We start from the raw sequence: 72,089 nt of genomic DNA, 5'->3' as shown, positions 1-72,089 counted from the left end.
CTTCCCTACTCCTCAAAGACACTATGCGAAGATGATAATGTCAAAGGAGTATGACACTTAGCACTGCCCATCTCAAAGATGGTGAATTTAGAGAGATGCAAGCACGCTATCGTTCCAAGATGTCCAAAGACGAATATATACTCAAGAGTGCAGAAGTATTGTCAAAGGCCGGTGATATTCCTGGACGTCTGTGAGGCGCAACGCAGGCGTAAAGACAGTCTCATGAACCCAGCGTGGCAACATCTATCAAGTCGAAGGATCAATGGATACTCGTGGGCAGGGGGTTGTCCCCCTCTTCTTCATTCCATGAGGCAACATCAAGAATCCATCGGTTCCATCATTAGCTTCTCCCTCTAATAACGAGACGAGCTCTACCACTATATGAAGACCGCCAAGTTCGCGTCATCTTCCTCCCAGTCTCTTCTGATTGCAGCTGCGGTTGAGAACCGTTGTTCAAGCTTCACCGTAGCAATAACCACTACGGATAGAGGTAATCCGAACTTCTGCATATTTTATTTTCCTACGGAGAAGTAGTAGAGTCACGGAGGAGAGATGGCGATATCTTTATTATGATAAACCCACCGACCATACAAGATAGAACCATGTAAATCACGCTTGGGGACTGAGGCGCCGCATGAAGTTCCTTCATCGTCAGTCAGGGACTTCTTCAACACGGTCAATCAAGAAGCATGTAATTCGCAAGTGTAAATCAAACTGAAGAGGAAGCTGCTTCACCGCTCTTCCACAAGAAGCTTGCTTCAACGCTCTCTCCTGAAGAAGTTGCTTCAACACTCTCTTCAGCAGAAGCCGCTTCAACACTCTCTCCAACAGAAGCCGATTCAACGCTCCCTCCACCAGAAGCTGATTCAATGCTCTCGGCGGGACCCACACCACGTTCGAACATACAAGGTTCACGTTTGGTCTAAGCAAGCATGCCTGGGTATCATGTTCGAGCAAAGGGAAGACCGATGTTGGTTAGCAAGACCGGTGTTAGTCAGCAAGACCGGTGTTGGTCATAGCAGCAAGGCCGATGTTGGTAGAAGTAACAAAGCTGGTATACGGGACAAGTCCGCTGTTCGAACGAAACAAGAACAGCAAGGCCGGTGCCGGTCGAGGCAGAGATGTCCGTCAGCAAGGTTGGGGTTCGTCAAATCAGCAAGGCCGGTGTTCCTCAAGACAAGGCCGGTGTTGGTCAAGGAGCAAGTCTGGTGTTGGGTGAGGCAACATGTTTGGTGTCTGGTCGAAGCAGGCACAGCCGGCCCCAAGCAAAGCAGGCATGCGGCGGGTCCCACATTGATCAAGCACATAAAGCAAGCAGGCTGGTATAAAGTCATAGTAGCCAAGTCAGGGTCACGAGACTGGTATGGGTTCACGTGAAGACAAGACTAGTCAAAGTCAGGTATTGGGCCATGTCAGCAAATGAGTCCGGTATTGATCAAATCACAAGTCCTGGTCAAGTTACAAGTCCGTTATTAATCAAGTCACAAGTCCGGTATTGGTCAAGTTACAAGTCCGGCATTCATCAAGTCACAAGGATGGTATTGGATTCAAACGAGGCTGGTATTAAGCCACGACAACATACAAGACTGGCATTGCTCAAATCACAAGGGCTGGTATTGATCAGGTCACAAGGCTGGTATTGCTCAAATCACAAAGGCTGGTGTTGATCAAGTCAAAAGGAATACCACGTCAGCAAACAAGACCGGCATTGGACGAATCACAAGGATGCTGTTAGTCAGGACATAAGGCCGGTATAATAGGCGTACACAGTGGACCCATGTTTAACCGAAGCAGGCACAACAAGCCAACGTTTGATCAAGCGGGCACATGATGAGTCCCACAGTTGAGCGAAGTGGGGCGGGCCCACATGCCTATCAAACAGGTGCAATAGGGTGAGGCTTGGTAGAAGCATATACATGGTGGGGTCCACATCCGTTCAGGGTTACATGTCCCACCAAGGTCGTCGTCACACCTGTCGTACCCCCACCAACGAAGCAGGCGCAGCAGTCCTTCAAGTAGGCACATCAATCCCACGTTCGATCAAGCATGCGCAGTAGCCCCACGAACGAAGCAGGCGTAGAAAGGTCGATCCGGCAAGACCGACATTCGAACGGAGCAAGCACGGAGCAGTCCCTCGACCGAAGCAGGCATAAGGTCGATCGAAGCAGGCAAGACCGACATCATGCTAGGGGAACGCTCGCCTGGACGCCTCTTGAACGTGGCATGCTCCAAGGACAGGACGACCCGTCTCTCCTGGTAACATCTAACTTTGTCTCATAAGTTTTATCTTTAACTGTCACCATCTCATGCCTACCTCACAATAATGCAACCATTATGCGCTAGGCAGGGGACTTAATGTTGATGGTAGATTTTAGTTTAGGCCTAAAATTGTAAAATCCAAAATTATGCGCTGACATCCAGCAAAGGATAGAGCCACTGATAAGTGATGAATACTTCTTCACTTTACTAATTCATCCAGGTTGGAGCATGTAGCAACAATCCCATATACCAAGTAAATTTATAGCATTCTCAATCAATACACGATTAACCTTGTATTTCCCACTGAACTCTCATTATTGGTGCGGCATGACGACTGAGTGTTGCTCTCAGCAAAGCAACACGAATCTCCAAGCGTTAATAATGAATCGTATACGAAATACCCGTACAGGCTGCCGCTCTCGGTGTGTTATACTATCCCGATTGAGCATACATCTCTCGGTGTGTTATACTAGCCCGATTGAGCATCTGGATTGTCCATATCAGTCTCAGAAACAATCACGACCATCCAACTTCACCAGCATGATTGGATGGCTTAGATCGAATCCATAACCCTCAAGCAGGTATTGGAATGTTCAACACCGGGCCAATGCGGACCCCGCATGGTCGGCCTCCCCAAAAGGGTAGCATGGCTTGCCAATTCGTCCATCCAAAGCAGCGTGGACGAGAAACCCTAAATTAGGGTTTGCATCACATTACATGTGTCGCAAATCAGTCTCAACCATCCATCTTCGCAGGCATAGATGGAGGGTGTAGATGTAGATCAAAGGGCCCATAGCATGTCAACACAATCACCATGGCCCGCCTACATACATGACCAATAGGTAAGGACCAACCATAGTTGGTCGTCCCAATTCGTGCGCCCAAACAAGGCATGACGCACGGCCGGCAAAACCCTAATTAGGGTTTGTATCGATCACAAGCGTCCATTTTCACCTGATCGAATGAAGGGTCTAGGAGTCGATTAAGCTGGTCCAGTAAGTGTCAACACGATCACTGTGGTCCCACCTATATCCACACCCGATCGGACAAGGCATACCATGCCCAGTCGTCTCGATTCGCACGCCCAAACTAGGCGTGGCCACACTTCCCAATCGCAAACTGATCTCGACCACTCAACTTCACCGGACAAATTGAGTGGCTTAGATCACGTTTCTATGGGACAGTAAGGTATAGGCGTGTATACCAGCCCGCCGTCTGCACGCCAGACTAATCGTCCAAGACCGACCAAGCTTGGTCATCATGAAACGCGCGCCCTAAGTAGGCTTGTCACGCGGCCTTTGTGGCACAAAGCTTCTGTCGCAAATCGACCCTAGCCGCTCCTCTTTATCGGATAGATTGAGTGGTCCAGATCACACATTCATGGGGCAGCAAGGTATAGGCGCCTACACCGGCATGCCGTCTACACGCATGCACAATCGGCCCTGCCAAAAAGTGTTCCCAATCTTGGTTTCGACCAAGCTGAAGAGTGATGCTTGCGCACCTCTTCACAAACCCTAATTCCACTAACAGTCGCAGATGAGTGTCTCAGAGATCATCTCGTCCGTTCAACTTCACCTGCTTGGTTATACAACCCTGGTCAGGAGTTAACTGGTCAATGAGGTGTCGTGGTGATTACCATCAGCCACTCTACCACACTATGTGGTCGTCCAAGGGAGGACTTGCTTGCGCAACCTCCAAACCATCACATGAAGTAGGCTGGACATGATGCTTTAAAACGCTCAATAGCGATGCTTCATACATGCTGAATATATTCGATGCAGTACCTGCATAGAATACACACGATATTTCATAAATATTGACTTCCTAAATAACTTAGTTATTTAATCCAGCATCACATGCTACTTTTTGTGGGTCCCACGATCCACACACTCAAGACATCAATCATGTCACAAACTGGGAGATACATACTGGGGTATTGGTCTGGCGGTTTACAGCGTGCAGCGCACAATGCGCCATCACAAGAACGTGTCAGGAAGTCATGGACGGTTAGTGATGATGGGAGAAGTGGGCAAGAATCGTCATGTGACACCAACACACAACTCCACTACTCCATCACTCCACTTTCTCCACTTCCCACGAGATACGAGGGTTAGGCTCAAATACTTGTATAAATAGGTTCTCCTCCCTATTTTCCAAACAAGACAAGACAACAGAAACCAAGTGTTGATACAACCGTATTCAAACACCGGAACTGATAGCTTACATCCTGCAAGCCAGTTCAGCTTTCTGATACAAGTCATACATAGCCAACACCTTCACAATCTCAACACCTTCTTCGCTTCCCTCCCTAAGATCAACCCCATATCCTTCACTTTGTGACCGAGGCAAGTCTGGAACGACTGATGAGTGCCAAATATTGTATATATTTATCCTTTTTTTGTTGGCATTTAACTCATCTTTTGTGCAGTAATTCTACATTTTATCCCATATTCTGTATTTTCATTGTTTTCAAGAATAAATGTTTTTATTAATTAATTTTGCATTTTTAGGTAATAAATAAAGTTCGGATGAGTCGCGGAGCGAAAAGAGCAGAAAAGTAGTGAAAAGCCGGGAGAAATTACGCAAGGAAGCCGCGAAGAATGGTGCGCACAACCTCATTTTCTACACACAAAAACGCCTCCGTTCTCAGCCATCAGATCAGTTCTCAGAAGCATCCGACGGTCGCTCCTTCGTAGAGCATCAAAATCTGAAGTCTCTGCCAAGCACCACAGCGCTGAAATTCCAAGCCTTCAGATTAGATGGTAGTTGCCTTGAAATAACGGAGTTTTAATCGAGCTACCACCGTACAATCGGGTATTCTCTCTCCTTTTACTCTACTCAGCATGTTCCTCTTCATATATTGTTTTATAATTCTTTCCATGTTTTGAAACATTGAGGACAATGTTTAGTTTAGGTTTGGGGGTATAGAGTAGATACCATGATAATATGCTATAATTGAAAAACGAACTCCTTCTTTTTTTTTTTGAAAAAATTGAAAAATTCCAAAAAAAATTAAAAAATTGAAAAAAAAATCATAAAAATGGAGCTCATTTACCTTGAAATGCTGACTCTTGTGCAAATTTGTATTTTTATTAGGAGTCTTAGTCTAGATATTTAGGCACCCTGATTCTAGCACAATTCACATCGTGATAAGAAATTTGCACGCGCACGATCTACCAATACATGTATGGCCTCGATCTTCAAGGTGTTGGATAGGAAGTTACGATTGCCAATCACTTTAGAATACTGAACGAAACTGGACTAGCTTGTTCTTTGGTTGGTTGGGATAGAAGGTGGAGGTTACATTAAGAAAGACAACCATCGAATTTAACTGGGTGCATCAAAAAGGGCTACCTCTTGCAAAGTGTCATGTAATCTTTTGTTTCTTTTTGTTATGTATCAAAAGTGTTTCCTTGTAAAAAAAAAAAAAAAAAAAAATCAGAAAAATACAAAAAAATCAGAAAAATACAAAAAAATCAAGTATTTATCAATTCCATCATCTCTTGTTCCAAAAATAAAAAGAGAATAGTCAATGTAAATAAGAGTCATGTAAATAGTCATCTTTTGTTGTTTCGTTGTAATAAGCAAGGAGGGTGTATGCCATTGATGTACAACGCGAGAAATTGTGAAATACCTCCAACTCATTCACAATTCTCGTAAAGTCCGGACAGCTAGCTAGATTTCGACCTCAGTTCTTAGCCTGAGAAACTATCTCTTGGTGATTAGTAGTCATGACTTCAGATCTTTCTTTACACATGTGTAGATACACTTTACACTCTTATCACATGTCCTTATTTGTTATCAGTGCTAGGATTGTGCCTTCGATAGCTAGATTGACATCTCCATTTTGCTGTGAGCTTAAACTGTTTTGCACATGTCACATTTGATGGAATCTGAGCTCATATTTTGTCCTTAGGTTTTGTAGGCACACCTCTGGTAAACCTTCACGAGACTTCAACTCGTCCACTAGGGACACTTAGTGGTTTAAAAGGCTTAGTGCATACGCTAAATGCATTCGAGAGACCAGCGACAGTGGTATAGTTAGGATTTCCTTAGTTTTGTTTTACTTGAGGACAAGTAAAATTCAGGTTTGGGGGTATTTGATGAGTGCCAAATATTGTATATATTTATCCTTTTTTGTTGGCATTTAACTCATCTTTTGTGCAGTAATTCTACATTTTATCCCATATTCTGTATTTTATTGTTTTCAAGAATAAATGTTTTTATTAATTAATTTTGCATTTTTAGGTAATAAATAAAGTTCGGATGAGTCGCGGAGCGAAAAGAGCAGAAAAGTAGTGAAAAGCCGGGAGAAATTACGCAAGGAAGCCGCGAAGAATGGTGCGCACAACCTCATTTTCTACACACAAAAACGCCTCCGTTCTCAGCCATCAGATCAGTTCTCAGAAGCATCCGACGGTCGCTCCTTCGTAGAGCATCAAAATCTGAAGTCTCTGCCAAGCACCACAGCGCTGAAATTCCAAGCCTTCAGATTAGATGGTAGTTGAATCCAACGGTCGCTCCCTTGCTGTTCATCAACGTTTGATATCTCCGCCTTACACTACAACACCTAACCCCATCTAGAACCGTTAACTTCGTTGTATCAAAAAATCTGACGGTCGCTACCAACCTCATCAGGAGGAACCATCCGATCCACCTACCAGCTTCACATCCCACGGCCCATCTCACGAAACATCATCTCTTGATGGACCCGCCTCACACCCTAGCGACCGAGCACCTACACCCCAAACAAACAGACCCTTCTCCCATTCTATCGAACCCATCTCCTCCACCTTACCCTGCTGCAAAACCACCTCTCCCTGCAACTGTCGCCACCACCTTCTCCCTGCCACAGCCACCCTAGTTCCGCCACCATCATCACCCTATCGCCCAACAACCAAAACCCATCTCCCCCCTAGCCCTCTAGTTCCCTATTTTCTCACTTTTTCACGCTTCTTTGTCTGAAACCCTAGGCGTGAAAAACTGATGAATTAGGTAACCTAGAGTTGCAATTGGCGCATGAGAAGAGGTCAGGGAGCAATTACAAGGCATGGGTCGACGATTTCAAGGATCAATTTCAAAAAAATTAGGTAACCCTAATTCAACTGATTTTTGGGGAAGAACCCTAATTTTGTAGTTTTGGGAATTTGGGTCTGTGGGTATAAATATGTATTGTTGGGTTGTAACTGTGGACATCTCTGGGCTAGCCAGTGAACACATGTTTTAGTTTTCATTTTACTTCATATATCAGTTACATTTTCAGTTCATGTGGAATATTTGTGATGCATAAAAATTGATTGTGAAGTATACTGTTATAATGTGGAGCATGTGTATATGTGTTAATATCATGATTATAACCATGTCCATGTTCTAATTCTTTTGCTAGGGCTTAGAGGAAGCTCTTGATCATATGCTAGGATAGTAAATGTATATGTATTGTCTTGGAATGATTTAACTGCCTTAGGATTAATGAAATGCCACTTGAGTTACTTCACTTGTGATCAGCTGTGCTGTTAGAAGACAGCTGATGCTAGGAGTGCAGCTAGGTCAGTTGTAAGAATTTAATCCATTAGAGAGATTGCCTTAAGCTCAGTTAGCTAGTTGAGCTAAATACTTGTGATCAGTTGTGCTGTTGAAAGACAGCTGATGCTAGGGGTCATTTAGCTAGGTTAGTTACTCTTTTCTTCATTGTAATCTTTCATGAAAGAACATGACATACATTGCATCACAATTTCCTTAGCCTAGGGTCAAGTAGTGGAATCAAAAGCCTTAGTACCCTCCCTTGAACTCAGATAACCTTAGAAACTCCCCAAAGAGAACTTCAGCAAATCCTCCAAGTCCCTGTGGACAAACCCTTTCTTACTCCACCTATCTACAACAACTCTGTATACTTGCAGGCTAGTTTGTAGGTTCTTTTCCCCTTACACCAAGTTTTTGGCGCCGCTGCCGGGGACTCGGTAGCGGTTTGCTTGTTTTCTGTTTGTTTCCTGTTTTCTTTCTTGTTTTTGCTTCACTAAGTGCATTGCCTTGCACTACCTTGCACTGCTGCAAGTGCTGCTGCTGTGCTGCTGCAAGTGCAAGTGCTGCTGCTGTTGGTGTGCAAGTGTTGGTTTCTGCTGCTTGTTCTCTGCTGTTGGTGTGCAAGTGTGCAAGTGTTGGTTTCTGCTGTTGGTGTGCAAGTGTTGCTGCTGTTGCTGTGGTGCTGCTGCTCTGCTGCTGCAAGTGCTGCTGCTGGTGCTGTTGCTGTGCAGCTGCTGCTGTTGCTGCTGCTGCCAAAGCCAAAGCCAAAGCCTGCTTTCTCTGCTGCTGGGCTTGTGCCAACTCTCTGCTGCTGGGCTCTGAACCAACTGAGCTGGGCTTGAACCAACTGAGCTGAGCTTAGTACTTACTGCCCCTGGGCTCTGCTCCACCTTTGCTGCTGGGCTTGAACCAACTGAGCTGCTTAGGACGATCCTAAAGCCCAACTGGGCCTGTGCAACCAAAAAGGGATAAAAAGCCCAAATTTGGGCTCCCTCCAAAAATCAGGTAAGCCTAACCCATGAGCTAACCCAACTGGGCCTCATTAAATTTATCTGGGCTTGTATTTAAGTGTTTATATTTGGGCCTGTAATAATTTTATTTTTCTTTTTCTTTATTTTCTATTTGGGCTTGTAATAATTTTTATTTTTTTTTCTTTTTCTTTTATATGCTTGTAATTATTTGTTTGTTATTTTTCTTTTCTTTTGTGGGCTTGCATTTTATTTTGGACTATAGGTTTATACCCCAATCATTGGGCTCCTAACCTTACAAAAAAAAAAAAAAAAAAACCAAAAGCTTTTTTTTTTAGTTGTTTGGGCTTTTTGTCCCAATTAATCCAAAATTTCTCTAAACCCATTGTGAAACCAAAACCCAACCAAAACCAAATTTTAGGTCGTGTTTTTCATTGACTGTGGGCTGTTAGATGTTAGTTCATCGATCAATGATCTTATTAGGATATGGTTGTGACCTTTAGAGACCAATCAAACCGACTAATTAGAGTCAATCCAATAGACCCAATTGACATACCCACATCCTCTGAGGAAAACACACCGGACCAACCTGAGATAATGGAAGAACCCCGTAGCCTCAAGGATTACATGTACCCCACAAGGACAAGCCAACCCTCGTGCATTGTTTTACCAGAAGCTACTGGTCATTATGAGCTAAAATCGAGCACAATACAAATGCTTCCCGTGTTTAGAGGAATTGAAAATGAAAACCCTTACCATCACGTGAGAGAATTTGAGGAGATTTGTGGAACTATACGTTTCACTCAGATGTCTGACGAAACCCTAAAATTGAGACTATTCCCTTTTTCTTTGAAGGAAAAGGCCAAGTCATGGCTGTATGCCTTACATCCACAGTCAATTAGGACATGGGACAACCTCACGAAAGAGTTTTTCAAAAAGTTCTTCCCTAATCACAAGACTGCGACAATTCGTCAAAATCTGAACAGCTTTGTACAATTAGAAGGTGAAACCTTAGCTAGATATCTTGAGAGATTCAATGAATTGCTTAAGTGTCCCCATCATGGTTTTGAGAAATGGAGACTTGTGCAAATTTTGTATGAAGGTTTAGATGTCTCCACCCGAACAATTGTAGAGTCTATGTGCAATGGACTCTTCACAGATAAAAGTGCTGATGACTCTTGGGCTTTCCTAATTGAAGTTGCTGAAAAAACTCAACAATGGGAGTCCATTCGTGAACCTAGAAAGACTACACCTGTAGATAAGGTCCATAGAATTGAGTCTAAATTTGAGGAAAATGCAAAAATGGCAGCACTAGCAAGAAGAATAGAAGCATTAGAACTTCAGAAAAACGTAAAACCTTCTACCACTGCTTTCTGTGAACATGTCGAAATGGCTATCTGTGATATATGTAACGGTTCTGACCATCAGGTCAGTGATTGTCCGGAAATGCATGCATTCCAAGAATCTAGGCTAGAACAGGCACATGCTATGTTTCAAAAACAAGAGCATAACCCTTATTCTCAGACCTACAACCCAGGATGGAGGAACCACCCCAATTTTTCATGGTCTAAAGGACCCATCCAAGGAGGACCATCTCAACCCACTCAAAGCTATCAAAACAATCAAGGCTATCAATACCCTAAAAATCCTCAACAGCAGTCGTACCCTCAATACACTGCTGACAAGAAATGTCTAGCATTGAAGAGAGTATCAATCAATTGACCCAACATCTGATGAAGAATGAGAAAGCACTGATCAACGAGTCTCCGCTCTAGAACTCCAGATGGGTCAAATTTGCGATGCACTGAATACAAGAGAAAAGGGTAAACTTCCTAGCCAGCCCCAACAAAATCCAAAGAGGATATTTCAAGCAGGAACATCATCTTGCAATGAAACCTCACCCGATCAAGCCCATTCCATCACCACTCTCCGAAGTGGTAAGATTGTTGAGAACAATGTAGGCATACCACAATCAAATGAGTCTGAGCCAAGCATATCATTGCCTACACCACCAAAGAACACCTCCAACTTAGAAAAGGAACCTGAGTACATTAGCAAAGCCGACAATCCCACTGTTGTGAATACCCCTCTAAATCCTAATGTTGATGTTGCTCCATATCCTCAGAGGTTAGTTCGCCAACAGATAAGCACCCACTACAATGAGATGTTAGAACTGTTCAAAAGAGTCAACATCAACATTCCTTTTCTTGAGGCAATTAAGCAAATCCCTGCATATGCCAAATTCCTCAAAGACTTGTGCACTCAAAAGCGCAAGATTAATGTGCACAAACGTGCTTTCTTAGCTGAACAGGTGAGTTCCATCATTCTGAACAAAACTCCACCTAAGTTTAGGGACCCAGGTTGTCCAACAATTTCTTGCACTATAGGAAACCACATGGTCAGTAAAGCTTTATTAGATCTAGGTGCAAGTGTGAACCTCCTGCCATATTCTGTTTATGCGCAGTTAGGTCTTGGAGAATTGAAGCCAACACCCATAACTCTCCAATTGGCGGACCGATCCGTCAAAGTCCCTCGAGGTGTAGTTGAGGATGTCTTAATTAAGGTTGATAAGTTCTACTTTCCTGTAGACTTTATTGTCTTAGACACTCAACCTGTACAAAACCCGGATAGTCACATTCCTGTCATTTTAGGACGTCCTTTCTTGGCGACATCTAATGCGATCATCAATTGTCGTAATGGAGTGTTGAAGCTGTCTTTTGGGAACATGACTGTCGAGCTGAATGTGTTTAATGTTAGTCAACAACATGTGAATCTTGATGATGAGGATGTACATGAGGTCAATATGATTGAGAGTTTGATACAAGATTTATTGACTGGCATTATGTCAAAAGATCCCTGGCAAGCATGTTTGGAAGATGTTAACTTGGAGTTGTATGATGATGAATACATTGGTGAAGTCCAATCTTTGCTCGAATCTGTACCTCAAATGGACATCACTAAATGGCAGACTACAGTGGAACAACTCCCACTTTCTGAGAAGTCTGTTATATCTTCGGATGAGTCTCCTAAGGCTAAACAGGAATTGAAACCATTACCTGATACTTTGAAGTATGCATTTATAGGTCCTTCTGATACTTTACCTGTTATCATTTCTTCACGATTAAACATAGAACAGGAAAACAAGCTTTTAGGAGTACTTGAGGAGCAGAAAGAAGCCTTAGGATGGACCATCTCAGATCTCAAAGGGATAAGCCCCACCATTTGCATGCATCACATTAATCTTGAAGAGAATGCCAAACCATCTAGGGAAATGCAAAGGAGACTTAATCCTAACATGAGAGACGTTGTTAAGAGTGAGATCTTGAAGCTACTTGATGCGGGTATCATATATCCGATTTCAGATAGTAAATGGGTTAGTCCCATTCAAGTTGTGCCTAAGAAGTCAGGCATTACTGTAGTTCGGAACGAAAAGAACGAGTTAGTCCCTTCACGTACAACCACAGGATGGCGAGTATGTATCGACTACAGGAAGTTGAACACAGTAACAAGAAAAGATCACTTCCCCCTTCCCTTCATAGACCAAATGCTAGAACGTGTGTCTGGACACAGTCACTACTGTTTTCTAGATGGATTTTCCGGTTATAACCAAATTCACATTGCACCGGAAGATCAGGAAAAAACTACATTCACGTGTCCATTTGGGACATTTGCTTTTAGACGTATGCCCTTCGGGCTGTGTAATGCACCTGCTACTTTCCAGCGTTGCATGATGAGCATTTTTTCAGACATGATAGATAGTTTTCTCGAGATCTTTATGGATGATTTCTCTGTGTTTGGCTCTTCTTTTGACGAATGTTTGGACCATCTAGTCCTTGTGCTATCAAGATGTAAGCAAAAGAATCTGATTTTAAACTGGGAAAAGTGCCACTTCATGGTGAACTCCGGCATAGTTCTAGGACACATCGTATCGGAAAAAGGAATTGAAGTAGATAAAGCTAAAGTCGACCTCATTCAGCAATTACCTCAACCCCACTCTGTGAAGGGGATTCGATCATTTTTAGGTCACGCTGGGTTCTACCGGCGATTCATCAAAAACTTTTGCCAAATCTCAAGACCTTTGTGTAACCTACTTGCCAAAGATGTTGTCTTTAATTTCGATGCGGCTTGTGTGAAGGCATGGGAAGAACTCAAGACTCTCCTCACCACCGCTCCTATTGTCCAACCACCCGACTGGGAACTACCGTTCGAACTCATGTGTGATGCCTCTGATTACGCCGTTGGCGCTGTTTTAGGACAGCGTGTTGATAGACTACCATATGTGATATACTATGCTAGTAAAACTCTTAATGATGCTCAACTCAACTATTCGACTACCGAGAAGGAGTTACTTGCCGTGGTATTTGCATTAGACAAGTTTAGATCTTACTTGATAGGATCTAAGATCATCATATACACTGACCATGCGGCTTTGAAGTATCTTCTTTCTAAGAAGGATGCTAAGGCTCGCCTTATTCGATGGATACTCTTATTACAGGAATTCGACATCGAAATCCGTGATAAGAAAGGTTGTGAGAATGTGGTTGCTGATCACTTGTCCCGATTAACTAGTGAGTCTATTGATGAATCTGAGCTGATTAGAGAATCATTCCCTGATGAACAACTGATGTCTGTGACAAACCTTCCTTGGTTTGCCGACATTGTTAACTACCTTGCTACAGGTAGAATGCCCTCACATTGGTCGAGACAAGACCGCTCCAAGTTCTTGGCTGAAGTTAAACATTTCCTTTGGGACGACCCATATTTGTTTAAGTACTGCCGAGACCAAATCATTAGGAGATGTGTACCCGACATGGAACAGAAAGATGTGATATCTTTCTGTCATGACCAAGCATGTGGAGGCCATTTCAGTGCCAAGAAAACCGCTGCAAAGATCTTGCAGTGTGGATTCTATTGGCCATCATTGTTCAAGGATTGCCATGATTATTGTGTTGCGTGTGAACGCTGTCAAATGCTAGGAAGCATTTCAAGGAGAAACATGATGCCATTGAACCCCATTTTGATTGTGGAGATTTTTGATGTTTGGGGGATAGACTTCATGGGTCCATTTCCCATGTCTGACAGCAAGTTGTACATCCTAGTCGCAGTTGATTACGTTTCTAAGTGGGTAGAAGCCATAGCAACCAGAACAAATGACCACAAGGTGGTACTTTCATTTCTAAAGGAGAACATATTTTCACGTTTTGGTACCCCTAGAGCTATCATCAGTGACGGCGGTTCACATTTTCGTAACAAGTACTTTGAGTCTTTGGTACGCAAGTATGGCATAACTCACAAGGTTGCTACTCCGTACCACCCTCAGACTAGTGGACAAGTGGAAGTGTCTAATAGGGAAATTAAGCACATTCTGGAGAAGACGGTCAACCCGTCCAGGAAAGATTGGTCATTGAGATTGAATGATGCTTTGTGGGCCTATAGAACAGCTTATAAGACACCAATTGGCATGTCCCCCTATCGTCTAGTGTATGGAAAGCCGTGCCATCTACCTGTGGAATTAGAACATCGTGCCTACTGGGCAATCAAAGAGCTGAACTTCTCTCTGGACGAAGCTGGAATTCAACGGAAACTTCAACTCAACGAGTTGGATGAATTGAGAAATGAGGCTTATGACAGTGCCAAGCTGTACAAGCAAAAGATGAAGATATTTCATGACAAGCGTATTCTACGCAAATCCTTCACTCCTGGTCAGAAAGTCTTGCTGTATGACTCCCGATTACATCTTTTTCCAGGAAAACTGCGTTCCAGATGGAAGGGTCCGTACCTAGTACGCACAGTTTTTCCTCATGGAGCTGTAGAGCTGGAGGATGTCTCCAACAAGAACGTTTTCAAAGTCAACGGGCAGAGATTAAAGCCATTCCTTGAGCCATTTCCACCCGACATTGAAACAACCAACCTGGAGGACCCAGTCTATGTGGACTAAACTGGTCCACTCATTCCCTAAATAACCAAAAAAAAAAAAGTTTTCCAAATCTTTCCCTAAAAACCAAAATTTTTCGTTTTTCCCATCAAAACCAAATATTTCCCAACAAAACCAAAATTTTCCAAAAAGTCCAATCCCATTAAAAACCAAATTTTCTTGTAGATATTGTGTTAGTTAAATTTCCTTTTGTATATATGTTGTGCTCATCCATTGTGACTACTAATATGATGGATTTTTGCCTTGAAATAACGGAGTTTTAATCGAGCTACCACCGTACAATCGGGTATTCTCTCTCCTTTTACTCTACTCAGCATGTTCCTCTTCATATATTGTTTTATAATTCTTTCCATGTTTTGAAACATTGAGGACAATGTTTAGTTTAGGTTTGGGGGTATAGAGTAGATACCATGATAATATGCTATAATTGAAAAACGAACTCCTTCTTTTTTTTTTGAAAAAATTGAAAAATTCCAAAAAAAATTAAAAAATTGAAAAAAAATCATAAAAATGGAGCTCATTTACCTTGAAATGCTGAATCTTGTGCAAATTTGTATTTTTATTAGGAGTCTTAGTCTAGATATTTAGGCACCCTGATTCTAGCACAATTCACATCGTGATAAGAAATTTGCACGCGCACGATCTACCAATACATGTATGGCCTCGATCTTCAAGGTGTTGGATAGGAAGTTACGATTGCCAATCACTTTAGAATACTGAACGAAACTGGACTAGCTTGTTCTTTGGTTGGTTGGGATAGAAGGTGGAGGTTACATTAAGAAAGACAACCATCGAATTTAACTGGGTGCATCAAAAAGGGCTACCTCTTGCAAAGTGTCATGTAATCTTTTGTTTCTTTTTGTTATGTATCAAAAGTGTTTCCTTGTAAAAAAAAAAAAAAAAAAAACGATGTATTTATTCAGAAAAAAAAAAAAATATCAGAAAAATACCAAAAAAAAATAATCAAGTATTTATAAATTCCATCATCTCTTGTTCCAAAAATAAAAAGAGAATAGTCAATGTAAATAGTCATCTGTTGTTGTTTCGTTGTAATAAGCAAGGAGGGTGTATGCCATTGATGTACAACGCGAGAAATTGTGAAATACCTCCAACTCATTCACAATTCTCGTAAAGTCCGGACAGCTAGCTAGATTTCGACCTCAGTTCTTAGCCTGAGAAACTATCTCTTGGTGATTAGTAGTCATAACTTCAGATCTTTCTTTACACATGTGTAGATACACTTTACACTCTTATCACATGTCTTTTTTTGTTATCAGTGCTAGGATTGTGCCTTCGATAGCTAGATTGACATCTCCATTTTGCTGTGAGCTTAAACTGTTTTGCACATGTCACATTTGATGGAATCTGAGCTTATATTTTGACCTAGAACTTTGTAGGTACGTTCTAAGCAAACCTTCACGAGACTTCAACTCGTCCACTAGGGACACTTAGTGGTTTAAAAGGCTTAGTGCATACGCTAAATGCATTCGAGAGACCAGCGACAGTGGTATAGTTAGGATTTCCTTAGTTTTGTTTTACTTGAGGACAAGTAAAATTCAGGTTTGGGGGTATTTGATGAGTGCCAAATATTGTATATATTTATCCTTTTTTTGTTGGCATTTAACTCATCTTTTGTGCAGTAATTCTACATTTTATCCCATATTCTGTATTTTTATTGTTTTCAAGAATAAATGTTTTTATTAATTAATTTTGCATTTTTAGGTAATAAATAAAGTTCGGATGAGTCGCGGAGCGAAAAGAGCAGAAAAGTAGTGAAAAGCCGGGAGAAATTACGCAAGGAAGCCGCGAAGAATGGTGCGCACAACCTCATTTTCTACACACAAAAACGCCTCCGTTCTCAGCCATCAGATCAGTTCTCAGAAGCATCCGACGGTCGCTCCTTCGTAGAGCATCAAAATCTGAAGTCTTTGCCAAGCACCACAGCGCTGAAATTCCAAGCCTTCAGATTAGATGGTAGTTGAATCCAACGGTCGCTCCCTTGCTGTTCATCAACGTTTGATATCTCCGCCTTACACTACAACACCTAACCCCATCTAGAACCGTTAACTTCGTTGTATCAAAAAATCTGACGGTCGCTACCAACCTCATCAGGAGGAACCATCCGATCCACCTACCAGCTTCACATCCCACGGCCCATCTCACGAAACATCATCTCTTGATGGACCCGCCTCACACCCTAGCGACCGAGCACCTACACCCCAAACAAACAGACCCTTCTCCCATTCTATCGAACCCATCTCCTCCACCTTACCCTGCTGCAAAACCACCTCTCCCTGCAACTGTCGCCACCACCTTCTCCCTGCCACAGCCACCCTAGTTCCGCCACCATCATCACCCTATCGCCCAACAACCAAAACCCATCTCCCCCCTAGCCCTCTAGTTCCCTATTTTCTCACTTTTTCACGCTTCTTTGTCTGAAACCCTAGGCGTGAAAAACTGATGAATTAGGTAACCTAGAGTTGCAATTGGCGCATGAGAAGAGGTCAGGGAGCAATTACAAGGCATGGGTCGACGATTTCAAGGATCAATTTCAAAAAAATTAGGTAACCCTAATTCAACTGATTTTTGGGGAAGAACCCTAATTTTGTAGTTTTGGGAATTTGGGTCTGTGGGTATAAATATGTATTGTTGGGTTGTAACTGTGGACATCTCTGGGCTAGCCAGTGAACACATGTTTTAGTTTTCATTTTACTTCATATATCAGTTACATTTTCAGTTCATGTGGAATATTTGTGATGCATAAAAATTGATTGTGAAGTATACTGTTATATGTGGAGCATGTGTATATGTGTTAATATCATGATTATAACCATGTCCATGTTCTAATTCTTTTGCTAGGGCTTAGAGGAATCTCTTGATCATATGCTAGGATAGTAAATGTATATGTATTGTCTTGGAATGATTTAACTGCCTTAGGATTAATGAAATGCCACTTGAGTTACTTCACTTGTGATCAGCTGTGCTGTTAGAAGACAGCTGATGCTAGGAGTGCAGCTAGGTCAGTTGTAAGAATTTAATCCATTAGAGAGATTGCCTTAAGCTCAGTTAGCTAGTTGAGCTAAATACTTGTGATCAGTTGTGCTGTTGAAAGACAGCTGATGCTAGGGGTCATTTAGCTAGGTTAGTTACTCTTTTCTTCATTGTAATCTTTCATGAAAGAACATGACATACATTGCATCACAATTTCCTTAGCCTAGGGTCAAGTAGTAGAATCAAAAGCCTTAGTACCCTCCCTTGAACTCAGATAACCTTAGAAACTCCCCAAAGAGAACTTCAGCAAATCCTCCAAGTCCCTGTGGACAAACCCTTTCTTACTCCACCTATCTACAACAACTCTGTATACTTGCAGGCTAGTTTGTAGGTTCTTTTCCCCTTACACCAACGACCATTTCTTGGTTTAGGCCAGAATTGTACAGATTGATTTCTCGAATCACAAGCACTCCCGTGCAGTGCATTTATTTAGGGTTTAGATTCATTTCTCATTCACACACCCCAAATTACCAAAACCGACAGAAATAGTTTTCACCCATAAACAGACCCATAAATCCCATCTTTAAAATTCTACATCCAATCCCACCATAAAGTTAATCCAGTTCCAACGATACTTATCGGTGTATACATAGTTGCAGCAATGGACATTCTCATACTTAGGTATATTATCTTTCTCTTTTCTTTTTCTTCAGGCTCTCTATCCAAAATTTTCAGTACTTCATCATGCATAGGATCATAATATAGAGTTTGCTTTATGTCGAAATTAGGACTGTTTACATTCATTGTGTTGTTGGTAAATCGAACTATTTTTTTTGTTGTATAAGCACTATTTTGTTCCATTTTTTTAAAAGTAATTTCACATTTCACTTTCCATCTGTGTGATACAATTATATTACAAAATTCTGGCCATTCTATTATGCATTTTCCTTTACTTTTTTTCATGAAACCATTATGACAACAATTACTTCCATCTGTCACATAGTTTACATCAAAGTTTAGGGGCATCCATGCTTGAATTGCAAAATTGCATTTGAGAAAAATAAGATAAGGATTCCTCATCTTTATTATAGAAATTACATTTAGCGTTAATATTAGGAAAATCACAGCCACTCTCATATGTGTTGGTAATATTGACTGAGCTGTTTTCCAGATGAAAAGCTTTATAGATGGTGTTACTTTTAATCTCCATATCCCACACCGATCACTTCTGCTATTGTTACTGTTGTTATTTAAAGAATTGTACAAAGATTTTACTATAATTTTTTTTTTCTTCCAGGTCCCAGTGAGCAATATCTTCTATATTATCTACTGGTATAAAACATGTATTTAGTTTCCGTTCGTTCCATTTTTTGTCAATTATAAATAGATGAAGAACCTTTTTCAAGTTTTCAGTACCCGTAGGTGGTTTTTGAATGGTATTCGGAATCCTTTGGTCATCCTAGATGTCAATTTGATCACTTTCTTTTCGCCGGCACATTTTTTTTGGAAGCATCTGGCACATGGTAATAATATTGTTGACGAGAATATATGCTAGAAGACTTGCCAAGGCCAAACCCAAATGCCACGGCAATGGCTCCGTGCCTCAGTCGTTCACACTCATTTCGCTTGGCTCTGTCAATATAGTTTGACTGCTACAAAATAATTGCGAACAGACTCAATAGAACACAGATTACCTGGTTCCAACAGAAGAAAAAGAAAAATAAAGGAGCCAAAAACGAAGCAATTTTAAATTTAGTAAATGATTAGTTTACCAACCAAATCTCACAATTTCTTTTGATTAATTTAACTAATAATTTTTTAATTAAGAACATTACAACTAATCATAGTTTTCATGAAAGATTGCTTGGATTTTGTCCAAGCAAGCTTTCTGAAAGTAACAAACATAAATAGGAAAATCTAGAAAAGTTTTGGACATATTCCCTTTCAATTATTTTGAAGAGAATCAAAATTTTTGCCTTTATTCTCTGTTTGATGAGCCATTCATGACAATTCAAGAAAAACTTAATCAAAAAGTTTTTATTCACCAATAAACCAACTTTATACCCTTTAAATTCCTTGCACATTTTCATTATTTGCTTCATCAAATTCATTCGTTTTTCATTCTTTGAAAAATAGTTTCTCTTCTTCTTGACAAGAACCGGTTATATCGATTGTAAATAATGAAGAGTAGTCTTTCGGATTGCGTTACCGGAATCCCAATCAATTTTGCTAATGGTGTTCGCGAACACGGTATGTATTTGTATATTACTGTTTATCATGTTTTTCCATGACATATCCATTTTGTTAAATCATTCGTTCATTTTCACCATAACCAAATCCATGTTTGTTATTTTATTTTATTTTTTGCCAATGCTTGCATGTTTCGGTATGGGTTTAAGATTACCCGTGAGGCGCCAATAGGACATTTGGTTAACAAATTATTTCTAGCAAATTTTATGCACAAAAGTGCTGCCTGAAAGTTCTATACACTTAGCCTTGGCCTTGGTGTCATTGTTTTGTTGTTCTTCTGTTTGTTAATTATTCAGTGCCTACTGCATTGTTTGACATGTTACAGTGAGATTGGGTCCAAAAATCTATGAAACAGTGAAAGGAAAGTTGAGTTTAGGAGCAAGAATTGTTCAAAGAGGTGGAGTGAAGAAAATTTTCAAACAACTATTTAGGGTCCGCGAAAGAGAGAAGTTATTGAAAGCTTCTCAATGTCATTTATCAACCACTGCTGGTCCAATTGCTGGATTACTATTCGTATCAACAGAAAAAGTTGCATTTTGCAGTGATAGATCTCTTACATTCTCTTCACCAAATGGGGGATTCATTAGGACACCTTACAAGGTAATTTGCAAATCATCTAATCCTAATGGCTTCATACAGTGCATTGCCATGCTCAGTCGTTAGCGCTGTTATGTGCATTTGTTTATTGGTCCAACATGAGTTATGAAATTTGGTCATGTGATTTGCAGGTGGTGATACCAATAAAGAAGATAAAGAGAGTTGAAGAAAGCGAAAATGTGGATAAACCGAAACAAAAGTATATAGAAATAGTAACAGTTGATCATTTCGATTTCTGGTTTATGGGTTTTGTGAATTATGAGAAAGCTTTCAAGTTTCTTTGACAAGCCATGAACATCTCTAGTCAGTAACAAAGGACCAATATTCTCACTTCATAAGTGATTCATAGTGACCATTTCGAATACCTTGTTGTTGTTTTGTCATCTTTTTATTTGATGTTCTTTCCCGAAGGAAAAGAAAGGTCAAAATGTGTATAATTTTGTAAGAATTAGTGAGAAAACGATTATAATCCTTCAATCTTTTTTTAATCATCCTGTAAATATAACAATATTGTATTTTAATCCATGGCCGTTTAGTCTAATTTTGTATCCCGATTTTTCAGCGTCACTCTGAACTCCAAGACGCAGTTTTTTTCTTCACATTTACCCGATTGTTTAGCGTCTGTTGGAACGAAGAAGAATATTCCATTAGATTTCACTTCCATATATATGGTTGATACTTACGGTAAAAATATATCCTGCATATATTGTCTCTAGTCTTTTTACTATTGATAGATATGCTGTAATCTTTATAAGACCTGTAACCTCCATTGATGCATAATAAGAAAACCTAATCCCTTTCTTCTCCAGTGGACGTAGGCTATTGCCAAACCACGTAAATATTGTGTTGAGTCTTTCTTCTTCTAATCTGCAACACTAGGGCTGCATAGAACCGAGCCGAACCGAGTGAACCGACCCGAACCGAACCTAAACCGAGCCGAACTGAACATCCAACGGTCGGTCACATTTCTTAAAATGAGAACCGTTGATCTCTCGGCCCAGTCTACGATTTGACCACAGAAACCGACCGAACTGAACCGAGTAAACCGATTAACTTAGAGCCGTTGATCTAGATGATAGTTTTAATCTTAGCCCTTCGTATATCCTATATAAACCTAAGTTAACCTAACCCTAGGAAACTAAATCTCTTTTTATTTATGGCTTCCTCCTCTTCACTTCAATGCCTCTCTGCCCTCACTCCCTGTAAATCACTCACAACCACCATCAACTTCAACCTCCTTCATGACATGTATTCTGCATCATATTCTTCTTCACAATTTCATCTCATGATTTTAATTTTGGTGGTTGAAATTTAGTTTTTGTGATTAGTCATAAAAAGGGTTTTGATTTGTTTTTGTAACAGATGTGTGAAGAAATAGATTGGGTTTAGATGAATTTAAGCTATTTTGAAAAGGTTGGAAGCTAATTACATCTAAAAGTGGAAAATGGGGAAAGTGTGATGGAGGAGATGGCGGCGGCAATGGAAGTGCCATCCAAAACCAAGAGAGAAAGGATTGAATTCTGTTTTTAAACTTGATATGATTGATTGCGTCTTTCTTTGGTTAATGCCCTAATCTTCATCATTCTTACTTTCATTCTTTCAGGGTGTTAGTCCTCAAGGGAGTTGGGGGAGTTGGGTGTAGTTGTGTTTTTTCCCGTTAGTCGTGAGGGAGTTCGAGGGAGTCTCTCAAAATCCCCGTTAGTAGTGGGAGAGTTTAGAAGAGTCTCCCAAACTCCCTAAAAAACCCCGTTAGTCGTGGGGGAGTTTGAAAGAAACTCTTAAACTCCCTGTTAGTGGTAAAAATTAGAATGATAGGGAGTTTTTTTTTTTTGGGAGTTCTAGGGAGTTTATAGTGTATTTTTGCCTCACTCCAAATCTCTCAAAAAAGTAGAGATTTTGGGAGAGTCTCTCAAACTCCCTACACTCAACACACCAAACTCTCTCAAACTCCCTATACTCTCTTACACTCCCTCAAAATCCTCAAGATTCAAAATACATTAAACTCCCTCCAACTCACTCGTGGACTAACCCCCTGTTTGTATTTATCTCTTTTGGGGTTTATCATTTTTCGAATTTTTGATTGATAGAATCACAAGTCTTAAGTTGGTAACAGATACGACTGATTTGATATTTAAAGGATAATAAAGGATGAGGACCTGAAGAATCTTGGCATAAGATACTGTAATGTAAACTTTGTATGCAGAACTTGAGATGGATGAATCAAATACAGTTATTTTTTTCGTTTGATTTTTTTTTCCTTTTGTATCGGTGAAAACCGTAGAAACGTAAAAAAAAACCGTGTCAACATAGATCGGTTTTAAACCGAACCGATTGCAACGCAGTTCAGTTACGGTTTTCATACACAGTTCAGTCCACGGTTTTGCCTGATAACCGCAACGACCGAGCGATGTGCACCCCTATGCAGCATGGTATTAGGGGATCTTTAACGATCCTGCCATTATTCTACAGTCAAGTAATAGTCTCTTGATTTATTTTTATGATGGCACAATCTGATAATAATACTAGTTTAAGGTTGACTTCTGTTATCTTGAACGATGTTAATTATGTAAGTCGGTCAAGGGATGCTGCTCTTGCTCTTGGGGGTAAGAGAAAATCTGAATATATTGGTGAGAAAAGTAAGAGAAAATCTGAATATATTGGTGAGAAAAGTGTTTGTCCAGATGCTAAAGATCCAAAATATGATGATTGGATTGCTGATGATCAACTCGTTAGAACATGGCTTCTTCAGTCGATGGAACCACATATTTCAGACATTTTTTCGTTCTCTGAATCAGCGAAAGATTTGTGGACCTCTATTGCTATCCTTTATGGTTTAAAAAATAACGCCGCTCGGGTATTTGAACTGAAACGTGAAATTGTTGAAGCCGAATAAGGTGAGAAAAGCTTTAATGAACATTATGGGTATTTAAAGAAAAAGTGGGATGAACTCGATTCCTATCGTCCTCATACAACTGATGCAAAAACCCTGTTAAAAAGGGTTGAAGAAGATAAAATCTTTGATGTGCTTAGTAGCCTCAAACCAGAATGTGAATTTCTTAGAAGCAATATTCTCATGAGTGCTGAATTACCAAGCTTGTCGAGTGTTTGTGCGACTGTGCAGCACGAAGAAACACGAAAGAAAGTCATGAATTCTATTCATAAAGGCACATCAGATCTAGATGCATCTGAATCTAGTGCCCTTTTAAGCCAGAAAGATGATAAGAGAAGAGCGTTGACAGTGGAGAAAGGAAAAAACTTCTGTGGTGAGGGTAAGCGAGAAGTTTTTCATTGTGATCACTGTAATAAATCTGGCCACAACAAGGACCGATGTTGGGATATTTATCCTTATCTAAAAGCTAATTTCGAAAAGAATAAGATTGCCCGAGCTGCAGTAGCTGATAATACTTCATTCACCATGAACCAATTGAAGGAATTTTTCCAACAGTTGGGTAATAAATCGGATCAAAAGTCCACCCATGCTTCAGGCAACTTGCTTGGTTTTCTCACCTCGACTGTTTCAAAATTTCATACTTGGATTATTGACTCAGGAGCAACAGATCACATGGCTAATGATTCTTCATCGATTCATCATTTTATTCCTAGTTCCCATAAAGATGTTTCTGTTGTAAATGGTACAACTGTTCCTGTGCTAGGAAGTGGGAAAGTTAATTTTTTCCAGATTGTCCACTTTCTGATGCACTTGTTGTTCCATCTTTTCCTACTCAGTTATTATCTGTAGGAAAAATCACAAATTCTCTGAATTGTGATGTTACATTTACCCCTACTTCATTCATCTTTCAGGATCGAAAGACCAAGAAGACGATTGGTAAAGGCATATATTCTCATGGACTCTACCTGTTAAGTTCCAGTGACACGGCGTGTCTTACCGAAAGCTCTAATCAACATTCTATTTTTCATAAACGGCTTGGACATCCTTCCGGTCGTATTTTGTCTAGGATTTTTCCTTCAATTTCTGTCAAGTCTCAAGTTTGTGATGTTTTCCAATTTTCTAAAAAATCTCGCTTATCATTTCCTAATTCTACGTCTCGATATACTATGGCCTTTGAATTAATTCATTCTGACTTATGGGGTCCTGCTCCAATTGATTCGTATGATGGGCATAAATATTTTGTTATATTTATAGATGATTGGTCTCGTACTACATGGATATACTTACTCAAATCTAAAAATGAAGTTTCATCTGTTTTTGAAGAATTTCATCTTATGATAAGTAATCAGTTTGATGCACAAGTCAAAATTTTTGGATCAGATAATGGCACTGAGTTTGTCAAAGGGATTCTACCAGGTTATCTTTGCAGTCATGGCATTATTCATCAAACTAGTTGTGTGGGTACTTCACAGCAAAATGGTGTTGCCGAACGGAAACTACTGCACATTCTGGAAACAACTCATGCTCTTATGATTCAAATGAATGTTCCCAGAAAATATTGGTCACATGGTTCCTTGACAGCCACATATTTAATCAATCGTCTCCCTAGTCGCGTTCTTGATTTTCGGTCTTTATTAGAGGTATTAAAAATCACCAACCTAGTATTTCTCATCTAAGAATATTTGGATGTGTATGCTATGTGCATTTACAGGCAAAAAATCGTGACAAAATCACGGGCTACCAAATTTGTGTTTTTCGGATACTCTTCTACTAAAAAGGGGTATATATGTTATAATCCAGCTACTCGGAAACTTACAATTTCTCGTGATGTTGTGTTCGACGAGACTATGGCTTATTTTCAATGTGAATCTAGAAGTCGGTCCCAGGGGGAGTCTTTGAATGATTTGGCACCACTTCCAATTATTGGCAGTGAGTTACCTACTGCAAATGATACCCAAAGAGACAACAGTGCTGTGCTAGAATTGTTGGCTCCGCATAATGAAGCAGTTCATGATTTAGCTTCAGAAAATGATGTTAGTGATCATAATATGGTTCCACAAAATGTGCCGCAACAACCTTTAGCTCCAGAAAATGATGTTATTGATGATAATATGGTTCCACAAAATGTGCCTCAACAACCTGTGCTACCAATGGACAGAACTTCAAGTCGAGAAAAGAAAGCTCCAGAAAAATATAAAGATTTTTTCACTTATCATTCCGCTGCTTATCCTATGCAGGCACATTTAACCTATGATCATATAGGTTCTTAACATTTTGCATTTCTAAGTGCTATATCCAGTCATCAAGAACCTAAAAATTACAATGAAGCAAAATCTGATCCGAAATGGAAGACACCAATGGATAACGAGTTACATGCTTTAGATGAAAATGATACATATAGTATTATCAAGTTGCCTCCCGAAAAGAAGACTGTTGGATGTCGGTGGGTGTACAAAATTAAATACAAAAGTGACGGAACAGTGGAGCGTTATAAGGCGAGATCAGTGGCTATAGGATTCACTCAAACATATGGGGAATACTACACCGAAACCTTTGCACCGGTCGCAAAGATGAATACTTTCCGTGTTCTTATGTCTCTTGCGGTAAATAAGGATTGGAAGTTATTTCAAATGGATGTGAAGAATGCTTTTTTGCATGGTGATCTTGAAGAAGAGGTATATATGAATATACCACCTGGGCATCCACAAGAAAATGAAATCAATATGGTTTGTAAACTAAAGAAGGCAATATACGGTCTAAAGCAATCATCGCGTGCGTGGTATGCAAAGTTGAGCTAAGTTCTCGTCCAAAATGGGTTTAAAAGAAGTTCTGCCGATCCTTCCTTGTTAATAAAAAAAGGTAATCTTGGTACCACTATTGTTTTAGTGTATGTTGATGACCTTGTGATTACAGGAGATAATCAACAAGAAATCAAAAACCTTAAAGCAATGCTTCATTCTAGATTTGCTATCAAGGATTTAAGGATACTGAAGTGTTTCTTGGGAATAGAAGTTGCTTACTCAAAGAAGGGTATTTTTCTAAATCAAAGAAAATATGTTTTGGACTTGTTGAAGGCAACGGGAAAAATGGGAGTAAAACCTTGCGATACTCCTACTGAAAGTGGTAATAAACTTGATGATGATGGTGATTTGATTAAAGATATTGGGTCATATCAAAGGTTAGTTGGCAAACTAAATTATCTTACCGTTACTCGACCTGACATAGCGTATGCCGTAAGCTTAGTTAGTCGTTATATGCATGCTCCTCGTGTTAAACACATGAATGCAGTGAATAGGATCTTACAATACTTAAAAGGGTTACCAGGCAGGGGAGTTATGATGAGCAAAAATGGAGGTGATTTAGTTTCTAGTTACTGTATAACAGCATACTCGGATGCCGACTATGCAGGATGTCCAGTTGATCGTAAATCAACAACAGGGTATTGCATCTTCTTTGGTGGTAACTTGGTCACATGGAAAAGTAAGAAACAAAGTGTTGTTTCTCGATCTAGCGCCGAAGCAGAATATAGGGCCATGGCTTCAACTACATGTGAGATTGTTTGGCTCCGGGCATTATTGAAAGAATTTGGATTTCTTTCATCTCAGCCAACAAAGATGTTTTGTGATAATCAGGCTGCGATACATATTGCTTCCAATCCCGTCTTTCATGAGCGTACGAAGCACATTGAAGTGGACTGTCACTTTGTTAGAGACAAGATGTTGGACAAAGTAATCTGCACTCCTTTTGTTCGTTATCATCAGCAATTGGAAGATGTTTTCACTAAAGGTTTACCTGCCGCGCAATTCCAAGGGATACTGTCCAAGTTGGGTTCCATTGATATCTTCGCACCAACTTGAGGGGGAGTGTTGGAACGGAGAAGAATATTCGGTTAGATTTCACTTCCATATATATGGTTGATACTTACAGTAAGAATATATCCTGCTTATATTATCTCTAGTCTTCTTACTATTGATAGATATGATGTAATCTTTATAAGACCTGTAACCTCCATTGATGCATAATAAGAAAACCTAATCCCTTTCTTCTCCCGTGGACGTAGGCTATTTGCCGAACCATGTAAATATTGTAAGTATTGTGTTGAGTCTTTCTTCTTCTAATCTGCAACAACGTCCATGCAATTCCACTGCAATGCTCCAATACAGTTGTTATTGGGTTCAGGGTTCAGAAAATCTGACCAGTTAGCTTGCAAGTGAGCGAGGCTTTATCGCATATAAATCAACCTCTTAAGCGTTCATGCATTTCTTAGTTAGCTAAGTTATCAATGTACGAAACTCCTAATTACTAATTTTAATAGGATCTGTGTAAAATAGAAATGGTAATAGCTCATGTTTTTGGTGCCTTGGGCGCTTTATTAGCTAGGCCCCCAACACGCTCGCCTTTCACAACACAGGTTAAAACTTTTGGGGGTCCATATCAACTAAGGTTTGAAAAACACATGTTTTTTCTGAAAAAGACGTTCGTTATAACGGTCACACCCATATACCGTGACCGTGAGGGTCCCCGAACTCGGTGCCTATATAAAGCCGATAAATAGGAAATAACGGTAGTTTTTTAGGACTGTTTTACCGTTTTCACACAAGTTATAACTGTTTTTCTAAAATTGAATTTTCCGTTTTTTGCTTCTAAATAACATTTTAAAACAAGTTTTTTGGACCATTTTTTCCGTTTTCACGTCAGTTATAACCGTTTTTATAGAAAAAAGAATTTAAAAATATCTTTTTACAAATTTTTATTTTTTAAGTTAAAATTAAAAAATTACAATATAATTTTTGAAAATAAAAGAATAAGATAACAATATATAAAAAATGTTGTAACCGCGTTATTAGACCCGTTATAACTGTTTTCACGCACGTTATAACCGTTAGATAGGAATTTCAGATCATAATTTTTTTTTATTTTCTACTCCCTTCGTCCCACATTAGTTGAGCTAATTGGTTTTAGACTTTGTCCCACAAATAGATGAGCTATTTCACTAATTAAGGGGATATTTCTAAAACTACCCTTTTAATTGATTATTGTTTCTTTAAGAAATATGTATAATTTGATAGTCATGTTTATATTCGTTAAGTAGGTGTTTTAAAATTCTTTTCTACGATCTAAAATTTACGAAAAACCGTGGTATAGTTTAAGAGAGAAATCATTTCGAAATTTTACAAGTTATTATGTATAAGGGCATACTTGTAAAAAATACTTAAACATACTCCCCTTCTTTCCTTGCCTTAATAATTGTGCAAACTATAAATGATTCAACTAATGTGGGACGGAGGGAGTATTTAACCGTTATAACGCCCGTTATTTAAAATAACATATAAAAAATGCGTTTTTTTCCTAAATGACATGTTTTTTGCCCGAAACATGTTCACACCCGACAAAACGCGGTATACCAGTCACACTCACACCCAGTCGTTGTGACATGAGATGTGACCTGTTTTTCAAACCTTGATATCAACTAAAAATCAACTATTTGAGTACGAATCAGGTCATACTCCTCTGACACATTAATGTAACACCAAAACTGGATTACACCAATCTTTTACTTCGAAAGGGAAGACTTTGATTTTAAGACTAAAGGTTAGAAGACTCGAACTTGCCAAATTTGAAAGATTCAACTTTTTCAGCGGCCCCTCCAAATTGATTTCCAGTGTTTGCATGTAATGTGGTTGTTTTTCCACCACTTAAGAAATCCATAAGCCCTAATTAATCATCATTGGCCCTGATTTAGCCAAGTTTCAAAAAGTAAATAAATAGTGCATATAGTTTAAATGCACTATGCGCAATCAAATCTCTCATCGGAGTTGTTTGTTATTCTTTTCTTTTCATCTCACCAAATCAAACATTGTTCTTTAACTTGGAATCATTTCATGTTGTATGCTTGCATCCAACTGCACCTCTAATCATTATCTGACCAACCTTCGACAAAAACATTTTGCCTATCTATCATGTCATGTGCGACATCATTTGGATGATTGGTTTTTTTGTGCAATCATAAATAAGTTGTTACATTAAAATTTTAAAAAGAAGAAACAAAAAGATATTGTTTCATGATTAAATGTATGCATGACAGTTCAAAAGCTTCAATTAAACACGTAAACAAAGTCACTTCTGCCCCGGCCGATATAAGCAAATATGCCAAGTTACCAACTGCATGATTGTCCGTCCCCACTAATACCAATTTCAGTTTCAGAAATTAGAATCCAAAACTTTGTATTTTTCTTGGACTCTAAATAAATCCAAGGAAAAGCGCGGCAAAGAGGACACAAAACTAACAACCATTGTTATATAAAATTCCCACCGCATATAAAATTAAAGAATAAAAATCACATAGGAATATAGGATCTTGAATTTTTTTTCCGAGCCGCTAAATTCTCTTTTAGTTTCTTTATTGAAGATCAGATCAGATCATGTCTGCTCCTTTATCACTTGTTTGATGACGACTATGCAATCCCTGCAAAAAAAAAAAAATAAATAAATAAAAAAGAAACAATTAACGATTAACAAAAGAAAATTTTGATCCCGTAAATCCACTCTATGTATTATTCATAACATTCCCCGTGAACTTGGATGGTTAACACGCTAGGTAAATAATCATAATTGAGATGAAAATGAGACCAGACTCCAGATGGCTATTCACCCGCAATCACTGGATACATAATCTTGAATTAACTAGAAATCTATAGATAGAGCGGGAAAACCAATTTAAAAGATAGACCTCTTCTTATTACGTTATTCTCCTCTAAAATATACAAGGGTGTTAATAGGGGTGCCAATTTGTTAGGGGGTGTATCCAACCAAGGCAAATGATTGTTTTGTCTTATATGTAATATGGTACATCCACGAACAATTTGGTACCCTCTATTAGCAATCTTGAAAATATTTGCTTGGAACTCTCTTATTTGAACATCAAAATGTCTTTCCAGATATCTGCTATAATAATCAGAAGAAAAAGTTTTAGTCGCAAATTTAATTTTCCTCAACCTCTCTCTCCTCTCTCACTCCTTCTTCTTCAATAACAACACCATCAAGAACAACCCTTCTCTGCTCAGATCTAGTCCGTTTTGGGCTGGATCTGAGCAGATTTCTTCATTATTTCTTGTTTTCTTGGTTAGTTAGTAGTTATAACTTAATTTTTATTATGTTTTTTTTTTCTTATCTACACCATTATGGAGGTTTTATCTACTCTTTTGAGATTTATCTTCGCTTTAATGGCGGTTCTTGGTTATTGGGTTGGGTTACAAGATCGATAGTGATGCTCTCCAACGGCGAAATCTTCATCTTCATCGGTGATTTCTTTGACGACGGAAGCTCCATCACTAGTTTCGAGAGATTTGAGCAAATCACTCTTATTTTGAAAGTATATCTTTCTAAAGAAGAAAAACAAATTAAATTGTTGTATTCTAATTCCGCAAAAAACCATTCTTCCTCCGATTTAATCGGATCTTATTCATACTTGTATTCGTCTTACTCTGGTAATCCTTCTCTTTCTCTTGTCGGATTTCTCGGTATTGTACTTGTACGGTATGTTCTTGTTACTTTGTATTCTCTTATTTTCGATCTTTAACTCATTGTAACCTTGAATTTCCATTAATGAAAAGGTTCCTTATTTATAAAAAAAAAAAAAAAAAACCTATTCTGTTGAAATCATTTGTTAGACCGTCACTCCATTTAGAATACCGAATGCCAACAAATTACAGGACGCGAAAAATGGAGCAACAGTAAATTGATGAATAACAAATGCCCAACTAAAGCAATTTGTTAGTTGCCCTGTAACCCCTGTTGTGGACGTAGTTGACAGCTTAGGCCAGACGTATCTTTCAGCAAATTCTTGGCCTTCAAATTAAAATTATAAAGCTAACCGGCCACTGAAAATAAAATACTCCATCAAAGAATCAGATGGGGTAATTTATCTAGCTTTTAACCATATCCGACCCTGACCACAAAAAAAAGAAGCAGGTCCACCCACCTCATCGACAAACCACTAGCCAATTGAGAAGGAAGAGGCAGATCTAAATTGCCATATGTCATTTGCATATATGTCAATCCAAGTCAGCCCTTTGATTTTTATTGGCTAATGGGTTCTTGGCCAAGTGGAGAAAACTTTACACTGAGATAAAAAGGAGTCCATGGCCGTTGTATGATGCAACCGGTTAACCTTTTCCTGCACAACTTGATATGTAAAGCAAAAGCTTGCATCATAGACAGATAAGATAAGGAAGATAGATATGTTTGTTTTCCTCTCATATAGCCCACCAATTTGACTACTTCACAGTTCACACTACTTATCATTTTTCCCAAGAAATTTTTAGTGTGTAGAGAGAAACCAATTTAACTTAAGAAAGAAAAAAAGAAAGAAAGGATTTATTTCTGTCCCGGATGCAATTTGCAAAATTTCCTAAAAGTTTATGCATTTATTTGTTTTCCAAATCTTACTCGTATAGGAAGAAATAATGTCGGCCCAAAGCTTTGTGGAAAAATATCACGTACCCGCCACCAAACATTTGCAACCAACTTACCAACATCGATTCTCTTTATTACAGGTCAAATCATGTTTATTTGCTTTCTATTGCCCTACTAATGACTCATGGATGACTCAAAATTACAAATGATGACTCATGAATGACTCTGCAAGACCCGGCATATTCAATTAGAAAATGACTTATGGACCCAACAGTTGAACCTCAAATCTGGCGTTCCCTGTATATAAATAGACCTTACTCACTCTCTTGTTTCATTCACCATTCAAACCCATAATCATATCTCTTCTCAGCATTCTCTAACAATTCAGAGACCTCAGACAGTCAAACTAAAGGCTAGCACACTTCTAAAGCAATATCATGATGAAGAACAGAATTCCAGACAGCGTTCTTGAAATTAAGTTGAGGTTAGGAGGAGGTGGGATGCGGAAAATCTTCAAACAGACGTTTAATGTTGAACAAGGAGAAACATTATTGAAAGGTTCTAGATGTTATTTATCAACCACTGCTGGTCCAATTGCAGGTCTACTATTTGTATCAACCCACAAAATTGCATTTTGCAGTGAAAAGTCTCTCACCATCTCTTCAACAAACGGAGGAATTATCAGAACACCTTACAAGGTAGTGATACCAGTAGAGAAGATAAAGAGAGTAGAAGAAAGTCAGAATGTCAATAAACCAAAGCAAAAGTACATCGAGATAGTTACAATCGATCATTTTGATTTCTGGTTTATGGGTTTCGTCAATTACGAAAAAGCTTTCAAGACTCTTCAAAAATCCACCAACATATCTCAGCAACAATCTCTATGACATATAAAATTCTCCTCTCAACTCTCCAGGGTGTTGTACATTCAGTAGTATGAGTTTAAGTAGAGAAAATTATACATACTAGTTATCAACGAGTACAAATAATCTGTATTGTACTCTCTATATATATCTCTCTGTAGTGAAAAATTCTGTTGTTACGAAGATGATCAAAATTGGAACAATCTTTTGTTAATTCTCGACCTTTAAGCATGTATATATTCTTCTTTATCTTGTGGCATGTCAAAATATTTGTTTTGTTACTAGTAACTTTCATTTGCGTATCTGAACTGAAGTTTTCTTAAAAATTGTTAGAATATATTCCATGACAAAACATACAGGAAACAATGACTTGACCAATGTTTAGGTAATACAATTAAAATTGAAATTTGGCAACTCTGACTAGATTTTTGTACGCAAGGCAAGTCCAGTAAAACTTGTCCAATTTTCGAAATAGAATAAGCTCCAACGACATTTTTGTTTGATTTCAGGAATGGGAGAATAAGTTTCAGTAACCAGCTGATATGCTTAGACCCTTTTGGTAATGGAGGTAAGCTTTTTTTTGACCCAATTGTGACACCCAGAAAAGCAGTGGACAGCATGTAAGCCCTTAATTCCTATTGGTTTATAGTTTTGGTGGTGAGTTGGATACATTAATCAGACACATCACCTCCTCCCACCTCATCATATCACCACATCAAGGAAAGTAGGAAACAAGATAAAATGTAGTCCTTCCTGATACCCAATATTTGACTATATACACTGTTTATATGTTATCTACTGCGTTACACGGAAACTTCCTGTGTATGCTCGTGTTCCGTGTCCATACGTATGGACACAGATACTGGCACTGACACTTTTTGGACACAGCTTGAGTATTAAGCAATTAAAAATTTATAACTTTGTTCACATAAAACTCTTCCGTGGATGTAAATAGAAGGCTAGAAAAACAAAAACCCAAAGGTAGCTGCCACGTATGTGATCTCGATTAAAGCTCAAGCTAGCAAGCCACCACCCACCACAAGATTAATATCTCATAAAAATCGGATCTAAATCTTTGTTCACGAACGCACTAACCTAAGAATGGACAATTAACAGTAATTAAGATTGTGTCGTCATTTGTATTTCTGCATATCTTATCAAATTAGTAATATTTTTATGCATACTGTCGTGTCCTCGTATCATGAATTTTTAGAATTACCGTATTGGACACACGAATACGTGTCCATATCAGACACCCGTGGCAGTTTCCATGTAACACAGGTTATCTAAAATCAAAGAACTTTCCAAGAGATAATAAAAGAGAAGGTTGGTTCCTGAATTTCGCAAAAAAAAAAAAAGGGTGATGTTTTATGTATATGTACTCTGCATCTCCTCTGTTCAACAACAGCACTATCCAATACAAAGAAAGAGGAGGGAAATGCTGACCATGAAATTAAACAAGTCAGCATACACATGTTTGTGTCTAGTTGAACTGAAGGCATGGTGCTGGCTCTTGGTCCTACTCAAAAAAATAACCCTACCAAATCAAAAACTCCATTCCATCGCCACAAAAATTTCCGACCCCCTATTACAAACTTCACGAATAATCCAAAATCCGGTAGTAAACAATAACTTCTACACTTCCAAAGTTCCAATCCTTATGCTAGAAAATGTGTTGATTCTGAATTATAATAACAATCATCAATTACAAAGATTCCCAAATTTATTTAAATACTAGTAATCAACTAAATCAATCAGGAAAAATTCATCGTTTCTTCTAGTAACTTTTTTTTTGGCCAAGTCCAATATTTTTTTAGTTAAATATTGCTTGGTATTTTCTAGTAAAAGAATTAGAAAAGATGGAATAATTCATTGTAGGATTGCTTGGCATTATTTCCTAAGCTTTTTTTAAGAACGAATTTATTCTGTACCCACCAAACTTTTGTAACCAATACTGATTCTGGTTACGATTTTCTTGTCAATAAATAAATCCCATCATGTATGTTGGTACACTTTACGCCCTGGTCATGACTCATGAATGACGCTCCAAAACCCTTTGAATAAAGTTGTGGTTCACTAAACCTACTTTAGGGTCTATAAATACACCTTTCTCATTCCATTAATTCATTCACAATCCAACATTTCCAACCCAACATCCTATATTCTACTGCAATTCAGTGACTTTCATCTCCATATTAGTTCAAGTACATAATGATGAACAAAATTCCAGACAGTGTTATTGAAATGAAGTTGAGGCTAGGTGGTGGTGGAATGCAAAAGATCTTCAAACAAACATTTAGAGTTGAAGAAGGAGAAAAATTACTCAAGGCATCTCGTTGTTATTTATCCACCACTGCTGGTCCAATTGCTGGTCTACTGTTCGTGTCGATCGAAAAATTTGCATTTGCAGTGAAAAGTCTCTCACAATCTCTTCAACAAATGGAGGACTTAGAAGAACACCTTACAAAGTAGTGATACCAATAGAGAAGATAAGGAGAGTAGAAGAAAGCCAAAATGTCGACAAACCGAAACAGAAATACATAGAAATAGTAACAAGTGATCATTTTGATTTCTGGTTTATGGGTTTTGTTAATTATGGTAAAGCTTTTAAGACTCTTCAAAACTCCATCAACATATCTCAACTGCAATCTCAATGAAAAATATTCATGTTATTGTACATATATCAATCACCACGAGTTTAAGTAGTGAAACATATACTAGTGCTAGCAATTCTTGTATCGTGTACAACAATCCTTATTGTACGTTTTTTTAATCTCTTTATAATAGAAACATTTATCGTAATCAAAACGATCCGACTTGCAGGTAGTTCTTTTCTTAAAATGAATGTCATTCTTCTTTTTCGTGAATTTAATTGTATACGAATGTTATCATAGATTTATCATAGCTACAACTTACAGAGGTTGATTAGCTAACCACTCAATCTCATTAAGGATGAGCTTGTTGGTTGAAAATTTTCCTTAACCAATTCTCATATCATTGACGCTGTAGTAGCAAATAACCGGCAAGTGTACGTGGCAAGATCTCAGACGACGACCCACCAAAGACGAAGCAGAGTGAAACATCGAATCATCCTCTATGACACGGGCATAAGAAAAGAGACATCTACCAAGTGCATGTGGGACGAGCACGTGTAAAGTGGAGAATCAGATGTGATGGAGAGGTGTGCATCGGGAATCAAGACATTAAATACACTGACAAGGCAGATGTTTAGAGAAGAAGAATCTCGTCAAAGTGGGGGGCCAGGAACCAAGGATAGACGATTCGGGTCGGGAGTAGAGGCGACGTCGGGTCAAAGAATATTAGACGATCAATATCGGGAAGAAATATATCAGGAAGTATGCTCATCGGGGTGATGTGAGACCAGACGATAAGTATCGGGGAGAACAGTACCAATCACCCGACATGACCATCGAAGTAGATAGAATGTGACTTACACTACAACTTCATTGTATGAGCGTGTTAGCCTATAAATACAGACCTATTGTATTGAGAAGAGGCAGGTAATCTGTAAGTGAGTGAGAGGAGAAAGAGAATATTGTAGAAAACATTCTTCCTTGTAAACTTGAGAAGTAATAAGATCATCCTTTCACCCCCGTGGACGTAGGTAATCATGTTGAACCACATATATCTTGTGTTCTTATGAGTCTCTTACTTGCTTACATTACTACCATTTCATGTTGATTGTTGGATGTAGTTGTATAACTTTTTACACCTACAGACGCATTGAATCTGCATGTGTATCATTTGGCATGCACCTACTAACCAGGTTCTGGGAGATTTATACTTAGTGAGGATTTTTATAACCAAGAGGTCAACCAGATGTTTTCGGCAAGATCCGAGTTTATTAGCCTTAGGCATATTCTTATGCACATGGCAAAAAAAAGCCTGTTTGGCATACCAGGTGGCATGGCAAACCAATTTTGCCATTATGGGAAAATCACTGAGCGACGGACTTTCTAGCGAGCGATATTGTCTATAACGCCATCGATAAAGAATATATCGCCAGCGCTTCTCTGAATAACACCAACGATATTACCTCTAGCGGCAACGGCTAGTTCTTCAACGCTTATAAATAAGTAATTTTCAAATGCAAAACTTACCCCAAATTCTTTAACACTAAAAAATTTCTCTCTTTCTCAATCTAATTTATTTTTTTATATTTCTCCAAATAGCACAATTTCAAACCCAATTTGATTCGGCAACGCAACTTGATTTTTCGGGAATAGTGCTTCAAGGTGCCGTTCAGAAGATATGTGATAGTTATAAAGAAATAAGTAACAAGCAAAGAAGTCTCCAAGTTTTGGATATCAACCAAGTCAAAACCGGAACTAAGAAAAGGCAAAGAAAAGTTCAAGGCAAGGAAAATCAAGGCAAAACAAATTTAAAGTCAAAGAAGAAGATAAACAAAGGATACTCCGTTCATGAGCGCATTGATTAGAAATTTGGTGAAATGAAGAAGATTAACAAGATGAAGAACATTGTCCCAAATTTTTATTTTTAAAGTCTATATTTCAAATTATTATCATCTAGTTTTATATCTTGTAAAATGACTATTTAATGATTATATCGAAGTTTAATGAATCTGAAAATTTGACGAGTAATGTTGAAAATTAAGCTTAATTCTATTCTTAATCCAATCTTACATTTTAATTAGAGATACATTTAATAATTTAAGCAAATATTTGAACCTAATACTTAGACAATTATGAAATTAAAACATAAGAACTTAAGTGGACAATCGAGAAATTAAAACATAAATATTGGACAATATTTGGGCAAATATTTTAAAATCTCGAAACAATTTTCAAATTGGAAGTCTTTTTCGTAGATGCGACGATATTCCGCACGACACCTACGTCGAAGTTCCATCTAGTTGCACCATCCGGACGACACCTTTACTGAAATTCCATCATGGATTCACCATTCCTCAAATTTGGACCTTCTCGATGAAGTAAAGCAACAAACCTAGTAACTTCCTTATTGATTATACTGAAGCGTTGAATCAACTCTGAAACATCACGATTGTTGAGATTCATTGTTTGTTCTTGAAATTTCCCATAAATCATTTGCCATAATGTTTCGAGATGTATTGCATTTCCAAATATAGTCTCATCAATAGAAGAAATATAATTCCTGCAAATACATTCATCTTCCGCAACAGTGAATTTTGGTTTTCGCCTTATTTGACTTCTCCTAATTTGACTTCTCCTAATTTCGCTTTGCACACTGGCACGATTAACAACTCTTTGATTTTCGGCAGCTCGTTCGTTTGCTACAAACTCAGCTAAGTCCATATTATCAACCATGCTCTCTGAAGAATCGGAAAAGTGATGAAAAGAATTGGAGATTAAGAAATTCTAGAGAGATTTAGAAATTCTGGTGTGAGTTGAAATGAGTTTGAAATTTGGTATTTATAGAGGGAAAGAATGGTAGCCGTTGGATGAAGATCTGATAAGCGTTGATCAGACCAGCGAGCGACAGCTTGACTAACGCTAGTGCTGAAATGACCAGCGAGCGCTGACTTGACCATCGAGCGATGGACACTTTATCGCTCGCTGGAAACTCTGTCTTGTATGCCTATATGTTATTCCTGACATATAAGCATATGAGTTTGGCAGTTTGGCATACCCATAATGGATACATATACGGTAAAACATGATGTTTGCCATATGCATAGGAATAGGCCTTAGCTTGTAGGCGCAGAGATGTGGCATTATCTAGTAGCTCCAACCTACAATTTCTTTAGTATAGTTGTTTGTTAAGAAAATCAAAGAAATGGAAAAAAGAAAAAAAAACACGAAAAAGAGGGGCACATGATCTCATCAAAAGGTATACTTTAGGATCCTGTTCCAATCTGACCCTTCCTATAAAAACTGGATAACGAGCAAAGCTTTTGCCTTTTTTTGTCACCGAATTGTCATCACCAATGGAAAAGCATATGATCACCCGTCACTTATTGCGCAATCCAAGTCAGACACTAGATACATATTGGTCTCCTTTTTCAATAGCCCCATGAATTTTTACATTGGTTAGACTCTCAGCACTCCATTTACAATACTGTTCAAGATTATGCAAACGAAGTCGAAGGAAGAAAATAATGAGGAACAATAAATTGATGACTACCAAATGCCCAACTAAAGCAATTTGTGGTTATAGACGCGTAGTTGACAGCTTAGGCCAGACTACAAGCAAATTTGCTGGCCCCTTTCAGCAAATTCTCGGCCTTCAAAATAAAATTATAAAGCTAACCCACTGAAAATCAGATGGGGTACGTAATTTATCTCGCTTTTAACCATATCCGACCCTGACCACAAGAAAAGCAAAGGGGTACCCACCAAATAGATCGACAAATGACTAGCCAATAGAAAATCTCAGAATCAAGAGGCAAACATAAATTGCCATATGTCATTTCATTTGTATCTATGTCAATCCAAGTCAGCCTTTCTTGGCTAATGGTTTGTTGGAGAAACACTTTACTGAGATATCCATGGCCGACGTATGAAGCAACCCCTCATATACTTAACCAGTTAACCTTTTCCTCCACAATTTGGTATGTAAAGCAAAAGCTTGTATCGTAGACAGATAGGATAAGTTTCTTTTCCTCTCATGACCCCCCTACCATTTGACTACCTCACTACTCATCATTTTTGAGAAGAAATCTTTTTTGTGTTGCGAGAAATGGATAAAAAAAAAAATGCGAGAAATGGATTAAAAAAAGAATGGATTTCTTTCTCTCCTGTAAGCAATTTAGCGAAATTTACCAAGTATAGGGAAGAAAGCACGAGGGATTTGTCAAAAGTTGAAACATTGTCGACCTAAAGCTTTTTTAAAGATAATCACGTAACCACCACCAAACAGTTGCAACAATCTCTTTTCAAGGTCAAATCGCATGCTTATTTCCTTTCTATTGCCCTAGCCTACTAATGACTCATGCATGACTCAAATTTATAAATGATGACTCATAAATGACTCCGCAAGACCCTGAATATTCAATTAGAAAATGATTTATGGACCCAACAGTTGATCCTGTTGAACAGTTGAACCTCTCAAATCTGGCGTTCCCTGTATATAAATAGACCTTACTCTCTTGTTTCATTCACCATAATAATATTTCTTCTCAGAGACCTTACACAGTCAAGTTAAAAGACTTCTAAACTAAAGAAACTAAGATGAAGAATAGAATTCCAGACAGCGTTCTCGAAATTAAGTTAAGGTTAGGAGGAGGTGGGATGCGAAAAATCTTCAAACACACGTTTAATGTCGAACAAGGAGAAACGTTATTGAAGGGATCAAGATGTTATTTATCAACCACTGCTGGTCCAATTGCGGGTTTACTCTTCGTATCAACCCAGAAAATTGCATTTTGCAGTGAAAAGTCCCTGACCATCTCTTCGACAAACGGAGGATTCATAAGAACACCTTACAAAGTTGTGATACCAGTAGAGAAGATAAAGAGAGTAGAAGAAAGTCATAATGTCGATAAACCGAAAGAAAAGTACATCGAAATAGTAACAACTGATCATTTTGATTTCTGGTTTATGGGTTTTGTGAATTACGAAAAAGCTTTCAAGTGTTTGCAAAGATCAATCAACATATCTCAGCAACAATCTCTGTGACATGTGAAATACTTCTCTCGAAGAGTGTTGTACATATAGTAGTATGAGTTCAAGCTAGTTGAAGTTAAAGTCATTAAGCAGTACAAATAATCTATATTGTACTCTACATATCTCTCTCTGCAGTCTGTAGTGGAAAATTCTCTTGTTATGAAAATGATAAAAATTAGAACAATCTTTTGTTAATTCTCAACCTTTTAGCACATATATTCTTCTCTATATTGTGATTGTTACTACTTCTCCATCTCGTGATTGTGTTTTGTTACTTTAACTAACTTTCATTTAATTATGGTAATTTTATTATTAAGAATTTGCATGACCAAGAATGAAGAATCCATGTTTAATGTCAAAAGATGCATCAAACAAAGACTTGCCCAATGTTTAGGTACTACCATTCGAATTTGGCAACTCTGACTTGAATTTTTTACTCAGGTCCAGTAAAACTTGTCCCATTTGCTAAAGAGAATAAAGGTCCAACAGAAATTTTTAGTTTGATTTCTGGATTGGAAGGAAGTAGTTGCTCTTGTAGCTAAGGCGTCTAGGCTGCTGATATGCTTGCCCCCTTTTGTTAATAGAGCTAAGCTTTTCGTTACCCAGAAAAGCAGTGGACAGCATGGGGCAATCCAAGCAAGCCCTTGATTTCCTATTGGTTTATAGTTTTGGTGAGCAGTTGGATACACTAATCATATATCACTTGAAGGAAAGTAGGGAACAAGATAAAATACAAGTCCTTTATGATACCCAATACGTATTTGACTATGTGCACTCTTATCTCAGATAAACAACTTTCCAAGGGATAAGAAAAGAGAAGGTTGGTTGGTTGCAAAGGTGATGCAATATGCAGTTATGTACTCTGCATCTCCTCTTGTTCGGCAGCACTATCCAGACACCCCATGTACTATGCACTATCCTGACCACGAAACTAAGCAAGTCAGCTGCATCCACATGTTTGTGTCCAGTTGAAGGCTCTTGGTCCTACTGAAAATAACCCTACCAGATCAAATAGTATGGCCCAGAAAAATCTCCGGCCCCTATACGAACTTCAATCCCGGCCAGAAAGTGTTGTTGATTCCGGATTCTATCAATGTATTTGAATAGCCTTTGAATATTATCAATTCAGGACTAAATTCATTTTATTTTCTAGTAAAAGAATTAGAAAAGATAGAATAATTCATCGTAGGATTGCCCTGGTAATGACTCATGAATGACGCTTCAGAACCCTTTGAATCAAAGTTGGTGGTTCACCAATTAACCAACTTTAAGGTCCGGTGTCCCTATAAAATATACCTTTCTCATTCAATTGTTTCATTCATAACATTTGCAAACCAATTTCCTATATTCTACAACAATTCATAGGCTTTCATTTGCATATTAGTCCAAGTACATAATGAAGAACAGAATTCCAGACAGTGTTATCGAAATGAAGTTGAGGCTAGGCGGAGGTGGAATGCAAAGAATCTTCAAACAAACATTTAGAATCCAAGAGGGTGAAAGATTACTCAAGGCATCTCGATGTTATTTATCGACCACAGCTGGGCCAATTGCGGGTCTACTCTTCATATCGACGGAAAAAGTGGCATTTTGCAGTGAAAAGTCTCTCACAATCTCTTCAGCAAACGGAGGATTTATTAGAACACCTTACAAAGTAGTGATACCTATCGAAAAGATAAAAAGAGTAAAGGAAAGTCAGAATATCGATAAACCAAAACAAAAGTATATTGAAATAGTAACAATCGATCATTTTGATTTCTGGTTTATGGGTTTTGTTAACTACGACAAAGCTTTCAAGACTCTTCAAAAATCAATCAACACATCTCAACAACACTAGTCTCAATAAGGATTCATGTTTCTGTACATATATATCATCGTCAGTTTAACTGAAGTAGTGAAACTTACACTTGCAATTGTTGTATCAGTACAAATAGTCCTTCTTGTACTTTTCATCTCTTTGTAATGGAAACATTTATTGTTGTCGAAATGATCGTACTTGCAGATAGTTCTTCTCTTAAAACGAATGTTATCCTTATTTATCATCTAATGTTATCATAGATTTATCATAGCTACAAATGTTGATAAGCATTCCTCTCACACTCACCGCTAATAAGACCGAAAATGTAGTATTTGGGACTTGTTGGTTAACTTATCAAAGTTTCCCGTCAATCTTACCGAGGAAGAGTTTGTCGGTTCGACTTTCCATTTGCCAATTCTCATATCATTGACGCACTGGTTCTGTCAAGCATGTCTAACATTTTGTATGCACATTCTGGCCGGGTTTTGGGGAGATTTACACCATTGGCCATTGAGGATTTTTATTACTTCAAACAGATGTTCCTGCAAGATCTGAGTTCATTAGCCTTAGCTTTAGGCGCAGAGATGTAGCATTATCTAGTAGCTCCAACCTTTGCGCCGGGTCGGTGCAATTTAGTATAGTTTGTTATGAAAATAAAGAAACAAAAAAACACGCCATAAAGAGGGGCACATGATCTCATCAAAAGGTTTATTTTAAGATTCTGGTTCCCATCCAACCCTTCCAGAAATGGAGCTGATTTCTCCAAAAACTGGATAATGCGCAATGCTTTTGCCTTTTTTTGTCACCCAATTGTCATCAGCAGTGAAAAAGCATATGATCACCAGTCACTTATTGGGCAATCCAAGTCAGACACTAGTTTCTGTTGGTCTCCTTTTTCAATAGCCAGTATCTGACTGACCACTCGACTGTTTTTTCTTCTTTTTTTCTGAAGCAACTTGTGTAACACTGAAAATTCCTTAAACATTATCCTACAGAATGCAGGTACATACACTATGTTAATCTCCCTTGGTAGAAAATCAAAATTGTATTTCACGTAGCACTGCTAAGGTCTGTACTAGCCTGCTGATGTGCCAGCTCGCCCCTTTTGGTGATGGATTTTTGTTACCCAGTTGGTTTTTTACAGTTTGGTGATACACTAATAAATAGGAGGTCCAAGGCCATTGGATATGACCACATATTCACAAATACCTAATCATATACATCACCTCCCACCTGATCATTTCATATCATTTCAAGGAAAGTAGGAAACAAGATAAAATGAAGTCCTTTCTGATTCCCAATATTTGACTATGTGCACTCTTTATACCTATCTTAAAAGAAAGAATTTTCCAAGAGATAAGAAAAGAAAGTTGGTTGCTCGATTTTGCAAAGAGAAAGGTGATGTAGTTACGTACTCTGCATCTCCTCTATTCAGCAGCACTATCCAGACATCCCATTACAAAGAAAGAAGGAAATGCTGACCACGAATCTAAACAAGTCAGCTGCATACACATGTTTGTGTCTAGTTGAAGGCTTGCAATGGTGCTGGCTCTTGGTCCTACTCAAAAAAATAATCCACCTTCATACCTTATCTGTGGATTCTCTTCACTGCCGACTAAACCAAATATATCTGGAGTATTAATTTAAATACTATAAGTTACCTGATAATAATAACCAAAACTCATTGAAATGATTAAATATGTCTAACGACTTTGACCCTATTGTAAAATCCAGTGGCAAGTTTTAAATTTTTTGTTTTGTTAATCAAACTGCAAATAATGAAACACTCATCAAGTAAAGGCACCAAGCTTCCATCAAAAAACTTGCAGATACACTGAGTATCCATTATTTAAAAAAAATACCGCCGATTTATTTCTACCATTAACAACTCTTAAATCTAATAAACCAGGACAAATATTGATTCTATGTTCTAGTAAAATAATTAATAAAGACGGAATAAATCATGTAGGATTGTTTGGCATTATTTCCTGAGATTTTTTTTTTAAAACGAATTTATTCTGTAACCAACACTGATTTTGGTTATGATTTTCTTGTCAATAAGCAAATCTCATCATGTTATGTTTGTACACTTTATGCCCTGGTAATGACTCATGCATGACTCTGGTGATGACTCTTCAAAACCCAAAGAATTAAAGTTGGTGGTTCACTAAACCAACTTTATTGTCCGGTGTCCCTATAAATGCACATTTCTCATTCAATTGTTTCATTCACAATTCAAGGTTTCAGCAGCTTTCAAACCCATTTCTCTGAATTCCACTGCAGCTTACAGATTTTCATCTCTTCAAGACTTCAAGCACTAGTATACTAGTTTAAGTACATAATGATGAACAAGATTCCAGACAGTGTTATCGAAATTAAATTAAGGCTAGGTGGTGGTGGAATGCAAAAGATCTTCAAACAAACATTTAGAGTCGAAGAGGGCGAAAAATTACTCAAGGCATCAAGATGTTATTTATCCACCACTGCTGGTCCAATTGCTGGTCTACTCTTTGTGTCAACCCACAAAATTGCATTTTGCAGTGAAAAACCTCTAACCATCTCTTCAATGAACGGAGGATTTATTAGAACACCTTACAAGGTAGCGATACCGGTAGAGAAGATAAAAAGAGTTGAAGAAAGTCAGAATGATTACATACCGAAACAAAAGTACATAGAAATTGTGACAGTTGATCATTTTGATTTCTGGTTTATGGGTTTTGTTAACTACGACAAAGCTTTCAAGACTCTTCAAAAATCCATTAACATTTCTCAACAGCAATCTCAATGAGGAATTTTCATGTTCTTGTATATATACATAATCATGGGTTTAAAACTTTTAAGTAGTGAAACATATCTAGCAATTCTTGTATCAGTACAAATAGTCGTTATTGTACTTTTCATCTGCAATCGAAACATATATTGTTATGGAAATTACAATTTATCTTTTCTTAAGAGATGGCGTTAAATCATTTACCAGCAAACAAGCAGGGACCAAGATATGCATAAATGTCTGCCACAAAGGTTGATTAGCATCCTCTCAAACTAATTGCTACTTTAGGATTGGAAATGAAGTTCTTGGACTTGTTAAAACTATCTATCTAGTTCATCTTATTGAGGACCACTAGCAGCCTATTGTGTTCCATTTTCCCTTGTAGATACTCATTTTGTAATACTTGGACCTGTTAAACTATTGATCTAGTCCTCAGGAGAAGCTTGTTGGTTCAAATTTGCCTTCGTAAAATCTCACATTGTCGATGCGTTCAGTTTGTCAAGCAATGTAACCCTCTGGCGACGTTTTTAGTACACATATAAAACGAGTTTGGGGGAGATTTACATTTCAGTGTGGATCATCAACATAGAAGTCAAGCAGATGTTTCCAATATGGTCCGAGTTTATCAGACTTTATCAGTCAGTACTAGCTTTTCGGCGTAAATTTGTATTTCGTATCTAGTGGCTACCTTTGTGCCGTGTAATTTCGTATGACAGTCTGATTAAGGAAACAAAGAAAAGAAAACACAAGGAACAGTGGCGCATGATCCCATCAAAAGGCATATTTTAAGATTTTGGTTACAGTTTAACCCAGAAATGGATCTGGCAGGGTCACCCAGTTGTCATCACCCATGAAAAACATATGATTACCAGTCACGCACTGGCAATCCAAGCCAGACATTAGTTTCTATTGGTCTCCTTTTTCTATAGCCGATGTCTTCCTACCTGGCTGCTTTCTTTTTTACCTTTTCTTGAAGCAACTTGACTGACATTGAAAAAACTCCTTAAACCTTGCTCTAGAATTTTCTTTGTTCTGCAGCACCATACAAAATCCTAGTAGATAAAAGGAAATGCTGACTCCTATCCTACACAATGCGGCTGCGTACACATATGACAAGTTCATTTGTGGCGGTTTGAAGGCTGGCAGTGGTTGGCTAGTGCCTACTGCCTTGTGTCTCCACTATGAAATCTCAGTTGGTCAAAAAACATGCACCTACTTCATACAGATCACCATACCTCCTCATGGAAACATTATGAACGGATATACTTTTGATAAGCCAATATGAATACCTCATTGCTTATCTAAGAAGAACTTTCCAAGAGATAAGGAAAAAAAAAAGGTTATGTAGTCTGCATTCTCCTTTGTTATCCACCACCATTCAGAAATCCAAACACAAAAAAAGAAAGAAAGAAAGAAAGAAAGAACGAACGAAAGAAAGAAAATGCTGACACTGAACCTACACGATTCAGCTGCATGCACATGTTTGTGTCTGGTTGAAGGCTTGCAATTGGAGTTGGCTCATGGCCCCAGTGAACAATAAACCACCTTATCTGTTCTTTTCTTACCAAATTAAAACAAACATTATTTATTTGAAGCATAATTATAACTAACATTCATTCTATTTTGATATTAGAAATTAATGAAAACAAATGACAAGAAAAGAATAATTCATCGTAGGATTGCTTGGAATTATTTCCAAAGCTTTCTTCATAAATTTACCAAAGTATTATAATATGCCCACCAAACTTTTGTAACCAATACTGATTCCTTTGTGATTCTATTTCACTTTAAGTAGATCAGATCATGTTATGTTTCTACACTTTATGCCATGTTGATGACTCATAAATGACTCTTCATAACACCTAAGAATTGACATTAGTGCGTCAATAATGACTAAACCAAGCTTTAGTGCCCTCTATAAATAGACCGTGCTCATTCAATGGTTTCATGCATCCCCATTCAGAGTTTCAATCCCATTTTTCTGCATTCTCTTGCAAACTCGACATCTAACTAGGCACTAGCACGTTAATCTAAATACAAAGTGATCTCTAAAGTTGCGTGCACAAATCAATATGTTGAAGATTAACAGAATTCCAGAAAGCGTGATCCGAATTAAATTGAGGTTAGGTGGAGGTGGAATGCAAAAGATTTTCCAGCAGACATTTAAAGTTGAAGGAGGACAGAAATTGTTGATGGCGTCTCGATGTTATTTGTCCACCTGTTAGAATATGTAGACCAAGATAATTATTGAGGTGGTCAAGCTCAAGAAATAAAGGTCAAGGTGAAGTGATCAAGACTGGTGATCGACGGAGTTAATGCAATATAGAAGATCGACGGAGATATGTTAAGTTTCCTAGAATATATAAATTATCTTCTGCAATTTAGGTTTTAATCCTAATTAATTATGATATATTCTATAGAATAAATAGTATCATAATTATTCTCTGTTTCAATCTATAAATAGAGAACCACAATGTATTTTATCTCAGACTATTCTGATGATCAATAACATTTCACCCTTCGGGGTTTCTCAGTGGATGTAGGCGTTAGTGCCGAACCACTTTAATTCTCCTACTTCTTTATTTATGTTTGATTCATCTTGTTTAATCGATGATCTGTCTCGATGATACTCATAATTTATTATGATATCAGAGCGAGAGATCCGCTCAATTGCTTCCGTTTTTCATTTTTTGGGTCATCATTTTCATCGATTTTGTTTAGGCTAATCATCAATAATAGTCTGTTTTTCCTGATGGATAATTTGTTTATTCTCCATTAGAGTTATAATCAAATAATAACTCTTCTTAATTATTTTTTTGTGATATTTAGTCACATCAGAAGATACTTCCTCCGTCAATAGTTGGTTGTTATAACAAAATATTTATCTATAGAAATATATATATCTTTCTGAGTAGATGATTGCATCTATATGTCTTCAGTCAAATTCTATCCTTTTCGTTGTTAGCAAGCTAAATGTCACGAGGTTATGTTGTGAATCTATTTACTGGCTCTATTCAATCCGAGTCTTAGTGACTGTTTTTATCAACATCAAAATCGCATAATATATTTTTATGCTCATTTTTTTTTGTCTGTTGGTGTGATATATATCCCAGCCCTCGTGCCAACAATTGTCTCTCTGTTTTGGAACAACAAATCATTGAGTATATAAATGATTGGACAGCCCCAGAGCTGTTTACTATGAAAATCAGTGTAGCAATCTTTACTAACCAGGCGATTAAAATCACTGGTTTGGGAGTGCTCATTTTTTATCACACAGGTAGATGCAGAGGAGCAAGGGGATCAAGTTTTGACCAAAGCTCCACTGAAGCCATAAAAAGGGAAGCTGCAACTGAAGCCTACAACTGGACAGTGGAACTAGGAAGCAGAATGGACTTTGAATCTAACTCTTGCCAACTAATAAAGATGATCAGAAGTAGGTATGCAGCGAAGATAGGAGACAGATTCACCTTACAACATGATGGGAAAGAACTTTTTGAGATCGGCACCTGGAGCACAATCAATGACAGAGATAATCACATAGCAGTTAATCTAGCTAGGCTCAGCTCTAACTGCAACTTTCACAGACAATGGGATCAATCCGTTCAGTACCTGATCCCGATTATCTCTGGAATTATAAACCTTAGCAGTATTAGTCTTTTGAACAACAATATGCTTTATTCAAATTATGGAAATGTAATATTGAACCATGAGAGGACTGGCAGTCTGCTCAGCAACACCAGTTCTCAGATATTATAAGCCTTGAGGTTTTATCCCCTTTCTTATAAAAAAAAAAGTCTCTCTGTTTTGGCATCATCAAAAGATGTTTCATTCTCTCAAAATCAGGCATTTCTAATGTTGAACACTGGAATATTTTGTTTTTGATTCTATCCATCAAAGTATATAACAAAGTTCTTGTGTGGCTTTGTTATGATTTTTCTTTGGAACAAATTAAATATTAGCTAGTTCTTATCTGAGTGCTGCCTATTTGTTCTTATCGTACAACACCTGCTTTTGGTATTCTTGGTGGGTTATTCATGCACAGACTTTTGATCTATATGATCACTAAAGTTTTTTTTCTTCGTAATTTTCAATTTTTTTAATCAAAATCTAAATTTTAAACTAAAGGTTTCTTCTCCAAACCAAGTTTTAAATTTATCAGTTCGACATGACTTTTTTTCATCGAGACGGATCATCGATTAAACAAAATGAATCAAACATAAATAAAGAAGAAAGAGAATTAAAGTGGTTCGGGACTAACGCCTACATCCACTGAGAAATCCCGAAAGGTGAAATGTTATTGATCATCAGAATAGTCTGACATAATTACAATTACATTGTGGTTCTCTATTTATAGATTGAAACAGAGAATAATTATGATACTATTTATTTTATAGAATATATCATAATTAATTAGGATTAAAACCTAAATTGCAGAAGATAATTTATTCTAGGAAACTTTGCTTATCTCCGTCGATCTTCTATATTGCATTAACTTCGTCGATCTCCAGTCTTGATCACTTCACCTTGACCTTCATTCTTGAGCTTGACCACCTCAATAATTATCTTGGTCTACATATTCTAACACCACCACCGCTGTTCCGATTGCGGGGTTACTCTTCGTATCAACCCACAAAATTGCATTTTGCAGTGAAAAATCTCTGACCATCTCTTAACAAGCGGAGGATTCATTAGAACACCATACAAAGTAGTGATACCAATATAGAAGATAAAGAGAGTTGAAGAAATCCAGAATATCGACAAACCAAAGCAGAAGTACATAGAAATAGTAACAGTTTATCATTTTGATTTCTGGTTTATGGTTTCGTTAACTACGACAAAGCTTTCAAGATTCTTCAAAAATCCATCAACATATCTCAACAATAGTAGTCTTAACGAGGATGTCATGTTTTTGTACATATATCATCATGGGTTTAAGTAGCCAAACATATACTAGCTATTCAAGCAATTGCTTGTATCTGTACAAATGTTCCACATTGTATTTTCATCCCTTTGTAATGGGAACATCTTATCATGGTTTCAAAATTACAATTTTTTTTTATTTTTCTTTTCCTTTTTTTGTTCAATTTCACTAGTATAAGCAAATGAATAATTAGCCCTCACAAACAAAAGATTCATCTATAATACAAAACAGAATGGGTTTTTAAGCTTGGATGGACAAATAACATTTTGGGAGACAAATGTTGTATCCGACTATCCCAGTCTCGTCTCAGCCAAAGACATCTGACGGATGTAAGAGTTCTGACCTTTTTTTATCATGAATATACTTTGAGTGGGTTCCCTCATAATTAGGTTCATAAATAAAAATTAAAATATATATTTTTTTTAAACAATTAGCTTTAATTGTCTCATTGTTTACATTATATTCTCCATCTGTAAATAAACAAATATTTTAATAAATTAATAGATAAAACACCAAAAAATCTTCAAAATCAAGAGTCACAAATTTCAGTTAAATCCATAAAATTAAATAAAAACTAAGTTATTCTCCAGACATTGCAGAATTGTAAATGAAAACACCAATTATAGAGAAAATCCATAATAATCAATTGTCTTTTTATTTAAATCATGCATCGAAATAAAATTAAATTAAAGAAAAAATAGTAAAAAAATAAAAGTAATTTATAAAGAACAAAATCTTATAGCATGCCCAAATGAGAAAAAAATCAAAGCACAAAATCGTTGATATGAAGACGTTTAGTGAAAGAATCGGAACCACCATTTTCGTTTCTATGAATTTTCCCCTTCAATTGATAAACATGTGCAGAGAATCACAATTACATAATGAGTTGTGCACGTATCCTCAGCCACGCCTGATACGTAAAATCCTTGAATCGCCTTCTCCAAAATTTCCAGTTGACATGAGCTGGAAATTCAAGAGTGTATTAAAAACCCATTTGATATATAATCTACATCACTTGGAAATTTAAACGGTTTCATTAACTTATGTGAAGTAAAAATCAAAGTTGTAGTGGGGTTGTACGAAATTTGAGGGAAGTTGTTAGTTTCGAGAAAATGAATAATTTTTGGGAAAGAGAAATAAAGGTTCACGTAAAATTTGGACTGAATATCGTCAGAATGTTCATTTATTTTAATAGCTTCTACACAGGACAAATGCCGACCTTTTTTCACTATAATTTTTCATTTGACTTTGGAATGATAAGGAAGCTGATGTACGAATAATATCATACACATGTACAGACCATCTGTATTAATCCTAAAAAATTTACTAAAAACTAATAAAACATATATTGGACTCGGCCTAACTAAAAGATACATTAGAGGCCAACTATATTGCCGCTAGAGGCAACAATTAAATACCACGTTACCCCTTTTCCTTTTTTTTTTTTAAAAAAATGATTAGAAAACGATATTATAGGTGATTTAGGTTGCGTACATGATTCACCATGTTAGTAGATAATGTTGCAATAAGTGTCGTTATGGTACGGGTTATCTCTAGAATTTTGGTGATGTATATGGCTATTAACTATGCTTGCGTAGAAATTATTTTTGCTTGAAACAAAATAGAGAATTCTCTCAGAATTGAATTGATGGAAAAAAAATTACATCAGCCGTAAACAATGTCGTTACGACACATGGTTTCTTTCAGCATAATGATCTGAATACAACACGAAACAATATCAAAGACCACCAAGCTTTGGGGATCGACTAAAAAAATTACTCCCTCCGTACCACATACATAGGCGGAGGGACCAATTCTCTTAGATTAAGAAACTTTTTTTGATTTCACAAATATACACGTTCTTTCCTGTTTTGCCCTTTGTTATATTTCCTATGTTAGAGACATAAACCCAATTGTGATGATAACCAAGCAACATAAATAAGGATAAAATAGCTAAAAGCCATCTTGAAATTGTCATTCCGACTATCTAATGGTACAAGGAAAAAACAATATTTCGCCTATAAAATAGGTACGGAGGAAGTATTAATTTATGAAAAAGTAAAATAATTTACCTGCCATTTATATCAAAAATTATTACTTTAATCAATTACAAGTGTAACCGAATTTTTAATTATTTGGATGATACAAATTCCATTGGGATCAAATAATTCTTATCATATTTTGTAGTAGTTAATTAAATTATTATGACCAAAAATTATTACGACTCAAGTCGTGTCGTTAAGGCACGGGTTATTTCTAGTAAATATACAAACGCTCTAGCTAGAGTGGTTTTGTAGCATTCCTCGCTCATTGCATCACGTTGTCAATTTTCATTGTATAACTAATGCAAGAAAGAAGAGAAACACAATTGCTGAATTTCAAATTTGGGGAACTGACTATTTTGATCAACACATGATAAAGAAGGAAATCAGAAGTTACGACACTAACTTGTTTTCTCAAAAAAGTGGTGTGGATTCAGACATGGAATACTTACACTTCCCAAGAGTTAATACATGGTCTCCTTTTTCATTAGCCAGTATCTTGTTGGGGGAGACTTGCAAAATCCGAGCCGCTGTGTACAATATGAAGACCACACAAGCAATGAAACACAATGCGGAAATAATACAACTATGACGATATAAGAAGCAATCACACAACACCGACAATTACGTGGAAAAAACTCCTCCAAGGTGAATGGTAAAAAACCATGGGCAAATCTTCTACTATAATCAAACAATGGGTTACACACAATTTTTCCAATTTGGGGATACACTCTTCTTCAAGGTGCATATAACACTTGGATAACAATTTGCCTAAATTACACTCACCCCTAAGGATGAATAAACATTCATTCACCTAATAATATAAATACTATATGAGATTAACAAAGATAAGAACAATAGAAAGTGATTGAGATACTTACTATTAGGATTTGATCAAACCCTAAATTTTTCCCCTTTTTGAAGAGATGTGAAATTGATGGAACAAACTTCACCACAACCAACCAAATGGATCCTTAACAAGAAACCTTTCTTCTTCTTCAAAGATTAACTCCCAATCTCACCAAAAATGAACTCTAATGGTGACTTCTCTTTCTCTCCCACTCACTCTATCTCTACCTCCTTTCTTTTTCTTTTTCACGAACTGGAGATTGAGAAAAAAATCTCGTTTCTCTTTACTTAACCTAACATGGCATGTGCTATGTAAATCCACCCATTTGTTAAGGGATAACCTTGCTGGACCCATAAGGAGGGATAGGCCCAGCAATCTCCCCCTCACGATTTATGGCGAGGTACCCGTCACCACCAAACCTGTCGTGCTGCAGAAATACACATGCTTTTACTTTGGTAGCGACTTTGTCATCATATCAGAAGTATTATCATCTGTATGGATCTTCTGAATCTGCAATACCTTCTCATCGAGAACTTCTTGTATCCACTGATGCCTAATATTGATGTGCTTGGTCCTCGAGTGAAAACTCGAGTTCTTACTGAGATGAATGGCACTCTGGTTGTCACAATAAACGATGAACCTATGTTGTTTCACACTGAGTTATCTAACAAACCTCTTCATCTATATCATCCCCTTGCAACTCTCCGTAGCTACAATCTACTCTGCCTCTGTAGTAGATAATGCCACACATCTTTGTAACTTGGACTTCCAAGACACAGCTCCCCCTCCATAGGTAAATAAGTAACCCGATGTCGACTTGAGACTGTCTTGAGAACCTTCCCAATCTGAATCTGTGTAACCCACTAACTCTGGCTTATCACCACTATAACACAAACACATATTAGAAGTACCCCTTAGATACCGTAGTATCCATTTCACTGCTTCCCAATGCTCCATACCAGGATTGGCTAGAAATATTCTTACCACTCCAACTGCATAAGCTATATCTGGCCTTGTACACACCATGGCATACATCAAACTACCAACTGCGGACGCATAAGGAATTTTCTCCGTCTTCCGTTTCTCAACATCATTCACAGGAAATTGATCACGAGTTAACTTAAAATGGTTTGCAAGTGGACAACTTACCGGATCATCCTTGTCCATGTTGAATCTTTTCAACACCTTCTTAATATAGCTTTATTGATAGCCATATCTTTCTTGCTTTCCTATCACGAGAAATTTGCATGCCAAGAATTTACTGCACCCAAGTCTTTCATCGCAAAAGACTTGCTAAGATCCGACTTCAACCTGTCGATCTTTTTCTTATCTTTGCCAACAATAATCATATCATCAATATATAACAAAAGAATAACAAAGTCACCATCAACAAATTTCTGAATGAGTACACAATGATCTGAAGCTGTCCTCTTGTAGCCATGTTCCTTCATGAACGATTCAAACTTCTTGTACCATCTTTTAGGAGCTTGTTTCAAACCATATAGACTCTTCTTTAGCTTGAACACCATGTTTTCTTTGCCTTTGACTTCAAAATCCTCGGGTTGTACCATATACACATCTTCCTCCAACTCACCGTGAAGAAATGTTGTCTTGACATCTAGTTGTTCTATCTTAAGATCCAAACTAGATGCTGATTCCAAGACAACCCGAATAGAAGGAAATCTAACCACTGGTGAGAAAATCTCGTCAAAGTCAACACATTTTTTCTATTCATAAGCCTTCACAACTAAGCGTTCTTTGTACCTTGGTTGCGAGTTAGCATCTTCAGTCTTGATTCTATACACCCACTTGTTCTTCAGAATTTTCTGGTTCTTTAGCTTGTCAACCAAATCAAAAGTGTCATTCTCATTCAAAGAGCCAACTTCTTCATGGATTTTAACCACTTCTGACTTTCAGGAACACTAAGAGCTTCTTCATAAGACTCTGGTTCACCTGCATCTGTGAGCATCACATACTCATGTGGTGTTGTTGATGGTGGTTTTTAGCTTAGGGTTAAAATCGTAAAACCTTGTATCTGATGTGACGTCACTCTACAAGGAAACATAGCCACGTGTGATAATCTCTCCACTGGAAAATTTATTGAGCCTCTCAATATACTTACATGAAATTTATCCAGACTGGGGAATCCTAGATGTTCTGTAAATTTCGGCGCCTCGCGCATATTCACTTAATATAAATTCCTCTGAATGCCTTCTATGCTATGTTCTCCGGCTGAACTCTTAATGTTGATATGGCATGAAGATTCGTGTTAACTCGCAGCAGAGTAGCACGAATCTCCAAGTATCGCGAATAATATCTTTGCATAAGGCATTCAATCAATAAAAGCATGCTGCTCTCTGGTAACGAACTTAAAAAAACTCTGTGTCGACACATAGAATTCAGTCAATCGTCCTGACTAACTTGAAGAAGTTAGGATTTCGCGCCTCGCGCTATACACCAGAACTTGCTTGTCAAAAATTAATTAAATTCGCCGGAGCACACTGGAAGTGAGGCCACGCCCTAGCTTGCCGGCCCCACTTCCCATTAACCAATCAGGTCGCCCTAAAGGCGCCACACTCTCACCAGAAGTGTGGTCGCGCCTTATGTTTGGCCGTCCCCCTTTTGTGGCCAATCAGGTTGATATAAACTTTCCACCATACATTAAAGGCCAAACGCACCCTACCGCGGCAACTTCGCTACATGCCAACTTCGTGGCAACCTGCCATAAATAGCCACTACGCGGAAATTCCTACTCATGTGGTTATTTCCACACTATGGCCTTGCCATGGTTCCTTTGGCATATCCATGGCGTCATTTGCACAAAATTAGCGCGCAGCCGCACGCCGCACGCCACGTGCACTAATTAGGGTATTCGACAAACCCTAATTTGATCAAATTGCTACCAAAGCCAAATAATGTTCTTAGAGCAACGAGATTGGCGTGGAAACATGGCCAACGTTTCCACGCCACATGTGGGTCTGACTCCGCGACGCCTAGGCCACGCCAAGCCCTAATTCTTCCACGGAGAATTATTCCAACGGCGCCAAGACTCGGCCACGCCCAAATCCTTCCACGACGCCAAGACTTGGCCGCGCCAAATCCTTCCAACGGCGCCAAGACTTGGTCGCGCCAAATCCTTCCAACGGCGCCAAGAATTGGCCGCGCCAAATCCTTCCAACGACGCCAAGACTTGGCCGCGTCAAATCCTTCCAACGGGGCCAAGACGTGGTCGTGCCAAATCCTTCCAACGGAGCCAAGACTTGGCCACGCCAAATCCTTCCACGACGCCAAACCCTAACTTTGGCTGCGGAGCCAATTTTTAGCTTTGGACATGCCGCAACATCACTGGCATACCACTATGCCGCGGCTATTAGCATGCCGCTATGCCATGGCTACGCCACTGGCATGTGGCTGACATCACTTCGCTATACAACAAGATGTGGCCATAATCAATGGCCATCTTTCTTCACGAGATGCAATCTCAGCCATCCAAGTTCGCCACCGAACTAACGAGCTCGTGACAAGTTTTAGGCGACTAGCCAAGACGAGTCTAGCATTACATGTTATTTACCTGTGGCAAGCCTCTCAATTTTAACTTGCCACACGTAGAAAAGTGCTAAATGTTTTCCATGAAAACACTCGAGACATCAAAATATGTCACAAACTGGGGGATGCTCATCAGGGCATTGGTCTAGCGGTTTACAGCGTGCGGCGTGCAATGCGCCTGTTCAAGAAAGTGTCATGAAGTAGGATAATTAGTGGTGGTGAAAAGTAACGGTGTAAACAATTCATTTCCTTCATCATGGAAGAGTAATGACTGGCGGTTACACGAATTTACTTTCTTCATCATGTAAACATAATGTCTGGCAGTTACGCGTTACTCTTTTCTTCCACCACTCAATCGTTTCCACTTCCTACGAGACCAGGGTACGTTTCACTATGACTTGTATAAATATGTCCCACCTATTTACACCAAAAAACAAGTTTTGATCGGAAACACATAGTATCTAGAAATCACCTGGTAGCTTTCCATCCGGCTCACCAGTTCTATTTTCTGATACAAGTCACAAAACGCCCACATTTCCAGAATCAATCATTCTGGTCCCAACACTTTCTTCGCTTCCCTCCCTAAGACCAACCCTTCTCCTTCACTTTGTGACCGAAGCAAGCCTGGAACGGCCATTTCTTGGTTTAGGCCAGGATTGTACAGATTGATCTCTCGAATCAAAAGTACTCCCGTGCAGTACATTGTTTAGGGTTTAGATTCGTTTCTCACCCACACACCCAAAATTACCGAAATCAGCAGAAATGGTTTTCACCCTCAAACAGGTGTATACTTCATTGAAGGTAATCTGGTCCTGCTGGATCTTCTCAACTCAGCTTCTGGTTGTTGTTTTTGCACTTGTTGCTCAACATCAACCACTGGAACATCTTCATGAGCTTTATCTTCATGATTGTCTTCTTGTTCTTCATTACCAGTACCATCAACATCATCATCATCACGTTGTTCAAGAGAAGGAACAACTGGATTTGGATCCAAGATCATGTCTTCTTGAAGCTTTGGCTTTTCGGTTACAATATCAATTTCTCAATTCCCGATCTTATGCTTCAACCCCGATCTCAAGATGGCAGAACTCAGGTCCGGATCAGCGACAAACCCTGAGAACACTGGCGCCGAAATTATTCTCGGTATTAACGTTCCTTCCAGTGGTGCTAATATGCCACCTGTCAACAACAGCAACATGGAGAATGTTCCATCAGGCGTTACACCTTCGGTTACCAGAGACAGAGCCTCTGCCGCGTAAAAAATACTCCTTCAGGTGTTACACCTCCAATCACCGGATCCAGAGCCGCTGCCGCCGCTCCCAATATTTCGTCAAGTGTCACACCTCCAACCGTCACCAGAGCCGCAGCTACTCCGCCGTCAGGACGAGAAACTAGAGGACCCAAAGGAAGCCGATCCTATATTACTATTGCTGATTTGATGGAAAGACATGAGGTTCTCGCTAGATCCCAAATGGACATGGACTCAACTCATAAGGACGTACTTGTTTTTCTCAAGACACTAACAGAGCGGGCACAAGAATCACGCCTGCCAGAGCCCATGAGGAACGCCTCCAATACCCCTGGCCCCAGCACCTCAACATGGCGCACCTTTGTAGATGAAGAGACTCGCCCAGGAACTCCCGCGGAGAGAAGTCAACCGTTCAATTTTGTCACACGAGAAGATTTGGAGCAACTTCTCCGAAACCGAGACAAAAGCGATTCATTAGACATACATCAACATCAACCCCCGTATCCTCCGGAAGTACAAAGATTTCCTCTTCCAAGGGGGTACTCTTCCCCTCAATTATCTTTGTATGATGGTGTTTGCGGGTGGAAACGATTTCTGCTGATTTTGGTAATTTCGGGTGTGCGGGTGAGAAACGAGTTTAAACCATAAACAATGTACTGCAAGGGAGTACTTTAGATTCGAGAGATCAATCTGTACAAATCCGGCCTAAACTAAGAAATGGCCGTTCCAGACTTGCTTCGGTCACAAAGTGAAGGAGAAGGGTTGGTTTTGGGGAGGGGAGCGAAGAGAGTGTTGAGACCAGAATAGTTGATTCTGGAAGAGTAGTTGTTTTACGACTTGTATCAGAAAGTGGGAAGCTCACAGATGGAAAGCTAGAAAATATTTTCTGAGTGTTGTATGCTCCTGACCTGAGCATGTTGTTCGGTGTAAATAGGTAATGCCTATTGTAGATGGTGTATTTTTGACAAAGGATAAAATTGTAAACTCATAATTATACGAAGATCTGATTCAGCAATCAGACGTGAGTATCGATACACGGCTCTCTCATCGAATTCTTAACGGAGAGTACTTTCTCTCAGAGTACATGTGGATATGTAGTCTCATGACCGGACAACGGCATATCTCAGGAATACTGAATACTTTCAGTGATTATTTCTATATAGCATCACGTGATGGACGGCTCCTAGATAGCTTGCTCTGCTAGTATAGAGCGATAACGTCTTCATGAACAAACAACGAGTTTACCCTGACTATATAAAGGATGTGACTTACCAACAAGCTCATATCGGGATGATTAATGCTCCTAGACAGCTTGCTCTGCTAGTATAGAGCCACAAAGTTAATTATTCCTAATTGCTCCTATTCCATGGTCGAATCCGCGACTGGTCCCCTGAAATGGCAATAACAATTGTTCTGATTCTATGATCGAATCCACGACTTGATCTCATAGAATAGCAATAACTATATTATCTCATTACTCCGATTTCATGATCGAATCCACAATTGGTCTCATAAATGGTAATAGATAAATCTTAATTACTCTGATTCTATGGTCGAATCTACGATCCCATGGAATGGTAATGCTCACTTTATTATTCTGAATGCGTAGTCGAATCCTCAGCTGATCCTATGAATTAATAATAAACATTTTATTACTTAGTTTTGTGAATTATTCTCCACTGGATTCCACAATTAGTAATAAATAATCAACAATCGGGCGTCTGAGCTACCTCTAAGTAAGCCCCGATTCAAATGGTGAAGGTGTATTCAACGATGATACACTAACAGTCACCGCACGAACGAGTATTTCAAAAATACAACGAAACGATGAACCTATGCAAAATAGAGAAGAAAATAATAAATAATTAAAAATATTGACCAGGATGCTGGGAGCACGGACACACGACCAACCGACCGTGTCGTGGTCAATCCCACGCCAGTTTTATATTTTTAATGCATTTTTATTATTTTTCATGATTTGAAAAAAATTCTCTCATTTTATCAAATTTCCTTCATCTCGAGGAAACTCCTCGGTTTCATGGTACTTCCATAAATTCATAAAAAATAATATAAAATTAAGGAAAGGAGTGTGGGGTGTGACCATTGGCCGATCGGCCATGCCTTGGTCCCAACCGGCCCCACACCCATGGTTCCTTATTATTTTATTATTATTATTATTATTTCTCTAATTTCATGAAAAAACTCCTTGATTTCATGGTATTTTTGCACAAATCATCAAATAATAATAAAATAAAATAAATTATGAAAACTTGTGGGACCGGGCCTTGACCGGCCGCTCATGCCCAAGTCGGTCCCACATGCCCCTTTGTTTATTATTTTATTATTATTAGTTTTCCTTGAATTCATCAAATTCCTTTATTTCATGGTATTTCTCTTAAATTAGGAAAAATTCCCTCAAATCATCAAAATACTTAAAAATATTAAAAAAATAGGGAAACTCGTGGGACCGGGCCCTAGCCGGCCGACCATGCCTTCCACGGTCCCACACGCCCTTGTTTTATTATTTTAATATTTTTTGCTTCCTTGAACTCATGAAAACTCCTTCAATTCATAGAAACTCCCAAAATTCATCAAATCTCTCAAAATTCATGAATTTTTCATAAAATCATTATAAAATTAGGGAAACTCATGGGACCGGGCCCTAGCCAGCCGACCATGCCTTCCACGGTCCCACACGCCCTTGTTTTATTATTTTAATATTTTTTGCTTCCTTGAACTCATGAAAACTCCTTCAATTCATGGAAACTCCCAAAATTCATCAAATTTCTCAAAATTCATGAATTTTTCATAAAATCATCAAAATATTATAAAATTAAGGAAAAGGCACCACGGGACCGTGGTCACGACCTGCCGGACATTCCTTGACCACGGCGTTCCCACGCCTCCTCATTCCTTATATTATAATTACTTTTCATCATCTCATGGTGTTTTCCTCAGTTTCGTCGAAACCCTAATTTTGGCATATTTTCTCGAATGGATGCTCAATTGCACGCCAGAAAATATCAAAATTCTCAGGACTGAGACGCGGACGCCTTGGGGACACGAGCATGCTATCTTGACCGACCAAGATTGGCTCTTTGGCTCACGGAAGCCGGTCCCATCAATTTTCACAAGTTTTGACCTAATTTGCACAATTGCTCGTATTAGGTCCAAAACTCTCCCAAACACTTTGGATTTTCATGAAGTGATCGTCAGGGGGTCACGGGACAACCCAGGGCCGGTTTCATGACTCCATGGTCAGCCCCTCGCCTCGCCTCGTCATAATTAATTAGGTTTTCTCACCTAAGGCTAAGACGAGCATTTTTGAATAAATGATTAAGCCAGCATTTAATCATTCTTCCACCAACAAATCGTCAACTCTTCAGGAGTTCTTCGTATTTTCTCACGTGAGCATATGGACACTACATGGTTGATCCACGGTCCCATGTAATCGCTCCCTCCTTCGTCCCATGGTTGAAATTCTGACGAACCATGAATTGATCATCAATTGATCAAATTAGGTTTTCTGAATCCAAGGATCATCATTCCAGATTCTAACCTTAATAATTTTATGACGAACTCATGGTCATTAATTTTATTAATTATGCTCGGTTCAACGACCAGTATTTTAATTAATATTTTTGGTATGCTGCCAATAATCCATCAGACGAGCAACACATGCTCAGACGACCAAATATTCAACAATTCATCACATGAGCAACACTTGATCAGATGATAAATATTTGTTCAAAGCAAGGAATATTGGTTCAACAATCAATATTCAACGATCCATCGAATGAGCAATACTTGCTCACTTCATCGTAAGAACTATACCTCTGTCTCATGACATGTTCAATTCACGAGTTTCAGAACATCATGTTCAACTCAACGACTACATGGACTCATCGTCCCATCAAACCACGAAGTCATCAATTGACTTACAAACCACGAGACGTCAATCGTGTCACTTGGGGGGATATCACTTAGGGTTTTGGTCTGGCGATCTACGTCACGTGTGTTCAAACGCACGATGGAATGTGATCAAGTCGTGCAATCAGTTGAAGGAATTCACGAGGTAGTGGGTGGAAAATCGACCAAGTCTCCACACGTTGAGCAACTGGTTTCAAACACGATCTCCACTTCCCCACTCCTTGATTCCATCAACTATCACACTTCATGGAATCATGGTGTCTACAATTCCAGCAATATAAATAAGTCTCTGAATCATGATTGAATCATCAACGGTATCATCAATCTCACGTCTCATCGACAACACGAGATCATCAACTCATCAATTGAGTAACTACTCTCAATTGAGCAATTTCAATCACTCATAGCTTATCGTATTCGGAATTCACACACCCACAATCTTTGATTACCATTGATTCCACACATTTCTCAGCTTCCCTCCTACAGATCAACCCATCCTCTCTTGTGACCGAATTCACTCTGGAACGATCATTGTCTTGATTTAGGCCGGAGTACTATAGATTGATCTCTCGAATCTAAAGCACCCCCTTTGCAGCGGTGCATCTGTGTGAGGTTTAACATTTCGCTCGGTTCGAGGAGTCTCCTCCGTACGGTCGTCTCCTCAATTCCTTAAAAACCAGCAAATCTTTTTTCCCCATCTGTATGAATAGAGGTTATCTAATTGGTTATATTGATCCATCAAGATTTCTTTATCAACACAGGCTTCTTCAACAGCAGATTCAAATTGAAAGAGGGATTTAAAGGATAATTAAACATGGGAGGGATAAAACCATCGAAAAGGCAAATTAAAGACATAGATAAGAAAATCATACCTCTTAATTCATCATTCTTCTTGCGAAGATTGTCACGATCCAGCAAAACATTCTGAAGCTTCTGATTGTCAAGACGAAGAGCATTACATTCTTTTTCTAAAGCTGTCTGCGAAGCAGCTCTGTCAGAACCCAAATGCTTGCTCAGAATTTTGCAAACATTAGACTTGATGGGATCAGTAGAAGACTTCTTTCCATCATCCAGAATTTCAGATAAAACTTTGAAAGCAATATCTATCCCTTCCACGGTTTCTTTCGACAGAGGAAGAGACTTGGGTAGAGAATTGGTAGAGATAGAAGGTTGAGAAACACTCTCAATGGGAAGAGAAGAGGTTTCATTCGCAGAAGGATCCACAAGGGGAATTTCAATCATAGAAAGGTCAGTTCAAGAAATGAAATCAAAGGCAGCATTTTCGCGAATTGGAGATAGAGGTTTATCTTGCGAAGATGTCGCGGGAGATTTGGAAGAAATGAGTAGGTGGAAGGGAAAATAAGTTGGAACAGTTTTAAGGTGGCGAGATTTCTTGAGAGGTTTATTAAGATCTTTATCACCCTGCGAATTACAATCCAGATAAGAAACAGAGGCAACAATATTGTTATTAGAAAAAGATAGTGTTTCTTACTACCTTCTCATTCGCAGACTTTCTTTTATGTGCGACAACCTTATGCTGTGATTTGGGAATGTTAGGGTTCTGAACTGTAAATTTAGTGTAGGAGCCGCTTTTGTTGAAATAACAAGAGTATGGGAATCGCATAAACAACATCAAATAAAGCAATAAACAAGATCAATTTCAAATATGTCAATTTCAGCAAAACTCATAAAGAAGAAAAAATAAGACTAACCTTGATGAATCCATGAAAAATAATAGCAGGGAGATTGTCTCGAAGAAAATTACGAACTATGAAGATCTAGTATGAAGGTGAAGAAGAACTTAAAAAGGTTGAAGAAGAAAGAAGAAAAGTTGCAATAATGGAATTTGCAGAAGAACGATGAAGTTGCAGAGAGAATAAAAGGAAAGAAGAAGAGAGTGAAAAGGAATATATATAGAGGAAATTTTTCCTCGAGAAAATAAACATGGTTAATACGGAAAGATATAAGAGGTTAAAAAGTAACGGTTACAAAAGACGTGTTGAGAAATAAATGGAAGAAAGAATACGTGTCATAAATGCAGAATATGAAAAGATAAGCAGTTGCGGCATTTCTCACATCATTCGAAGATATGAGAAGAGGAAAGATGTAGGATCAGAATCTCGCAACGACAGCGTTTCAGCGAAATTATCAATGATACAATACAACAGTGTCGCAGAACAATTTCAGAAATGATAAAATAAATGACGTCAGCTAGGATCACGAGAAAGATATGATAATCCTGCGAAAATTAGAGAGTTTGCAAAATTAAAATCTGTAAGGTTGCGAGAATGTCGCAAACCATATCCGAAAATAAAGGACAGATTAGGTGTCATCTACTATTTATTTCCTTATAAATAGTCATTCGAGTTGTAAAGAAGGGGGAGATCTTTTTTGAGTAAGAAACAAGTAAATAGGAGAGAGAAAGTTCAGAGCAGAGATCCTTCTTGACTTCTTTATCTTTCTTGTAAGAACATTCACAAATTAATCAATAAAATTAAGAGTATAAACCTAAAAATGAGCTGATCAACAATGAAATCATATGAGGGGTGTAGTGTAGGATTTCCTGGAACTACATAATGGCGCTAGAAACAGGGAATTGAAGATCGGAAGTTGAAGATTGTTGATTGAGAATATTCAAATCAAGAAAGTGATTAAATAAATCAGTGAATCAGTTAGAAGAAAGATGAATAGAATTAATGAAAATGGCAAAAGATTGGAGTGTAATATGATAACAAAAACTGATTAATGAATTCCATGAAAACATCAAAGGAAGAATACATAAACGAAATTTTGAAGGAAGAAAGTTATGGCGGTAGAAAAAACATCACCCTTGAAAGATTGGGAAAAGCAAAAAATTGCATTCATGGCGGAAGAAATACCAAAAGAAAATTTGAACCAACATCTCGTTGGTCACAGTGCCTATTACACGAAAAGAGAAGGAGACAACAATAAAATCCACAGGAGAATGGATGTTGAACAGAACTTTAATCGATACAGGAAGTTCAGTTGATATAATATTTTATCAGCATTCCGGGGAATGGGATTTAAAGATGAAGAAATGTCCAGTTCAACATATTTTGTTCACGGCTTTGGAAAATCCCAACAAAACCTAAAGGAGAGATAGTGGTACGAATTCCACTTGGAGAAATCGAAACACATGTAACATTGTGCGTGGTGGATATGGAATCGCCATATAATATGTTATTAGGAAGATCATGGATACATGCGATAAAAGTGTGGTATCAACGTTGCATCAATGTATTAAATTCCCCACTCCAAATGGAATAGGTGAAATCAGAGGAGATGTTGACAATGCGAAATTATGTCATCAAATTGAAGTAAAACATTATGAAGGACAAGCAAAAAAGAAACAATTTCGCAGAAAATTGGCAAAGGAAGCAAAGAAGGAAGAAGAATTTAGAGTATATATGATAAGGGCAAAAGAAGGCAAAGGAATACCCAGCGAAATTTCGGAAGAAGGGAAGGACCCATAAAAGCAATAAAAGAACCAACACCAATGGGAGAACCTAAACCCAGTTACACTGCCGCAGAACCAACAAAAGAAATAAACGTTGGGACTATAGAGGACCTCTAATGTTGAGAATTGGAACCAAAATGGATAGAAGAAGAAGAAAGAACTGTTAACTTGTTGCGAGAATATAAAGATTTTCGCAGGAACATGGATGAGATACCAGGAATAGATCCATCAATTGCATGCCACAAATTGGAGATTAACAAAAATGTGAGACCATTTAAACAGAGAATAAGAAAAATTGCAACAACTTACCATTCCCAAATAGAAGAAGAATTACAGAAAATGCTTGAGGCAGGAATATAAGAGAAGCTAAATACCCAGAATGGATAGCGAATATGGTCATTGTCCCAAAGAAAAACAAAGGAATCAGGATTTGCATAGATTTCACTGATTTAAACAAAGCTTGCCCCAAAGATAGTTTTCCGTTACCAGATATTCCTCAAATGGTGGAATCCGCAGCGGGAAATGATAGGGTATCATCTTTAGATGGTACAAAGGGTATAACCAAATCCCTCTCGCTGAAGAAGATCAAGAACATACTGCTTTCTTTGCCCCTAGAGGTTTATATTGTTACACGAAAATGCCATTTGGTTTGCGAAACGCGGGAGCGACATATCAAAGAATGGTAGAGAAGGTGTTCGCAAAATGGATACAAAAACATTAGAAGTATACGTGGGATGTTAGTAAAGAGTAAAGAAGCTAAAGACCATGTACAAGACTGAGGGAGATTTTTGAACAAATGCGGCAGTATAACATTAAATTGAATCCTGAGAAGTGTACTATTGGAGTTGCATCGGGAAAATTTTTAGGCTACATTGTATCAAAGGAAGGAATACAGGTTGATCCAAAAAGTGCAAGCAGTTCGTGACATGCCAACACCAGCAACAATAAAAGATGTACAGAAGTTGAATGGGCTTCTAGCTTCGCTGGGGAGATTCATTTCGCGATCATCAGACAAATGCAAATTTTTTTCGATATACTCAAGAAGGGTGCAAATTTAAATGGACTGATGAATGTGAAAAGGCTTTTCAAGGAATCAAAGAACATCTTATGAATACAACTATTTTACAAAAGCAGAACCAGGAGAAGAATTATTGATTACCTTGCGACAACGTCGCATGCATTAAGTGTTGTGTTATTGCGAGTAGACGCAGGAGTGGAGAAACCCATTTATTACATTAGCAAAACTTTTAATCCGGAGAAGAATTACTCAAAGATTGAAAAGTTAATCTTAGCATTAGTTTATGCATCATTTAAGCTCCGCATATACTTTCAAGCACACAAGATAAAGGTATTAACAAAAGTACCAATTGAATCAGTGATGAAGAATTCTAAAAGATCAGGAAGGGTGGAGATGGAATGCACAAGTAGGCCACTTTGATATTAAATATGAAATTTTGTCTTCACCCAAAATCACAAGTTGTTGCGGATTTTTTGGCAAATTTCCTTTAAAGAAGATGAAGCAGTAGAAGAAATGAGGATGTAGAAGAAGAACATGGAGATCCCAAAAGATTTTTAACGAACCAAATAGATGGGAAATTGGTAGATGGATCATCAAATGGAGAAGTAAATGGAGTTGGAATTGTTTTAATTTCGCCAGAAGGAATAAATGGCTTTTTTCATTCAGATTGGAATTTGCATCCACTAATAATGAAACAGAATATGGAAGCTGTGATACATGCCTTAAAATTCTCAATAGAAATGAACTAGAAAATGCCAGGATCACTAGTGATTCGCAGCTAGTTATTCGCCAAATAAAAGGAGAGTATACTAAATGAACCATCCTTGAAGAAATACAAGAAGCTGGTTTAAGAATTATCAGCGAAAATCCCAAAGATAAAATGGAGGCACATTTCAAGAAAGGATAATAGACTCGCAGACGCTTTTGCTTTCATCTCAAGCATGATGACAGATCCAACTGCGAGATGCATAAAAATACAAACACTTCTGTCACCATCAATAAATAAAGAAGAGGAAGATGTGGATGTGATGATAATAGATAATGAAAAAGAAGAACAAATAAACAATGTCGCAGACTGGAGAATGGAACTTCATGCATATTTGGCGAAAGGAGAAACACCAAGAAATAGATTGGAAACACACAAGTTAAAAAGCCGAGCAACGAATTATGAAATAAGAGATGGGTTTCTATACCGAAAATCCTTTAGTGGACCATCACTCGGATGCTTGACACGAGAGGAAGGAGAAAAGGTGCTGAAAATGTTACATAGTGGAGATGCTGGCAATCATAGTGGAGGAAGATCTTTGGCACACATAGAAAAAATGCAAGGTTATTACTGGCCATACATGCATGAAGATGCAAAACAAATATCAAGACGTTGCGAAGATTGTCAGCGGCATGGAAAGAAAATACATGCACCAGGAGCACCATTGTCATCTTCAACCAGTGTGTGGCCCTTTGGAAAATGGGGCTTAGACATTGTGGGGCCATTTTTACCAGGAACTGGACAAAGAAGATACTTAACAGTCGCAACAGATTATTTCACAAAATGGACAGAAGTGAAGGCAGTACAACATATTCGCGACAAAGATATCTTTACATTCATATTCGAAAATATCATTTGCAAATTTGGAATTCCTGCACAGTTGGTATCTGATAATGGGAAATAGTTTGAGGGGAAGAATATAGAAATGTTACTTAATGCATTCAAGATAAAATGTGGAAAGTCAACTCATTTGTATCCACAAGCTAATGGGCAAGTAGAAGCAACAAATAAAACAATTGCAGACATATTAAAAAAGAAATTGGAAGGACATCACAGGGCATGGTGCGAACAAGTACATAATGCAGTATGGACTTATAATACAACTAGAAGAGAAGCTACTGGAATGTCACCTTTTTGTTTAACATACGGAGTTGAAGCGGTGTTACCAACAGAAGTTGTTATTCTGACAACAAAAAGAGAATCTTGGGAGAAAAATCTTAGTGCGGGCTTAATTTTAAACAAACTTGATGAATTAGAAGAAAGAAGAGAAAAAGCTTTACAACATATGGAGAATTATCAGCGAATATTAGCTCGAGAATATAATAAACGTGTCAAAATACGCGAATTTCAACCAGGAGATTTAGTTCTGAGAGAAACACCAATATATCAGCGAGAAAATGGTGGAAAATTAGCGAAAAAATGGGATGGACCTTACATCATTAAGGAGATAGTTGGAACATGAGCTTATAGATTAATGGATCCGGAAGGAAGAGATGTTGGTCATAGATTAGACAGACCATGGAACATGTTGTATTTAAAAAGATATTATCAGTAAGAAGCTTTGAGAAGTTATGAATTCTGAAAGAATAATTGCAGAATTACTCATATCAAAAGAAGATCATGATGTGCGAAATTGTCGTAGAGATAATCACAGAACAATGACATAAAAGAAAGGGGCGAACCTTTATGGCGTACACCCTAGTTCGCGAATAAAATTTCGCAAGAGGAAAATGTAAGACCTAAAGTACGTCATATTAGGGGGTACCTGTTACATGGCTCAGGGAAAGGCTACACTGCCACCGGAACCTGAGTCATGGAGATTTGGGGTCAATGAAGCCCATCCGGGAGAGGCACCTTGGATTCTCAACTTAAGCATATGACTTAGGTTGGGCGACTAAGGTAATAAGGACTCTCCCAAGGAGTGCAGATCTGATCAAGGCTCCGAGGTACACGGTTGAGTCAAGAGTGCCAGGGACGTTTGAAGCGTACCTTGCAATTCTTGACAAGTCTTGGCTTATGTTGCACTCGGCCTGAAGAAAACCCCACTTAGGGTGCAGTCTCGTAACCATAAGCCCTATAGGTAAAAGGGATAAGAGGCTGCGAAAAAAACTGGTTGTTGTTAAGACTGGATGGGAGGAGCTAACCTTGTATGGTAGAAGTACGCCTCCTTGAAGGGGCAACCAGGGGGGAGATAAGGGCGGCACCCTCCATTAGGGAGCTGATAAGTGTCTTAAGACGCAAATGTCATGAGGCTTTTTATTCGCAAGAAAATTAAGGCTTGTCATATTTGTGCAACAATCCTGAAGAGGCAATAATACAAAAGAAAAGGATAAGACGAGATCAATGGGTTTTCGCATGAAAGTGCGAAGACGTCCTGCGATTTCATCGCAAGACGATAATGTCATGGGGATTTATTTTCGCAAGAATATTTAGGCATGTCATATTGTCGCAACATTCCTGAAGAGGCCATAATACAAAAGAAAACGTTAAGACAAGATCAATGGGTTTTTGTATGAAAGTGCAAGGACGTCCTGCGATTTTATCGCAATGACAAGAGATGGAATAATAAGACCTTTAATTAGGAAGGAAAAATAAGACCATATGATAAAACAAATTAATTATAAGCATTCGTAACAGATTATTTTTTGCAAGAAAGATAATGAGAGGCAAGTATGGGAATTAATACACAAGAAGCATTATATTTCTTATCAACAAAATATTAAAAGGAAAAGTTGACTCCAATGTTGGTTGAAAAATGTAACTCTCAAAAGCGATAAAAATAAGACAGTTCAAGAAAACAAAGCTAGATAAGAAGCTCAAGCTTCAATATTAATGTCAGTAGCAGGAGATGACAGAAATTCTTCGCCAATATTCTCATTATTGCAAGCTTCTCCTTCATTTCGGTTTTGATCTTCGCCATGAATAGCATCTTGATTATCGCCAGCAATTACTTCTTCAGGAGAAATTTCTTTCTCATTCTGATTAACACCAGCAGATACTTCTTTAGAAGGAACCTATTCTTCATCTTCCAAGAAATTATCCTCTGCACCGCTTTCGTAATCATAATCACTATCAGCAGGACGAGGAACTTCATCATCATCTACTTCTAAAGGATCCATTGATGTAGGAGGAAGAGAGTTGGACAATAAAATGTCATTTACAAGGACTTCAGCCCGGAGATGAACTTGGCGAAGAAGTGTTCTTTAATGATTCCTATCTTGGATATCCTTAAAATAAGCAAGATAATCAAGTCTTCTTCTGCTCGGTCGCGAGAACCAGTAAGGGTAGAGACGAGCAATGCATTTTATTTGCGAATTTTAGCATATTTAGCCTCCAAATCAGAAATAGAAGAATGAAGATTCTTCTCAGACTCTGCGAAAAATAGAATACAAAATTTTATTAAGATAAGGAATTCAGAGAGATATGACAAAGAAAAGATAATTAAGGCAGTCAAACTATTATGACTACCTTTCTTTTGCGAAATAAGGTGTTGAATCAAGGAGAGACAACTATTCTCCCAATGGTCCATTGCGTCATCAAATTTATCTCCAACTAAACCTTTAAGTCGAGACTGAAGATTTTTCTCTTTAGAAATAATAAAGGAATTTTTCTTCGCAATAGAAGAATAAGATTCTTCTAATTTGGAATATTGTTCTTTAAGCTGATTTGCCTTCACACTTAAAGCTATTCTACCTTGAATGAGTGTATCTCTTTCAGCGATAGATGATTCTGTTACTTCTTTAAGTTCATTTCTCAAAGAGCGAAGAGATTGCTCTTGGTCAGCACATACTTTTTGGAGAATACTAAGTTGTTGCGAAGATATCACCATCTTGTTTAAATAAGTTCGCTTCTCTTGAGATAAGGTTTTATTCTCATCTGATAAAGTTTTCATCCCTAAATTAGCTTTAGTTAAAGAATAAGAAAGACGAGATACTTCATTACTTAAATAGATCTTGTCTTTGAACTAATTGGGTATTTTCATTGGTAAGATTATTTATCTGATCAATAGAATATGAATAGAGGTTATCTAATTGGTTATATTGATCCATCAAGATTTATTTATCAACACAAGCTTCTTCAACATCAGATTCAAATTGATATCTCGTTTCTGATTTAATGCTTAACATGCGAAAGAGGAATTTAAAGGATAATTAAACATGGGAGGGATAAAACCATCGAAAAGGAAAATTAAAGACATAGATAAGAAAATCATACCTCCTAATTCATCATTCTTCTTGCGAAGATTGTCACGATCCAGCAAAACATTCTGAAGCTTCTGATTTTCAAGACGAAGAGCATTACATTCTTTTTCTAAAGCTGTCTGCGAAGCAGCTCTGTCAGAACCCAAATGCTTGCTCAGAATTTCGCAAACATTAGACTTGATGGGATAATAGAAGACTTCTTACCATCATCCAGAATTTCAGATAAAACTTTGAAAGCAATATCTATCCCTTCCACGGTTTCTTTCGACAGAGGAAGAGACTTGGGTAGAGAATTGGTAGAGATAGAAGGTTGAGAAACACTCTCAATGGGAAGAGAAGAGGTTTCATTCACATAAGGATCCACAAGGGGAATTTCAATCATAGAAAGGTCAGCTGAAGAAATGAAATCAGAGGCAGCATTTTCGCGAATTGGAGATAAAGGTTTATCTTGCGAAGATGTCGCAGGAGATTTGAAAGAAATGAGTAGGTGGAAGGGAACAGAAGTTGGAACAGTTTTAAGGTGGCGAGATTTCTTGAGAGGTTTATTAAGATCTTTATCACCCTGCGAATTACAATCCAGATAAGAAATAGAGGCAACAATATTGTTATTAGAAAAAGATAGTGTTTCTTACTACCTTCTCATTCACAGACTTTCTTTTATGTGCGACAACCTTATGCTGTGATTTGGGAATGTTAGGGTTCTGAACTGTAAACTTAGTCTTGGAGCCGCTTTTGTTGAAATAACAAGAGTATAGGAATCGCATAAACAACATAAACAACATCAAATAAGGCAATAAACAAGATCAATTTCAAATATGTCAATTTCAGCAAAACTCATAAAGAAGAAAAAAGAATACTAACCTTGATGAATCCATGAAAAATAATAGCAGGGAGATTGTCTCGAAGAAAATTACGAACTATGAATATCTAGTATGAAGATGAAGAAGAACTTAAAAAGGTTGAAGAAGAAAGAAGAAAAGTTGCAATAATGGAATTTGCAGAAGAACGATGAAGTTGCAGAGAGAATAAAAGGAAAGAAGAATAGAGTGAAAAGGAATATATATAGAGGAAATTTTTTCTCGAGAAAATAAACACGGTTAATACGGAAAGATATAAGCGGTTAAAAAGTAACGGTTACAAAAGACATGTCGAGAAATAAATGGAAGAAAGAGTACGTGTGATAAATGCAGAATATGAAAAGATAAG

At 38.0% G+C, this 72,089-nt stretch overlaps 3 protein-coding genes and 1 long non-coding RNA gene across 4 annotated transcripts; 3 read left to right on the top strand and 1 right to left on the bottom strand.

Annotated features, from left to right (window-relative positions):
- Nucleotides 1–19,492: 19,492 nt before the first annotated feature.
- Nucleotides 19,493–21,071, top strand: LOC113293373 (GEM-like protein 4). Its single transcript, XM_026542029.1, has 3 exons — nucleotides 19,493–19,923; nucleotides 20,249–20,523; nucleotides 20,652–21,071. The coding sequence occupies exons 1-3, from the start codon at nucleotides 19,854–19,856 to the stop codon at nucleotides 20,802–20,804; spliced, it is 498 nt and encodes a 165-aa protein (XP_026397814.1). The 5' UTR covers nucleotides 19,493–19,853; the 3' UTR covers nucleotides 20,805–21,071.
- An 11,194-nt stretch (nucleotides 21,072–32,265) lies between these two features.
- On the top strand, nucleotides 32,266–32,712 carry LOC113295977 (GEM-like protein 4). The gene has a single exon (XM_026544301.1). It carries the CDS (start codon nucleotides 32,266–32,268, stop codon nucleotides 32,710–32,712), a length of 447 nt encoding a protein of 148 aa, XP_026400086.1.
- An 11,555-nt stretch (nucleotides 32,713–44,267) lies between these two features.
- Nucleotides 44,268–45,063, top strand: LOC113293372 (GEM-like protein 4). Its single transcript, XM_026542028.1, has one exon. The coding sequence runs from the start codon at nucleotides 44,453–44,455 to the stop codon at nucleotides 44,897–44,899; it is 447 nt and encodes a 148-aa protein (XP_026397813.1). The 5' UTR covers nucleotides 44,268–44,452; the 3' UTR covers nucleotides 44,900–45,063.
- A 5,422-nt stretch (nucleotides 45,064–50,485) lies between these two features.
- LOC113297022 lies at nucleotides 50,486–52,889 on the bottom strand. Its single transcript, XR_003333251.1, has 3 exons — nucleotides 52,726–52,889; nucleotides 52,297–52,374; nucleotides 50,486–50,765 (listed from the first exon to the last, which is right to left on the bottom strand). It is a non-coding gene; the product is annotated as an uncharacterized LOC113297022 (long non-coding RNA).
- Nucleotides 52,890–72,089: the final 19,200 nt, after the last annotated feature.

The sequence above is a fragment of the Papaver somniferum genome, chromosome 7, assembly GCF_003573695.1.
Source record: "Papaver somniferum cultivar HN1 chromosome 7, ASM357369v1, whole genome shotgun sequence".
NCBI lineage: Eukaryota > Viridiplantae > Streptophyta > Magnoliopsida > Ranunculales > Papaveraceae > Papaver > Papaver somniferum.
This window is presented reverse-complemented; position numbering and strand designations above follow the sequence as displayed.

What these genes read in the sequence shown, in the direction of transcription:
- LOC113293373 (XM_026542029.1), top strand. Translation starts at nt 19,854, where the DNA reads ATGAAGAGTAGTCTTTCGGATTGCGTTACCGGAATCCCAATCAATTTT. An exon ending in TAATGGTGTTCGCGAACACG is followed by an intron (nt 19,924 to 20,248) that starts GTATGTATTTGT and finishes GACATGTTACAG; the next exon opens with TGAGATTGGGTCCAAAAATC. An exon ending in TCATTAGGACACCTTACAAG is followed by an intron (nt 20,524 to 20,651) that starts GTAATTTGCAAA and finishes TGTGATTTGCAG; the next exon opens with GTGGTGATACCAATAAAGAA.
- LOC113295977 (XM_026544301.1), top strand. Translation starts at nt 32,266, where the DNA reads ATGAAGAACAGAATTCCAGACAGCGTTCTTGAAATTAAGTTGAGGTTA.
- LOC113293372 (XM_026542028.1), top strand. Translation starts at nt 44,453, where the DNA reads ATGATGAACAAGATTCCAGACAGTGTTATCGAAATTAAATTAAGGCTA.